Genomic DNA, 60,948 nt, shown 5'->3' on the forward strand with positions numbered 1-60,948 from the left:
TAATTCAATACTTTGCTCACTATTGCTTTAAGAATGTTTGTTTATCCTTCACCTTTCATTGTTAGCCAATACCCTAGCCCCGTTACTACCCTTTGACTTCTATATTGAGTGTTATGTATTTCAATTGTGGAGTTTGAACTTGGTATGAGCTTATGGTGTCACTGGTTCTCGCGTCTAAGTAGTAGCATTCCATTCATGAGATCATATCTAAACATGCTTATTAACTCCAGAAAATGCTTTCCTTATTATAACATATGTGAGTGTTCGTCTACATGTTTACATCAATCTTCTCACATATACCTAGTGTAGGGTGTGTAGTCAGAAAATCTGTGTGAAAAACGAGAGTACATCTAGTAAGAAATTGAGGGAATTCTCTAAAGGCATGTTACTACATTTGAAATGTGTTTTAATTGCTTAATTGTGAACTAGTATGTGGTGACTATGATTAAGAATGTACTTAAGTGTAAAGATGGCTCAAATCTGTGAGAATAATGATTTTTAACTTGTCATGTGCATTGGAAGTCCCTGATACGATTGTTGGAAGGTGTAGGTTGTGTTTTGTTCTTTTTGTTTTGTTTTTCTGTTTTGCTCGAGGACTAGCAAAAGCTAAGTGTGGGGGTATTTGATAGGAGCATATTTATGCGACTTAAATGGCTTGTTCTCGTACATTTACGTTATGTTTCTTTAGTTATTTTAGTACTTTAAGCTATTTTCGTGTGTTTGTAGGTCCAAAGGGCTAAAGGAGCAAAAAGATGCATTTTGGAGACTTTTGGAGCACTTTTGGGCTAAGGACGGATAGCTTATGCTTGAAGCCAAAGTGTTGGACGAAATTGAAGACCTAATTGGAGCCAAAGTGTTGGAACCTTGTTCTCTTTAGTTTTAGGACATTTAAACCTTTCCTAATCCCAATCATGCCATGCATAACACACATCCATTCTAACACATTGTCATTGCACATGCATTTCCTTCATTAGTTAACCCACATGCACTTATCACTTATCATCACCACATATCATATCACTTAATCACTTATCACTTATCATCACCACTTAACCACTTATCATATCATAACCACATATCATATCACTTATCACTTATCACTTAACATATCATCCACCTACTTCACCTACAACATCCACCTACTTCACCTACAACATCCACTTCACCTACAACATCCACCTACTTCACCTACAACATCCACCTACTTCACCTACAAATGACATAGCCATATGTTCCCTCCACTACTCCTATAAATACCCTTGCATTCATTCATTCATGGACATCTCATTTTCATACACAACACACCACAAACACTTCCATCTTCTCCCTAGCCGTGAGTCTCTCCATTTTCTGCACCATTCCCTTCCCTTTCTCCTCCATTTCTTCCATTTCCATAATCCCCCAATCCATTCAACACACCAACAACATCCCTTAGTCCTTGTGCTACAACGAAGACGAAGAGAAGAGGGCCTAAACGTTCATACAATTCAAGTTTGAGTTGTTGGAATGTTTACGCGTTTCTTTGATTTCAATGTTTAAATTCAATTCTCTTTGTTTTGTAATATGAGGAATGGAAGAGAAGAGTGCCTAAACGTTCATACAATTCAAGTTTGAGTTGTTGGAATGTTTAGGTGTTTCTTTGATTTCAAAGTTATGAGGAACTAAACCCTTTTTGGCTAGGGGTGATTTCAATACCATGATTATTTATGTGATATGAATTGATGAATTCCGGTTATGAACTCTTGATTCGTGAATGCAATTGGCTTAACTATTTGATGATTAACTTATTTGTGTTTGTTGATTGAGGGTCGACACTTAATTAGCATGCATGAATATGTGGCTAAAGTTTAAGAAGGTTTCACATAATCGTTACTAACTTATACTTGAAAGTAGTGAAGGTCGCTTGTCACGATCGCGTTAAGTTTAATTCTTAGCATGAGTAACATGATGTCATAGTTGCAAATGCTTTGTCAATGCTTATGGTTTTCATTATTCTTAATGATCTTCGATTGTATCTCTATTATGATGACATGTAGGGAACTTTTGAGAATGTTTTGGGTTGTCGAATGATGCCATCCAATCCAATAATATAAGGAAAATCTGAGGGTTAACTAGTGATGTCACGGTTAATTTGGGGCATTGTCGTTCATAATTCAATGAAGGAATAACTGGAAATTGATTCATATGCATAAATATCATGTGTAGAGAAAGAACCCTTAGCTAGCTTCCCATCCATTCATTTCCGTCAAATCCATATTTACAATTTGTTTTGTTTCCAAGTATTCATTTTAGTTTAAATTCGTCCAAATCCAATTCCCCCCTATTTCGTTGAAGTCTTAGTCTTAATCTTTCTTATTTTTAGTTTTGCTTTCTTCGAGCATTAAATAGTGTTTTATATTGTGTTTTTATGTTTTTAAGTCAATTTAGAAGGTTTTAGCAAGCCCTCCTAATCCCCGGTCTAGAACGATCCCTCACTTATCCATTCTACTACAATTGTCAAACGAGGGTTTAATTTGAGTGTCAAGTAATTCTCACATCACATGATGGTTAAAGAAAGTTACAAACATGGATGGACGTTTGATATACTCTTTGGTTTATGCTTGTTTGTAGTTATAGTTTACGAATTCACATGTAATCACAAAGAAAAAAAAAATTAGTTTTTGTAACATGCTTGAAGGAAGGAACTTAAACAAATGCTACATCCCGGTGAGACTTGAGCCTAAACGTTTATTTGGAGAGTAATAATCTATGCATCATTGTTTTCTAAAGTCGTTGCATGATCTCATTATTCATTGCTTGGTTACTACTTAGAAGGCGTTTCATCACTCAGTTCCAAATACTAGAACTCATGCCCATTTCATTCAAAGCATGTTATTGATTTGCATAACACATATTCAAGATGAAGTTGTGTAGTGACCACCATCAAAGCCAAACAACCATGTGCCTTCATTCATTTTGTGTTTAAGTTTAACCCCATTGAGCCGTGTTAGCCATGTTCTTTGTTAACCCATATCATCCTCACCTAGCCTAGATTAGGATCATCCGTACCCTTGTTCTTGAAGCATAGTAAGCATGAATGAATTCCTTTTGATTAATGTGTTGCAGAAAATAAGTGTGGGGGAAGGATTATTGATGTGAGTTATGTGCCATAGGCACGGCAAGAAAAAAGAAAAAAAAAGAAAAAAAAGAAAAAAAAGAAAGAAAAGAGGTGAAAAAGAGTTCCAAAGTATGGTTTGTTGAAGTAAGGGCCCAAAACAATGAATTAGGCCCTAAGAGTTGTTTGAATCTTCCCTATTTGTCTAAAAGTTGATTTCTACGTTCTAAGGGAATTCTAGGTCTTAATTTCATTACTTTGCTTGCTATTGCTTAAAGAACTTTTGTTTATCCCTACCTTTCCTTGTGAGCCAATACCCCAAGCCTCGTTACAACCCTTGACTTCTATCTTGAGTGTTGTGCATTTCATTTGTGGAGTTTGAATTTGGTATGAGCATATGGTGTCACTGGTTCTCGCATCTAAGTAGTAGCATTCCATTCATGAGATCATATCTAAACACGTTCAATTACTCCAGAAATTGCGTTCTTTGTTATAACATATGTGAGTACTAGTCTTTCATGTTTACATCAATCTTCTCACATATAACTAGTGTAGGGAGTGTAGTCAGAAAATCTGAGTGAAAATTGAGTGCATAACTAGTGAGGAATTGAGGGAATTAACTAGTGAGGAATTGAGGGAATTCTCTAAGGCATGTTACTACATTCAAAATGTGTTTTAATTGATTAAATGCGAATTAGTTAATGGTGACTATGATTAAGTATGTGCTTGAGGGAAAGGAAGACTAAAAACTATGTGAGTAATGATCTTTGACATGTCATGTTTCATTGGAAATCCCTGAGGCAAACGTTGGAAGGTTTAGGTTATGTTTTGTTTTGTTTTGTTTCGTTTTGTTTAGTTTAGTTGTTTTGTTTTGCTCGAGGACTAGCAAAAGTTAAGTGTGGGGGAATTTGATAGGAGCATATTCATGCGACTTAATTAGCTTGTTCTCGTGCATTTATGTTGTGTTTATTTAGCTATTTTAGTGTTTAAGGCTACTTTTGTGTATTTTCAGATTATAAGGCCAAAGTGTGCAAGAAGATGCAAATTGGAGTCTTTTGGAGCGAAAGAGGAATGAATGAGTTGAAGATTTGAAGAAACGACGAATTCCTACTCCAACGATGAATTCTTACCAAAACGAGGAATTCTAATCAAACAAGGTTTCCTACTTGAAGTAGGAAAGTTAACCCTAGGTTTCCCGTTTTGGTAACCTTTCCTAAACTTAAACGTCCGTATTTTCTAGCCACTTTGAAGGCCTTGTAGGCACTTTAGGACACAAAACAAAGGCCCTAGGTCATTTTAAACCATTGCCGTGCCCTTGTATCTTCCCCCCTTCCCTTGCCGTGCAAGGGAGGGCAATTTTGTCCCCTTTTATGCACAAAACCCTAACCTTAAACTCTAAGCCGCACCTAATTTTTCACCCTAGATAAAATTCAGCCATTCACTCCCAAAAACAAATCTTGCCGCAGCAACATCTCCCATTATTTTTCTAAGCCGTGGCCCCCCATTTATTTTTTACCCTAATAAACCAAAAAGAAACCCTAGAGCCTTATTAAATCAGCCACCATAAGACATTATTCACTCCATAAGCCGTGTCTCCCATTCATCAAATATTTAATTCCTAAGCCGCAACTCCACTCACTAATCATTGATATCATTCAGCCACAAAAACATATTCTCTCCCACTTAAGCCGTAGCCATTCACCCTAATTCCATCCCATTTATTCCCTTTCTAGCCGTGGCCCCCATTTTATCAAAGAACCTAATTCATGCAACCACGATAACCCTAATTTTTCCTCAATAAGCCGTAGCCTCCATCACCTTCTCCCACCATCAGCCGCACCATTCTCCCACCATCAGCCGCACCATTCCACCACCACTGCAGCCAATTCCACACCTCCATACACCTCCCTAACACCTTGCCGCACCATCACACTTCCCTAAACCCATTCCCAAACCAGAAAATCATCCAAAAAACCACCCATACCATCTCTGTCGCAGCAAGGAGAAGAAGAAAGAGGAGCTTGGACGCGCAGAAATTCAAGTGGATTCGTTGTGCATCTTAGGTGTGTAATCAATCTTTTCTTCGTTATGTTTAAATTCAATTTTATTTCTCTTTCTGTGAACATGAGAGGCTAAACCCCCTAGTTAGCTAGGGGGTGATTCGAAACCATGATTATATATGTGAAATAAGTTGATTACTTCCAATTATCGTTGCATAAGTTTTGAATACAATTTGCTTAACCGTTTGATTTAGAACTTATTCTTGTATGTTGATTGAGAGTGCACGCTTAATTTGCATGCTTGAATTTGATGCTAGGATATAAGTTTGTTTCACCTAATCGTTATGAATTTATATTCACAAGTAGTGAAGGTTGCTAGTCACGATCATGTTAAGTAGATTCCTGGCAAGCGTATCATGCTTTTCATAGTTACAAATGCCTTGTCGATGCTTATGATTTCCAAAGAACGTAATGATTCTAACTTATATCTTTATCATGCTGTTCATATAGAGAATTTGTTAGGAATAATTTGCTTGCGATGCATATTCATCCAATTCAATGATTCTAGGGAAATCTGAAGGTTAATTTAAGCGGACCTAATTAACTTGGAGTGTCGAGGTTCACAACTTATTGGATTGATAATTGGAAATTGATTTATGTTGCATATATTTCATGTGTGGAGAAGAACCCCTTAGCTATCCCATCATCCATTGATTCATCAAAATTTTGTCTTAAAATCTATTTTCTTTACAATCTGCCCATTTAGTTTAAATTCATCCAACCACAATCCCCCCCATATTTTGTTGAGTCGTAGTCATTCGTATTTGTTTTATTTTGTGTTCTTTTAAGCATTTGGAGTCATAAACACTTCCAAATTCGTCCAAATTAAGTTCTAGTTTCTGTTTGAATCATTTCAAATTAGATTAGCACCCCTAGTTAATCCCTGGTTAGAACGATCCCTACTTACTTCATTACTACAATTGTCACAAATAGGCGACTTACTTAGCTTGTTTTCGTGCATCTATGTTGTTAATTCATAGTTGTTTTAGTAGTTTAAGCCATTTTCGTGTGTTTTTAGGTTCATATGGCTAAGGAAGCAAAAAGATGCATTTTGGAGCAAAATTGGGCTTGGAATGGATAGCATATGCTTGGAGCCAAAGTGTTGGACGAATTTGAAAGCCTTGTATGCACTTTGGACATAAAACAAAGGGCCTAGCCCAATCAAACAATCCTTTGAGCCATGCAAAACCTCTAGCCCAATCAACAACCCTTAGCCACATGCATTTCCACCTTCCTACTTCATCATTTCATCATTGCACCACCATTCACACACACATGCACTTACTCTTTCATCATTGCACCACCATTCACACACACATGCACTTACTCTTTCATCATTGCACCACCAATTCAACACATGCATTTCCACCTTCCTACTTCATCATTTCATCATTGCACCACCATTCACACACACATGCACTTACTCTTTCATCATTGCACCACCATTCACACACACATGCACTTACTCTTTCATCATTGCATCACAAATTCAACACATGCATTCACACACCAACAACCTAGCTCTTTTTCCATCATTATTTCATCCACATGCACTCTCAATCATAACAACCACATTCACTCTTAAACAATCACCCACATATTCTCCCATTCCCCCTATAAAAACCCATGCATTCATACACAAAAATCACATCTCATTTTCATACACAAGACACCACAAACACATCCAATCTTCCCCTTTGCCGCAAGCTCCCATTCCATTTCTACACAATCTCTTCTCGGCTTCATTCCATTCCATACACTCTCCCATTTGCAGAAACCATTCAACCTTAGCCGCTCCACCTTCATTTACAACACACTTGGAGCACCAACACCGAAGGCAACTCTTAAGGTATTTCAACATCAGTTTTGCTTCAAGGGTTCTTTCTTCTTAATCCTATGTTCACTCATGTTATATATTTTTATGTCAAACCTTTTGTAAACATGAAGTGTAACTAATCTATCTCTAGGGATTCGATGTAGCCTTGCAAGATTGCCATGTAGTTAATTCAGAATTCTCATTTAATTTATCTATTTCTTGTTTCATTCTCCAATTTAATTGTGACTTAGTGTGTTGATTTTAATGCTTGATCATCATTTGAATTAACCACAGGTTGTTTAGCCAAGATTAAAGCACACATCATGCATAATCTTGGTGGATATGTGAATGAATGAAGGGAATGTTTTGCAAACATCCTGCTGAGTGTTCCCTTTGGTTTTGTGAAAGTTTCTTGTGCACTACATATTCTTGATTAGGAACCAAAGTTGCACATCACAATTAGGCTCATGATTAGAGACATTTGATCAAATCCACACATCATATGGTTGATCATATCTAAGTGAAACAAACTCAAGAAATAGGTAGATGACTGAGTATAAACTGATTTAACAAACATGGCCTTGGGTTAGCAATGGTAAAATCGAATCCCTAACTTCATCTCCATTGGTACTATCTCATTTTATTAGTTGTTGATTCATTTATTTGTGTTTACTTCATTTCCTTATGCTTTCAAGTTACAACAACAAATCTGCCTACATTGATTAGTTTTATTTCTCTAGTAAAAAGTTCTTGCAAAACAAGTGATTATATAGGTCCAATTAGTCCCTGTGGATTCGACACCCTTACTTGTGCCATTATACTAAACATATTCTAGCACGAAGAAGGAAAACCTCAATTAACCACCATAACTCAAAGATGGGGGGCAAGCCACGGTTAATGACTTCAAGGAACTCAATTTAGGCACAAACAAGGAACCAAAGCCTATCTTCGTAAGTGCATTATTAAGTAAGAGCGAGATAGATGAGTATTACCAGCTGCTATTAGAGTACAAAGACGTCTTTGCTTAGACCTACAAAGAAATGTCTGGCCTGGACCCTATCATCGTTGTGCATCATCTTGTAGTCAAGCCTGGAACGCGACCGATAAGCAAACTCAAAGACACTATCGATTCGAGCTCATCCTACAAATCGAGGTCGAGATCAACAAGCTAATCGAAGTAGGCTTTATTTAAGAAGTACAATACGCCAACTGGATCTCCAACATCGTCATTGTCTTTAAGAAATCAAGACAAATATGTGTATGTGTAGACTTCCGGGACCTCAACGATGCTTGCCCGAAGGACGACTTCCCCTTGCCAATCATTGAAATCATGGTGGACATAACCACTGACCATGAGACATTGTCATTCATGGATGGCTCTTCTGGGTACAATCAAATTCGCATGGTCCTCGAAGATGAGGAACTAACAACCTTTCGCACTTCAAAAGGTATCTACTGCTACACGGTGATGCCATTTGGTCTAAAGAACGCTGGAGCTACGTATCAACGCGCAATGCAGAAAATCTTCAATGACATGCTGTACAAAAACGTAGAATGTTACGTAGATGATGTGGTGGTCAAGACAAAAAAAAAGATTAGATCACTTGAAGGATTTACAAATAGTGTTCGAAAGGCTGCGAAAATACAACCTCAAGATGAACCCGTTAAAGTGTACGTTTGGCGTCACCTCCGGAAAATTCCTCGGCTTCATCGTCAAGCACTGTAATATTGAGGTGGACTAATCAAAGATCAAGGCCATTCAAAGCATGCCCGAGCCAAGAAACTTGCACGAGCTGAAAAGTTTACAAGGATGGTTAACCTTCATCAGACGTTTCATCTCCAACCTTGCAGGGCGCTGTCAACCGTTTAGTCGCCTTATGAAAAAAGATGTTCCATTCGTATAGGACAAAGCATGCCATAATGCTTTTGAAAGCATAAAGAAATATTTGTCAAGTCCACCTGTCCTGGGGGCACCTGTGCCCGGGAAACCGCTCATATTATATATTGCTACTCAGGAAAGTTTAGTTGGAGCACTCTTGGCACAAGAGAATGAATCCCAGAAAGAATGAGCATTGTACTACCTCAGTCGAACTCTCACCGACGCTGAGTTGAACTACTCCCCAATAGAAAAGATGTGCCTCACTTTGGTGTTCGCCATTCAGAAGCTCAGACATTACATGCATGCTTACACCATTCACCTAGTTGCTAAAACTGACCCTGTCAAATACGTCATGTCCAAGCCAGTCTTGACAGGGTGATTCGCTAAATGGGCTTTGTTTCTTAATCAATACGAGATCATCTACGTCCCAGCTAAAGCCGTCAGAAGGACAAACGCTAGCAGACTTCTTTGCCGATCACCCAATCTCAGCTGATTGGAAACTCTCAGACGACTTGCCTGACAAGGAGGTGTTCTACATCGACATTTTCCCGACATGGACGATGTTCTTCGACGAATCTACACGAGTAGACGAAGCGGGGACAAGAGTAGTATTCATGTCGCCACAAAGGCAAATATTACCTTACTCTTTCCAATTGAGTGAGCTAGGCTTCAACAATGTCGCTGAGTACCAAGCTCTGATCATCGGGCTCCAAATGGCGATCAACATGGAAATCACAGCTCTTGAGGTATATGGCGACTCCAAGCTCATAATCAATCAACTCTTAACTAAATATGAAGTGAGGAAAGATGATCTCGTTCCATACCTCCAATTGGCAACTCAACTGCTACAAAAGTTCGAGGCAGTAACACTAGAACATGTGCCAAGAAAGGAAAATCAAATGGCAGACGCTCTCGCCAATCTAGCCTCAAGTATGACATTAAGAAAAAATGAAGCTGCAGACGTGCCAGTTTGCCAAAAATGGGTGATCCCGCTCGTTAATAAAATGTTACTGGGTGATACAAATGTCATCTCAGTACTTCCAGTCGATGCTGAAGAGTGGAAACAGCCGCTGATCGACTACTTAAAGCACGGAAAGCTTCCAGATGATCTTAGACACCGTTCCTAAATACATCGTCGAGCACCCAGTTTCCTTTACTACAAAGGAACACTTTACCGATGCTCTTTTGAAGGAGTGCTCCTGAGATGCCTAGGTGAGGAAGAAGCTAATCAAGCCATGGAAGAAGCACATTCAGGTGTGTGTGGGGCGCATCAGTCTGGACCAAAGCTACATTTCCAGCACAAAAGAATGGGTTACTACTAGCCGAGCATGGTGAAGGACTGCCTGGAACACGCCAAAAGGTGCCAATCCTGCCAATTCCACGCCAATTTCATACATCAACCGCCTGAACCATTACACCCTACGGTTGCTTCATGGTCGTTCGACGCATAAGGATTGAACGTCGTAGGACCAATTACGCCAAAGTCAAATGCAGGAGAAGCTTACATCCTAGCTGCAACAGATTACTTCTCCAAGTGAGATGAAGCCATACCCTTAAGAGAAGTCAAAAAGGAAATTGTCTTTCGTTTCATCAAGGAGTATATTATCCACCGATATGGTGTGCCTCGCTACATTATCACTAACAACGGAAAACAGTTCTCCAACTGACTCGTGGACGAGCTCTGTAACAAATACAAGTTCAAGCAGCACAAGTCTTCCATGTATCATACTCCAACCAACAGCCTCGCGGAAGCATTCAACAAGACGCTGTGCAACCTCCTGAAAAAGGTAATCGGCTGAACAAAGAGAGACTGGCATCAAAGAATAAGTGAAGCACTTTGGGCATATAGGACTACACATAGGACTCCCACCCAAGCTACGCCTTATTCTCTCGTATATGGCGTGGAAGCTGTTCTATCACTCGAAAGTCAAATCCCCTCACTAAGGATGGCTATACAAAAAGGCTTGACTGATGAAGAAAATGCAAAGTTGCGCCTTCAAGAGTTGGAAGCGCTGGATGAAAGAAGGCTCGAAGCTCAACAACACTTGGAATGCTACCAAGCACGGCTATCCAAGGCATTCAACAAGAAAGTCTGCCCAAGGTCCTTCCAAGCCAGAGATTTCGTATTGGCATTTCGTAGGCCTATCATCACAACTCACAAGACAAAAAGCAAGTTCACATCAAAGTGGGATGGACCATACGTAATACAAGAGATCTACACCAACGGCGCCTACTTAATCATGGCAGAAGACGGCTTGAAGATCAGCCCCATCAACAACAGATTTTTGAAACGCTACTACCCCTAAAGCAAACGCACCACGCTCCTGTCCCACAAGAGCATAAACTGTGTACAGCAAAATCATCATCAAAATCACCATTAAAATCATCAAAAAAAAAAAAAAACCTCAGCACTCATTTGAACTACATCATGACTTGATCCTTCCTCAACCAAGGGTACGTAGGCAACTTGAAACTTCAAAACTTCAAGTACAGTCACATCATCAACAAAAACACAAACACTTTGAAGAATAAAGAGAAAATTCAAGAATGCAAACACTTTATTTCTTTTAAGGAAAAAGTCTGATTACAAAAAAAACAAGGCAGAAGACACTACTCAAAAACTATGTCCCTAAAACTACGGAGGCGATCTTCAAGCAAGCCTTCCAAAGTCTTCAAAGTCTCTACCTTGCTGAGAGACAAGATGGGCAATTCCATAGCCATGCCTTTCTCTTGTTCTAGGCGTGAAATCTCCTCTTGGCATTGAGAAAGTGTAGCTCCCTGCTCCCCGAGAACACTTTCAAGTCGTGATGCTTCGATGCCCAGCTGTTTTTGCTCTCGTATCAACGTATCTAAACGTACCTGGATGGAAGCTAAAGAAGTCTCTGTGGCTTGATAATCTCCCAAAGCAGCTTGCTGAGAATACTGAACTTGGGTTAGTGACAAGTCTATTGTTGCAAGCTAGTGAGCTCTAACATCTGGACTCAACTTCTTCGAGGAAATAGCATGCAAGGAAGAATACTCAGTTGAGGCGGCCATAAGTGTAGCAATCTTGATCTTCAAGGATGAAGAATCAACGTTAAGATTGTCAATTGCAGAAACAAGCTTCGACAAATCCTCCTTAAGCAACGCAAGGTCCTCCAACGGGCATTTTGAAATCCTCCCCTCAATATGGCTCTTGATATCCATTGACGCATAAAGATTGATGCGATGAATAAGCTGCTCATTACCACTCAGGTTTGGCCCTCTTAGAGAGATCTCAGAGCTAGCTGGCAAAGGCATTGAACGCATGACGGGCACTTGCATACCTCCACCTACACAGGCAAACTTAGGAAACTTGGCAGATTTGGAACAAGCTCTGTACCAGGTGGATCCCCAATCTCCCCGCCTGTAGGTAGGTCACCTCCAAATAGCATCTCTGTATAGGAATAAATGCCTATGGTTGCCAAGTCAAAAGAACAAGAAGGCCCAACCTAAAGAAAACAAAGAAAGTTGTTAGAAACAAAAGCTAAAACAATGAAAGCAGAATAAGTCATAAGAGAGAAGAAAATGCATACATCTTTCTCAAATGACACACTGCCATCGAGTTGAGGGGGCCTAAACACTTCTTTCTTCTTATGACAAAAATTGGCATCATTGTCGACCTGAGTGCCTTTAAGTCGTCGCTTGTTTAAAACTTGTTGACGCTGTCGAAAAAACAAGTCCATCTTCGCGCGAATCAACTTCATCACCGGCCTCTTTAGATACATCCAGATGTTGAGAAGACAAGCGTGGGCATTGAGGGACTAAAACCACTAGTTTATCTTGCAAAGTAATAGCACTCGCGCAATCAAAAGGCATCAGTTGCGTAGGAACCACAAAACAACCCCCCATCGATACATCAAGGCATGAATGAGAAAAATTAGTACCACTTGCCATCCCCAAGTTCTCATAACGTACCTTTGACCACTAACTTATGTAAACACGGGTCACTGGATTACTCTTGAACTCGTCTTTGGCCGGCAGGGTGATAGAAGCATTTGCACATGCACAGGTACAAGACTCCCAATGCATATACACGGCTTGCAAAGATTCTATTTGGTTTTTTTCCTTCAGCTTGCCTGGCACATTTTGGACAAAACCAAATTGCCAGCTGAAACGGTGGGGACTATACGGCTGAACGATGTATCGGTCTTATTGCCGCAAAGAAACATACCCCGAGCGAACACTGATAAGGTAAGACAAGTCCGAAAAGTGAAGATGCGAATCATCCATAATTCCTCGCCGCACCTAGCCAACTCTCGCCAGATGGTCCATCCTCAAGCCTTCACAACTTCTAAACAGCGCTTGCGCCTGGGAATCATCGAGGCTCTTCGAAGAAAGCACGCCAAAATACTTCGTCATCAAAGGCCCGACTTGTCTAAAGTTGAAGAAGAAAAATGAGTGCCGAAGTACTCACCCAACCAACCATACACATAGTGGTAGGGAAGAACTGCAACACGATCTTCAGTGCTTGCCGAATTCGAAACAACACTCAAGCCGTTATAAATGTTGGCCAAGACCGGGATAACAAGACTAAAAGATTCACCTGCAGCCATCTTACTAGCAACTTTGAAAACCCCAGGACAAACAAAGTTGACGTCACCCGTTGGAAAAACAAACTTACAAAGCCAACAAGCTAAGAAAGCAGCTAGGTAAGATTCTTCCACATGCTCTGATGTTATGCCAAGGTCCTCAAATGCTCTCAACTCGGCAGGGGAGCGGTGCCTATAGCACCAGACGGATATGGGTCTCCCTTTGGCCTAATGGTTTTGTTGCAACCTCTTTTCTTCAAGGACTTCTTGTACCTTGTGTCCTCCCAATACCAAAATCGGATCCATGAAGAAATCTTCACGCCTGATTTACCTCGAGCATCCTGGGAAAGCTTGTGATACGCTGAAAACAAACAGCGACAACTCGCAGGCAATCATCGGCTATTGTAAAAAGAAAGTTCCTCCGCACTAAGAACGACCTCGTCATAAAACTTACCTTGGATTGGCAAGCCCCCTATCCTGTGAAGATCCCAAAGTGAAATTGACATCTCTCCTTAAGCTGTATGAAGCGTGTTAGTCACTGAACACCAATGCTCGAATAACGCATGAAGGACGGAAAGATGGAGTTCATAACTGAACAAAGATGCGTACACGGCATAGTAAAGGCCCACGCTAGTAAGCACATGTTTAGATCGGCCCAAGACATCTTCAAGCCACTCCCAATAAGACTCAGCAAAAACAGCTTCTCCGATAGTCGACAAGGTATCATTCCAAGCCATAGCTCCACTGCGGATGTGATCACCAAGAAGCTTAAACAAAGCTGGATGATTGTCACGAGCACGATGTGAAGGGTTCAAGATAAGAATCCTCAATGTGCACGCTTCTTCTCCGTATTTGATCGAACAAAGTCTGCCACCTCCCAAGATACTTCAGAAGACCACGACTTAATATGCATGGAGTTGTCTTTTGCAGGAAAAGCAAGCGCCTTAGGACTAGTCAGTGGTGCGTAAAGCTTCAACGTTGTTCCCCTATCTTGTAAATCACTTTCCTTCACGAGAATGGTGATGGTGTTGCTCTTAAAACACTTGAAAAATACCATGACCGCAACAAAGAAAAATCAGTCACAAAGCTTAAGCAACATAGCAAAGAGGGCAGCCACAAAACGGTCTTTCAAGACATGCTACAGTGGCAAAGAAAACCAAAATGCCACACAATCGCACTACGTAACCCTACAGCGATTACACAAGCAGTTTCTTGCACCGCACGACAGCGCACCACCGAGGGAATTAAGGAAAATTTATGTCCTAGCTAAGAACATGTAAAGAACATTTGAATACATAGGCAAACTATTAACAAATTAAAGTAGGCATGCATCCAAAAACAATTCATAAAACCCATGACTTTCAAAGCCTAGTATATGGTGAACCATAAGACTCTTTAACAATATTAAAGAGAATAAGAATTTAGAGATTCTTTACCCTTGAAGCTCATCCTTGATTGCACAAGGGATTCACCCAAGTGGAGGGCCTTCAAGTCACCTCCTTGCTCCTTGGATCTTCCTTGTGATTTCCTCCCTTTTAGTGCTCCTTTTCTTCTTTGAGGATTTGAGGATTTGTTCTCCAAAACACCAAAGGTTTGGTGTCTCTAAGTCTCCACACCAAAGATGTAGTGTGAAGATGAAATGGATGACTTAGGGAAGAATAGATTGCTAGATGTTCCTCCCCTAAGTGGCCGGCCTCTATGTAGAAAATGAGAGAATATGTTTCACCCAAATTCAATTAGAAAACCCTTTTGTGAAACAAAGCTATAATGTTGATTTTATACTTCATTTCATGTGAGTGGCAAACTTGTAATTAATACAAGTTTGCTACCCCTCACCCTTATAGCCGGCCATATGTTGTTATTGGGCTTAATTGCCCATTTTGTTTTAGTTGTCTTACAACTTAAACATAATGGGCCTTGTGGACCAAAACGTTTTTGTGCCCCGAAGCCCAAAACTAACTTAAACGCCCAATACGAACGTTTCGTATAATTAATTAACTATTTAATTAATCTTGACCATTCTTCAATTAAACCATTTAATTGCTTATCCATTTCATATAATTTCTTCACTTATATCCTTACTCGGTGTACGATCCATTAGGTTCCAATTAGCGAGGTAGTGGGCGATGTTACTCTTAACGATCGATTGTGAATTGAAACCACATTTCAATTCTCCCTTAAAATTAGTGTTTGCTAATCTTTAGGGCTTTCCACAAACCATGGGTGACGCCTAGCAGCAAGTCATGGTTACCCAAGCTAAGTAGAAGTGGTTGGAGAACCTATCCAGTTACAACTACAATGCAATACGATCCTTCTCTAATACAATACTCTTAATCACATTGTTTAAGTGATAGTTTGTTTCATGTCTACTATCCAATGTGATACTTCTCTATATGATTCAATTGAATAAGATTTGGAACAAGCTTCCTTAGTCATATTCATATGCTTTGGCCAAAGACTCTCGAATCATATCTTAGAGTATTCTCCTTCCACCATGGAAGGTTAGAGATCCCTTGTTGTGCATTCATATGCCTACATGACTAGATAGCTTGACCCTAACAATGCCGTGGACACTCTAATGGAATGCCGTTGACATAATCAAAGATCAAGGACCTAACCATTAGACATCAATGATGCCTCAGGTCAAAGGACTACTTTGCATATTGCAACTATCGAGTTCTCACATGACATGTATGTTCGAACTCTCGTTTGATCGTTGTTCAGTGTACTCGATTACTCTTTCGAGCACCTATGTGTTTGCCTTAGTGTCCAACACCAAATGACTTGAGACTAGTTCATACTCACGCTTGAGTCGACATAACACATACTAACCTTAGCGGATTGTCAATGCCCAATTGGCAATCCTATGGCTAGGAACGTTTTAGGAATGAACATAAGAGAAAGGTCTCGTTAATTTAACTAACTTAAATCACTTGTCTCTTAGATCAAATACATTCCTTGGATTCCCTTATTGCTTAAACACAAGATACTATAAATAGTGATTAACAATAAGCTTTGCCCTCTATTAAACATATAAAAGTTTAACACAATAAGTATTCCAAAAAGCTATTACATCAAATGAGTGGCTTTGTGGGCATACTTCCAACAGGGAAAACTGTGATCAAAAGGCACTACACAGCAGAACCCCGTTGCAGTCTCTTGCACAAACACTAGGCAGTAGAAAGCACATGTACATCTGCAATCCTGCCCACTCTGCCACCAGTTACTACACCTTTGGAAGCTTCATGAGGGTCCTAGCATCATGCTCTACCTTCCCAAAAAAAAAAAAAATCGTAGCATCACAACAAAGAAATCCATCAGTGGGGTACACACATTACATATTTTATATGCACAATGTTGAGACAATCAACATATATATATATATATATATATATATATATATATGCGCACAAACATGGAGTGACGGGACAAGCTATGAGACAATCACCTTATATATATATATATATATATATATATATATATATATAAGGCAGGCACACACACATGGTGATGGGACATTCAACGTCCATACATATATATATATATATAAGTGCATGTCAAAATCAATATATGTATATATATATATATATATATGTACATATCAAAATCGTCCTCAGCTTAAAAGGAATAGACCTTACATAGTAAAGCCTGTGCGAAGAAACTTGCTAGGTGACTGCTTCCTCTTCTTCCCATCCACCACAACTGAACTCCCACAAATAACACAGAGAACTGCAGAGGTTGAAGAAGTGGAAAGCAACTCGCCCCGGCAGTTCAAACCTACGCTCACAACTACCCTTTTGGTCCAGCACCCAGTTCAACAGGCAGCAGACATAGAGAACGCAGTGTAGGGAGGAAGCAGTGCATGCAGTTACCAGCAGCGCAGGATTGCAGGACAGGGTAGTCGAGATGCAAGACAGCAAGCAATGCAGTGGCTATGCAATGGTTGCGCAGTGACAGTTCGATCCCATATAAATACATATATATATATATATATATGTGTGTGTGTACATGAACCCAGAGAAGCGAATGAAGTGCAGCGATTGTGCAAATAATGTTGCAGTGACTGTGCAAATAGCAATCCGCATGTAGTGAAGAATGTAATGAGATGACTGTGCAAACAGAAATCTGCATGCAGTGAAGAATGTAATAAGATCACTGTGCAAATAAATAAACAAAAATAAAATAAAATATATATATATATATATGTATGTATATATGCGTGTGTGTGTGTGTATTAATTATAAAGGCTTCGGTCACCATGTGAAGGTAAATAAAAAATAATAATAAAAAAAAAAAAGAAAGGGAGGCAGCAATGATGATGTTGGGAAGCACTGTCAAAGGCAGCACCATCTGCCAATTGTTTAAATTAGCAGATTGGAGGGCATTTGGCTCTCACAATGCCAAAAGCTAAAACCACTCACAATTGCAAGCTACTGTTAGCAAGTCAAGAAGGAAAAGGAAAAGAAGTGCTGGCGACAAAATTATTGCAAAGAAGAAAATAGGAAGGATGGTGCACGGCACCACCTTGGAAAAGTATGATATATATATATATATATATATATATAATTAAAAATTAAAAAAAATAAAAAGGAAAGTAACACATCCACATCTTGGTGACATATATGTTTTTTTATCTGTATTTAGCACAATACGCTGAATGAAATAAAGCATGTCTATTGATATCTTCGAGAAATTACAAATGCGTACAAAAAAAAAAAAAAAAAAAGAAAGAAAGAAAGAAAGAAAGACAAAAGAGGGAGCCTTCACAAAGGTTACTCACGTGAAGCCCCACTACTTGGCTAAACCCTAGGAGCGGGAGGCATTGAAGATAGATTATTCGAAGCCTCAATACTTGATTGAACGCTAGATGACGAAGGCAAAAGGTGCCTTTGGAAGAAAGCCACAAACCTCTGATGGTCACTTTGAATCCGACCTTCAAATTCTTGCAGCTGGTCAAACTTCCTCTTCATGCTCGTCGAATAATTATTTGCAAGCATGTGCAAATCTCTATTCTCACTCTTAAGTTGCCTGATCTCTTGTCTAAGATTTTCCACGTCAGCCGTCAATGATTCAACTTGACGGGTTCGAGCAAGGAGGCGTTGGCCCATGTTGGACATAGAGTCTGCACACTGAACACTGAGAGCTAGGGACTCTTGAACGGCCAAGTCATCGGACCGTCTTGAAAGCAGCCTATTATCTCTAGGAGTAAGGAGGTTCCTAGCTACTATCGTAGCCGTTGTTTCATCCCTCATCACGGAGTCTTCAACTATAAGTGGGCCATTAGAAGATAAGAAAGATGGGCACCATATATTACCCTGACGCGGCGCACCTGTATCATCGATGAGACTCAAATCTAAGCAAATGCTAGATGGGTTAGCCATTTTCAAAGATGTTAAAAGAAAAGGGTGGGATGAAGTAAAATCTAAAAAAAAAAATACACCGGAGACAATTTTCACAAGCAGGCAATCTTCAAAGTGTGCATGTTGGATGTGATCGATACCTCTATAAAAGGAGAGGTAACACAACCACCAATTTAAAAAAAATAATCGAAGTGACACCACTCTTTAAATCTTAAAAGTTGGATTTTCCTGCATAAAGTTCGTCAACGCTTTTCAGACGCAATCTCAGCTTTTCAGGTAACGCGTGCAGCTTTGTCAAAGATCTCTGACAAAGTTGAAAATGCGTGGAGTTCACTATCCCAACTACCACACTTTTGCCGACAAGCGTGGGTGACAAAGCCACACCCACACCACTACCTGCTATTAAAATCCCTATATAAGTCAACATTCATGGCAAGGCATACATCCAAAACGCATGACTCTTCTTCGTTGCCAAGAATGCAACTGCAACCAAACCTCTCAATATGCTCAGTTTTCTTCTTCCCTGAAAACACCGATTCAACGAAGTCTTCAAGAGCAAACGTATCTCATATCATTAGGGTCGAAAGCAAGAGTATCTCATAGCATGCCTTTTCCATGTCCTTTCCTTTGTTCTTGTTCTTCTCTGCAAGACAAAGAGAAAGAGAGCGATCAGTCGGCACTTGGAATCAAGCTTCCCGTCTGGAACCGACTGCCTGGAACCCCTTCCCTGATTGCTTACCCAACACTGCTCTCAAGTACTCATCTTCAACTATTGATGTACCCCCAAAGAATATACCAGATGCCTGGAGAACGGATGAGGCAAGAAGAAACGATAGATCGAAGCATGTGGAGACAAGCGCAACAAATATATGTGCTGATTCATCTGCTACTTCTTCGAAAGAAAAAGTATCTCATATCATCAGGGGCGAAAGCAAAGGTATCTCATATCATGTTTTTTCCTTGACTTTTCTTTTGCCCTTACTCTTCCCTGCAAGACAATGAGAAAGAAAGCAATCAGTTGGAACCTGAAATCAAACTTCCGATCTGGAACTGATTGCCCAGAGCCTTTGCCTGATTGCTTACCTAGCGTTGCTCTCGAGTGCTTGTCTTCGACTGCTAATGAGTCTCGAATTCCCTCAGCGAATACTTCAAGACAGTTAACACGATGTCGGCTCTTTACACTGAAGCTACCAAGCATGGAAGAATCGCTGAGACGTGATGCTCTAAAAGACCATTTAAAGGCAAAGGGTTGTGCACCACCTCGGCTATGCAAAAAGAAACAAGCATAGAATAATGCAATACAAGGAGCTGGAACAAATCACTGTAGCATGACGCCCTCCCCTGCAGAACTGTATAATCCAGACAAAGGAGTTTAAGTCAAATCCAAGCTCGACATAGTTGTTATAATCAAAGAGCTCGAGAAGCCTCAACAACCTTCTGCTGGCACCGTCGCCAAAAAGCAAAGCCTCGCCGCGCGACGCCATCAAATCGCCAGTACTTCTTCAAAAGAAAAAGTATCTCATATCATCAAGGTCGAAATCAAGAGTATCTCATATCATGCTTTCTCCATGTCCTTTCCTTTGTCCTTGTTTTTACCTGCAGGGCAAGGAGAAAGAGAGCAATCAGCCGGCACTTGGAATCAGCCTTCTGATTTGGAACCGACTGCCTAGAACCTATTCCTGATTGCTTACCTAGTGTTGCTCTTGAGTAGTCATCTTCGACGGTTGATACACTTCTAGAGAAGATACCACGTCTGCCTGGAAAACAGCTAAGACAAATGACAATGAAACATCAATCTTGTGGATCGTCAGCAAACACAACAACTGCACGTGCTAATCATCCCCTAACCCTCTTCAATATGAATTGGAAAGATTGAACAAAGAAACAGGTCATCACCTTCGGACCTTCGGAGGAGACCAAAAAACCCTCCAGCCCAGTTCAAGATTAAGCCTGTGGAAAATCCACGATTGAAGGAAACCAGAAAATCTTCCAGTGGAATTCAAGATCAAGCCCCGATGGCCCTTGAAGAAATTTCCAGCCTAATTCAAGATCAAGCCTCGATCGCCTTTAGATCGACATCTACACTAAGGGACTTCAAAACGCATCTTCTACACGTGACAAGCATATGTATACGACGCGCCTTGAAGTGCGGGCATTTGTAGACATTGAAATTCCAGTGAAATAAATGTTGACCAATGTATTAAAATTACAACCTTTATTCATTTCACCTACCTCACACACTTATTTCACCAACCTCACACATTTACTTCACCTACCAACTCCATTTATTTCACCTACAACATCCACCCACTTCACCAAAAAATGGATGATGGTGATTCACTCTCTTGGCCTATAAATAGCCTTCTCCATCAAAAGGAAAGGGGGAGGAATTTACATCACACCAAAGCCTTGAAACTTAAACTCTAAAGCTCTCAAGAAAATCCCGAATGATCAGTAAAACCCTATTCGTTCTTCATCAAATCCTCCTGCAAGATCAAGCCCCAATGGCCCTTGAAGAAATTTCCCTCAACCTTCGAGATCAAGCCCTGACGGCCCTTGAAAAAAGTGTTCATCGTTCATCATCTGTTCATCCTAAGATCAAGCCCCAACGGCCCTTTAGATTAACAAAAATCAACAAACCCATACACCCATTCTTCAAGATCAAGCCCAACGGCCCTTGAAGATCCATTCATTAACAGTTCATCCCTAGATCAAGCCCCGACGGCCCTTTGGATCAACAGCTCATCCACAAACCTACACCTTACGAAGATAGAATCAGAGGATCAAATTACAAAGAGATTGTAACCCCAAAATCATAAATACAAAAATATATTTTGTACACGTATTCTTGTTTCAGGAAAATTCGTGTTCACACTTTGAATGTGATTAACAAAACCAAAGTTTGTCAACTCACACCTACTTGCCTCCTTGCTCCGTGCCTAGCCTCCCACTACTCTAAGCTCCTCTGCATTTCTCCCTGCACCATGTGGGGGATATATAGAAAGAAAGGTGTTGGTCAACCCAACAAAAAAAAAAAATGCATGCTACTATTAGCAAGTCAAGAAGGAAAAAAGAAAATGGGTGGTGGCGACAGAATAATTGCAAAGTAGGAAAGTAGGGGGAGGATGGTGCATCAGGCATCGTCTAAAAATAATTATGAAAAAAAAAAAAAAAAGGAGAAAGATGATGGGATGGTGCACAGCACCATTTTAAAAAATATATGACAAAAAAAAAAAAGGGAAGTAACACATCTTAGTAAGATATATGCTCTATGGTATTTGGATACACTAAATGAAATAAAGTCTGTCTATTGATATCTCTGAAAAACTACAAATACGTGCAACCAAAAAAAAAAACAAAAAGGGAGCGTTCACAAAGGTTGCTCACGTAAAGCCTCAGCATCCGGCAGAACCCCAGAAGAAGGAGACACTAGAGATTGATCATGTGGCGCCTCGATCTGGGAGTAAGGAGGTTCCTAGCTACTATTGTAGCTGTTATTTCATCCCTTATCATATAGTCTCCAACTGTAAGAAGGCCATTAGAAGATAAGAAGGACAGACGCCATATATTATCCTGACGTGGCTCGTCTGTATCACTCCTGAGACTCAAATCTAAGAAAATGTTAGATGGGTAAGCCATTTTCAGAAATGAAAGAAAAGGTTTGGATAGAGTAAAATCTCATAAATACAGCAGGGACAATTTTCACAAGCGGGAAATCTTCAAAGTGTGCACTGCATAAAGTCCATCAACACTTTTCAGACGCAATCGTCGCTTTTTGGATATCACGTGCAACTTTGTCAAATATCTTTGACAAAGTTGAAAACGCGTGAATTTTACTATTCCAACTACAATGCTGTCACCGACAAGCGTGGGTAACAAGGCCACGTTCGCACCACTACCTGCTATTGAGAAATCCCTATATATGTTGACCTTCATCCTCTATGGCAAGACACACATCCAAAACACCTAACTCTTCTTCCTTGCCAAGAATACATCTGCAACCAAACCTCTTAACATACTCAGTTTTCTTCCTCCCTAAAAATACCTCTTCAACCAAGTCACACCACAGCAAAAGTATCTCATATCATCAGGGTCAAAAGCAAGAGTATCTCATAGCTTGCTCTCTCTGTGTCCTTTTCTTTGTTCTTGTTCTTCCCTGCAGGACAAGAAGAAAGAGAGCAATCAGCCGGCACTTGGAATCAACCTTTCGATTTAGAACTGACTACCTGGAACCTCCTTCCCTGATTGCTTACCTAGCATTGCTCTCAAGTACTTATCTTCAACTGTTAATGTACTTCCAAAGAAGATATCACATCTACCTGGAGAACAGATAAGGCAAGTGAAAATAATACATCAAAGCATGTGGAGACAAGTGTAACAACTGCATATGCTGATTCATCCGCTACTTCTTCAAAAGCAAATGTGTCTCATATCATCAGGGTTGAAAGCAAAAGTATCTCATATCATATTTTTTTTCCCTTACTCTTACCTGCAAGACAAAGAGAAAGAATCGAAACTTGAAATCAAACTTCCGATCTAGAATTGATTGCCTAGAACCTTTGCCTGGTTACGTACCTAGCATTACTCTCGAGCGCTCGTCTTCAACTGTCGATAGGTCTCGAATTTCCCTAGTGAATACTTCAGGACAGTTGATATGATGTTTGCTCTTTACACTGAAGCTGCCAAACATGGATGAGTCACTGAAAAGTGATGTTCGGAATGACCATTCAAATGCAAAGTTTGCGCACCACCTCTGCTATGCAAGAGATTAAAGCAGAATGATCAATGATGAGCCAAAATATGTCACTATAGCACAACGCCCTTCCCTACATAACCGCATAATCCAAACAGATGAGTCTAAGTCAAATCCAAGCTTGACATCGTTGCTCTAATCGAAGAGCTTGAGAAGCTTCAACAGCTTTTCGCTGGCACTATCGCTGAAGATTAGAGCCTCACCGTGCAACGCCGTCAAATCACTACTACTTATTCAAAAGAAAAAGTATCTCATATCATCTGGGTATAAGGCGAACGTATCTCATATCATGCTTGCTCTCTATCGTTTTCTTTGTCTTTGTTCTTACCTGCAGGATAATGAGAATGAGAGCAATCAGTCAACACTTGGAATCAAGCTTCCAGTCAGAAACCGACTGCCTGGAACCCCTTCCTTGATTGCTTACCTAGTATCACTCTCAAGTAATCATCTTCAACTGCTGATGTACTTCCAGAGAAGATACCACATCTGCCTAGAAAACAGATAAGACGAGTGGCAATTAAACATCAAGCTTGTGGATAATCAACAAACGCAACAACTGCACGTGCCAATTCATCCCCAACGAAGTCGAATCTCACTTGCTAGGTGAAACTGCTTGTGGTCTTGTTTAAATTCAAGATCAAGCCTCGATGGTCTTTGAAGAAATCATAAGTCCGATTCAAGATCAAGTGTCCACCACCCTTGAATCAAATTTAACTTCGTATCAAAGGAGTAAGTTCAGACCTTTGGAGAAAACCTGAAAACCTTCCACCCTTGAATCAAATTCAACTCCAAATAAAAGAAGTAAGTTCAAACCTTTGGAGAAAACCAGGAAACTAGAAAATCTTCCAACCGAATTCAAGATCAAGCCCTGAAGGCCCTTGAAGAAATTTCCAGTCCAATTTAAGATCAAGCCTCGACGGCTCTTAGATCGACATCTACATTAACGGACTTCGAAACACATCTTCTACACGTGACAAGCACATGTATACGACGCGCCTTGAAGTGGGGGCATTTGTAGACATCGAAATTTCGGTGAAATAAATGTTAACTAATGCATTAAAATTTCAACGTTCACGTGTCACATAAATTTTACAAGTAATGTGTGACTCAACGAAAAATAAAAAAAAAAATCAGAAAAGTCATCAAATAGGACACATGTCAACACCTGGCAGAAATGATTTATTTCATTTAAATATTATATTCAAATTTAGGCCTTGAAAATTTCTATAAATACAAGGCCATTTCATTCATTTCAGGGGACCAATTCACATATACATTTCTCTACTCCCAAATTGGAAGAGAATTCCCTAAATCCTTGAAGCTATGAAACTCTAAAGCTTTCAAGCATCCAACCTCCCAAATTCCCAAAAATCCCGAAGGATCAAGAAAGCTTTCTTTGTTCTTCATCAAATCCTTGAAGAAATCTACACAATTGTTCATCAAGATCAAGCCCCAAAGGCCCTTGAAGATCCGTTCATCCTCATTCATCAAGATCAAGCCCAACGACCCTTGAAGAAATCCGCACAACTGTTCATCAAGATCAAGCCCCAAAGGCCCTTGAAGATCCATTCATCTTCATTCATCAAGATCAAGCCTAACGGCCCTTGAAGTAATCCACACAACTATTCATCAAGATCAAACTTCGAAGGCCCTTGAAGATCCGTTCATCCTCGTTCATCAAGATCAAGCCCCAAAGGCCCTTGAAGATCCATTCATCCTCGTTCATCCTAAGATCAAGCCCCGACAACTTTTTGCATCAACAAATCTGCACCATTGTTCATCCCTAGATCAAGCCTCGACAACCCTTTCGATCAACAGCTCATCCACAAATCTACACCTTACGAAGATAGAATCAGAGGATCAAATTGTAAAAGCCCATAATTAATACAAAATATTATTTTGTACACGTGTTCTTGTTTCATTCATCGTAGGAAAATTCGTGTTTACAATGTTTTTAAAGGAAAACTTCAAGTTTCCAAACAAGGCATGTTTATAAGGAACTTTAGTTTCAAATAATTATGAACTTCAAGTTCATATATTCCTGCAGGCAAACACAAATATATACACATAAATATGCAACAAAAATTTGCAAAATAGAACTTTAGTTCTATAATTATAATTGAATTAATTATTTGGACTTCGGGCCAAATTTAAAGTGTGGGTGAAAAAAATATAAAACCCATTGGGCCTAAAATAATTAGGTGAATAAAACTCGGGGCCCAAAAGAAAATAATAAGCCCACGAGTGGGTTAAAAAAAATTTGGTCCATAAGACCTAAGTCGAGAAAATTGGGTTGTGGGTCTCGGGTGGGACTGCAAGTCCATGGGGAGGATTGGGCAGGGGAATGGGCTGCTACAAGCAAACCCAAAAGGCTTAAAAAAAATTTCACTTAAGCCACTTCAGGCGAGCCCCAAAAATACAATTTTTTTTTTCACACACGAGCGGGAGAAACGGTTTGGGCTGGGGAAGCTCCAAAGCCCAACGAGCTGGAATAAGATGTCAATAGAGGGTCAAGCCCAGTGGCTTGGGGTCAGGCTAGGAGCCCAAAAGAAAAATGAAACAAGTCGAGTAACAAAGCCCAATAGGGCTCAGGTTTTGGAACCAAACACCCCAGTGTGTGCTGGGTGCATTTTGCCGGAGAAAAACGCCGGACCTACGCTCCTGGTGGCAGTCCGGGGTTGGTTAGGACTCGGGTTGAGTCATGGTGGTTGTTGATGACCATGGTGGTGAACGGAGATGATGTAATATCGATGTTAACCAAACCCTAGAAAATTTGAATCAGATTCGACAAAATTCCAACGAGATTCAAGTGAATCTCGGTCCAATTTCTGACGTGGGACGACTTCTGGTCGTCTATGACATGAACCAAAGGTTCAGGGTAGTGGCTGCAGGCCATGCTGTGGTCAAAGTGGATTGGGACACCATGAAATGTGTCGGGTTTTCTGGGTTTGAAAAGCTCGGAGCTTCTGGCTCCGTGGGTCTCAGCTTGGCGTGGGGAGCCCATCTTCATGATGGTGGTCGCGGGTTTAAAAGAACCCTAGGTTTCCCTTTCTTCAATTTTTTTTTTTCAATTCAATTCAATTATATGCATAGTCAAAACAATAATATGTTAATTTAATTCAATGTGATGAATATACAAATATATTTGATTCAATTCATAGCAAATATCAAATTCACATAATTTAATAATTATGAATATAATGTATACACAATTTATGTAGAATCTAAAATTAGAAAAACGTAAAGTTGGGTCATGCATTATGGTGAATGTTCATGCTATCAGGGCTGCAAAAATATCAAGATAAAAACCGTTGTTTTGAAAGAACTTGATTGCGTGATGATATGGATGAACTGGTTTGATGTAGAAAAATTGTTCAACGTCAGATTCCTAAGTGCAACGGTAGAAGCGTGTTGTGGTCTATTTTATCTGACAAGGTTAAAGGTAGCTGGCGGTAGAGGGAGAGAGATTGAGAGAGATGTGTTTTGTAGAATTGTAGGAGAATGTGTGTTGTTATCCCTCCTACATTGTGCCTTTATTTATAGTAGTAAAAGGAGAGAAGATATTCCTTCTTCCCCAAGTAATGCAAGTTGTAATAGGAAAGGATAACTAGAATCAAATCTAATCTAGGATTTATACAATCACACTTAAACTAGTAATGTTTACAACATTAATCGATTTATCTAACTATATACTCCCCTCATCGCTTAGTTGAGTATGATAAGGCTGTTCTATTTCTATGTCAAAAGTAACTAAGCGAGCATGCCGATTTCCCTTCATCGGCATCTCTTTAGGGGTATTTGTCGATTTCTCTCTTGAACTTGTAAGGAGTTGCCGATTTCTCCTCGAACTTTAATTTTAGTCGATTACCCATCTAAACTTGTAAAATTAGCCAATTTACCCCCTGGAGTAAGATTTGCCAATTCTCCATCCAATTTTCTGTTCAACTCGGACACATGCACAACACATGCAACTTGTTTGAGGGCAAAAAATGTAATTTTATCCCTTCCTTTTCTACCCGCTAGTTCATTTTGTACACTTTTTGAGCTAATTCACTCCGTACACTTTTTGTTTGAATTAGCCATAAAAGTCTAATTAGCAACTGCAAAATATTGGCTTTGTATCCAATTTACCAAACCGAAATCAATGCTTTTTACAAGAATTAGGTTTGCGTTTCGAGTGCTTTAATAAAGTTGGATGGAAAATTGGCAAATCTAACTTCAGGGGTAAATGAGGCAACACAAATTTCAGGGGTTGCTTATGAATTAGTTTTGCACTTTTTGGAATTGACTACCTGAGGCAACTCCAATTTCAGGGAAGCAAAAAATAAAATAGTTAATGCTGGTAATTTGATTGCTTACCTCCCTTTAAGAAGAAAGGGTTGCTTATGAAGTTTCAGTGTTGGAACTCGATTTCCTGCATAACTGATCCAATATTTTGCATTGATATTTTGTTGGTGCCAAAAAGACTCTACATTTCTGCACAATCATGGATGAATACTATTCCCCGTGTTTCTGCTTTCATAAAACCGAGTAAATCGTGCTACTAATCTCCGTTTTGATCTACTTTTCCAGATTGCGGACGTATGGTCTTGTGGGGTGACCTTATACGTCATGTTGGTGGGTGCGTACCCGTTTGAAGATCCCGGGGAGCCTAAAACTTCCGCAAGACAATACATGTAACTTTTCGAAACTTATTTCCCACCGAAACTTGGTTGTTGCGATACTTAACTGAAGTAGAAGGTTTTTCCTCTTTTGCAGCGGATAACGAATGTCCAGCACTCAATTCCTGACTATGTTCATATATCTCCAGAGTGCTGCCATCTAATATCAAGGATTTTCGTAGCTGAGCCCGAGAAGGTGTGTTATATCCTTTGCATTATACTTTAATCGTAAATACATTGCCGAATAGGCGGCTTTTGTGCATAAAACTATATTTCAAGCTCTACTGGTTCGATTTTCATTAAATATCTTCGTGTGCAACAGAGGACTAATGGTTCTCATTGGTAAATCAGAAGCGGAAAGACATTGGCTTGATGGGTTTTAACAATGCGTGCATTCTTTTGTAAACCACTCGATTAACCATTTTATTTTATCTTCGTATCAGTGGTGTGAATGAAGCTTGAATTTGAATTTATACACAGTGATGTAGGCAGGACATGTTTCCTGATTGATCGGTTTTTATCCATGCAACATAAGATTTTAATTTCGTGCCAGTGTTGTGCTTGGTGATTCCACTTCTAATATTCTCCTTTTATTGTTGATTTACTCTACTTCTGTATTTTTTTCTTTTCTTCTAACAGATAGATGAAAATGTACATTGAGACATCCGAACAATGTCCGATTCAAAGAGGTCTGTTAAATATTAACATCTAAACACAAACTAAATTCACTGCGGAACTCAGTTTCGTACTATGCTAACACCCACTCACCTGGCTACTGTTATGGAATATGCATCTGGAGGAGAGGTATTTGAGCGGATATGCAACGCTGGGCGTTTCAGTGAGGATGAGATTCTTATCCACCAAATTGATTTTGTTTCTGATAATGAGTCCTACCTATTTCTAAGGTACTTGCTTTGCAGTCCCGCTTCTTCTTCCAACCACTTACATCAGGAGTCAGTTACTGTCACGCAATGGTATGAATACATTGTCTATCTTTGCTTCTTTTTCTTTTCCTGATACCTAATACTAGATTTCTGAGTGGATACATTGTTTTGTATTTATATCTGAAGCAAGTGTGCTCTCTCTCTCTCTCTCTCTCCCTCTCTCTCGGCATGCACGACGGGCTTCATTTTGCTGGAGTCCGGTGCTAAATTATGAAAGATCTCTGGTGATTAAACTCAAACATAAATGTGTTTGAAATTAATTTAATAAGATGGTACTTACTAACAAGGTAGTAATATAGATAAGTGTTAGCTATTCTTTCATTGCTTATCTGTAGTACTACCTTGTTATTTCGTACTTTCTATATTTATCCGGCAATTGGAAAAACTAATCAAAATTTAGATCATAAATATAATTTTAACCAATCATTATAATTGGCATAATTCTAACCAAAAACTTGACATGAAAATACTAAACTACCCTTTCCTAACTAAAATAATTACAAACTATATCTTCTCTATTCTAAACTCATTCCCCTGAAAAATACCTTCACGCCTAAATTTAAATTAACGACTACCTGTCTACACAGCACAAATTCAAGGAAAGGCCAAGTGGCCTCATTCGGTTTCGATGCAAAGCTATGAATTTCTTCCTTCTTCTTCTTAACGATGAGCACCCATTTGAGAATTTCAAGCTCCAATTTTGATTTCTAGAGGACCCATTTGTGCCGACCGATTTTAGAGCAGTTGGAGTGAGAAAAGTTGCACATGAGTGTATGAGTGCCCCTATTCAAGCAGTTTTGGAGCTTCTAATGTCAAAAATCTACGAGTCAAGGTATTTTTTTTTAAGGGAAAGATTGCATAGTTTTGTAATTATCTTAGTTAAAAAGGGTATTGCAGTATTTTTATCTCAAGTCTTGGTTAAAATTATGAAAAGATATAATGGTTGGTTAAAATTCTACTCAAGGTCCAAATTTTGGCTAGTTTTCCAAATTAGGCTTGGTCTCTTCTCTCAATCCTCGGTGCTGCATGGGAAATTTGGAAAAATGACTAAAATTTGAACTCCATATAGAACTATAGCCAATCTTTAAAATTTATGACAATTATAATCAAAAGTTGATATGAAAAGTACTAATATTCTCTTCATGACTATTACTTTTTACAAAACAAATCCAAAGACTCTCAAAACCCAAACGATTTTGCTGCTCTACGCTTCCCCATCTTCAATGTTTTCCTTCACACCTGATTGTTCCTTGTTTTCAGCACAAAATTTAGTCCAAAAAAATTGAGGGAAAGAGTTGGAGTTTTGTAAATGTGGGTTCTTGGGTGAAGCAAATGTGGTTCAATTGACTGAAGGTTTCCTCATTTGGTGGGTGCGTACCCGTTTGAAGACCCTGGGGAGCCTAAAAACTTCCCCAAGACAATACATGTAACTTTTCGAAACTTGATTTCTACCGAAACTTGGTTGCTGTGATACTTTAACTGAAGTCGAAGGTTTTTCCTCTTTTGCAGCGGATAACGAACGTCCAGTACTCGATTCCTGACGGAGTGCTGCCATCTAATATCAAGGATTTTCGTAGCTGAGCCCGAGAAGGTGTGATATCCTTTGCATTATACGTTAATCCGTAAATACATTGCCGAATAGGCGGCTTTTGTGCATAGAACTATATTTCAAGCTCTACTGGTTCGATTTTCATTAAATATCTTCATGTGCAACGGAGGATAACCATCCCTGAGATTAGGAACCACGAATGGTTTCTTAAAAACCTTCCGGCAGATCTCAGAGTTGAAAACACCATGAACAACCAGTTTGAAGAGCCTGGTCAACCCGTGCAAGGCCTTGATGTGATTATGCGGATGACTGCCGTGGCTACAATACCCGCAATCGGGACCAACAGTCTCAACCGGTATCTTCTTCACAGCCTGGACGTAGATAACAAGGAGGAGGATCTAGAGTCTGATCCCGACATTGACATCGACAGCAACAGAGAGAGTTTATGCAATTTAGTTGGTACAATGCTTTGTTTCGGTGGGGGTTCCCGTGCAAGCGGGAGTTCAGAACACCACCGATGAAATTCGACATTATCTTCAGTCACAAATGTACGGATGTGAAACTGGAGCAACGGCGCATTGGAGGGTTCCCCCTCCGCCTGCGTTTCTGTTTCTCCTTTTATAGTGGCATGCTTCTGTTCATCTGTATTGTTCTTCCAAAGCAACACTCATATTTCAGAAGAAATCCAGGCATTTCGTAGCTTAACACTCTAGTGCTTAACAGTAACCAATATATCAAACGCAGGCAAACTGTCTTATGCGTTCACCAAACAACAAAAATTACCTTCGTGCTCATATGGCGCCATTCGATTACAAATATTTCATGGACCTCGGGACTGAAAGTATTACGGAATTAAATTAACATAGATCTAGAGATCCGCAAAACAACGACTCACAGACAGCCGGTTGACGGCTAATCATCACATATGAACACAATAAACGGCTGTCTAGCAAGATATTCCTACATGTTAAGACTAGAAATATAATGTCCTGCAGCCACACAGATGGTATGTGAGAGCAATATCAAAAATCATTTCAAGAAAGAAAAGAGAAAGAACAGATGGAAATATGTAAGAGATGACATCCTTAACCAGCTATATACTCCCCTCATCGCTTAGTTGAGTATGATAAGGCTATTCTATTTCTATGTCAATAGTAACTAAGTGAGCATGCCGATTTCCCTTCATCGGCAACTCCTTAGGGGTATTTGTCGATTTCTCCCTTGAACTTGTAAGGAGCTGCCGATTTCTCCTCGAACTTTAATTTTAGTCGATTACCCATCTAAACTTGTAAAATTAGCCAATTTACCCCCTGGAGTAAGATTTGCCAATTCTCCATCCAATTTTCTGTTCAACTCGGACACATGCACAACACATGCACAACACATGCAAATTGTTTGAGGGCTAAAAAGTAATTTTATCCCTTCCTTTTCTCTCCGCTAGTTCATTTTGTACACTTTTTGAGCTAATTCACTCCGTACACTTTTTGTTTGAATTAGCCATAAAAGTCTAATTAGCAACTGCAAAATATTGGCTTTGTATCCAATTTACCAAACCGAAATCAATGCTTTTTACGAGAATTAGGTTTGCATTTCGAGTGCTTTAATAAAGTTGGATGGAACACAAATTTCAGGGGTTGCTTATGAATTAGTTTTGCACTTTTTGGAATTGACTACCTGAGGCAACTCCAATTTCGGGGAAGCAAAAAATAAAATAGTTAATGCTGGCAATTTGATTGCTTACCTCCCTTTAAGAAGAAAGGGTTGCTTATGAAGTTTCAGTGTTGGAACTCGATTTCCTGCATAACTGATCCAATATTTTGCACTGATATTTTGTTGGTGCCAAAAAGACTCTACATTTCTGCACAATCATGGATGAAGGATACTATTCCCCGTGTTTCTGCTTTCATAAAACCGAGTAAATCGTGCTACTAATCTCCGTTTTGATCTACTTTTCCAGATTGCGGACGTATGGTCTTGTGGGGTGACCTTATACGTCATGTTGGTGGGTGCGTACCCGTTTGAAGATCCCGGGGAGCCTAAAACTTCCGCAAGACAATACATGTAACTTTTCGAAACTTATTTCCCACCGAAACTTGGTTGCTGCGATACTTAACTGAAGTAGAAGGTTTTTCCTCTTTTGCAGCGGATAACGAATGTCCAGCACTCAATTCCTGACTATGTTCATATATCTCCAGAGTACTGCCATCTAATATCAAGGATTTTCGTAGCTGAGCCCGAGAAAGTGTGTGATATCCTTTGCATTATACTTTAATCCGTAAATACATTGCCGAATAGGCAGCTTTTGTGCATAAAACTACATTTCAAGCTCTACTGGTTCGATTTTCATTAAATATCTTCGTGTGCAACGGAGGACTAATGGTTCTCATTGGTAAATCAGAAGCGGAAAGACATTGGCTTGATGGGTTTTAACAATGCGTGCATTCTTTTGTAAACCACTCGATTAACCATTTTATTTTATCTTCGTATCAGTGGTGTGAATGAAGCTTGAATTTGAATTTATACATAGTGATGTAGGCAGGACATGTTTCCTGATTGATCGGTTTTTATCCATGCAACATAAGATTTTAATTTCGTGCCAGTGTTGTGCTTGGTGATTCCACTTCTAATATTCTCCTTTTATTGTTGATTTACTCTACTTCTGTATTTTTTTTTTCTTCTAACAGATAGATGAAAATGTACAAAGAGAAAGTATAAACCACAGGTCATTGAGACATCCGAACATTGTCCGATTCAAAGAGGTCTGTTAAATATTAACATCTAAACACAAACTAAATTCACTGCGGAACTCAGTTTCTTACTATGCTAACACCCACTCACCTGGCTATTGTTATGGAATATGCATCTGGAGGAGAGGTATTTGAGCGGATATGCAACGCTGGGCGTTTCAGTGCGGATGAGATTCTTATCCACCAAATTGATTTTGTTTTTGATAATGAGTCCTACCTATTTCTAAGGTACTTGTTTTGCAGTCCCGCTTCTTCTTCCAACCACTTACATCAGGAGTCAGTTACTGTCACGCAATGGTATGAATACATTCTCTATCTTTGCTTCTTTTTCTTTTCCTGATACCTAATACTAGATTTCTGAGTGGATACATTGTTTTGTATTTATATCTGAAGCAAGTGTGCTCTCTCTCTCTCTCTCTCTCTCTCTCTCTCTTTCTCTCTCTCTCTCTCGGCATGCACGACGGGCTTCATTTTGCTGGAGTCCGGCGCTAAATTATGAAAGATCTCTGGTGATTAAACTCAAACATAAATGTGTTTGAAATTAATTTATTAAGATGGTACTTACTAACAAGGTAGTAATATAGATAAGTGTTAGCTATTCTTTCATTGCTTATCTGTAGTACTACCTTGTTGTTTCGTACTTTCTATATTTATCCGGCAATTGGAAAAACTAATCAAAATTTAGATCATAAATATAATTTTAACCAATCATTATAATTGGCATAATTCTAACCAAAAACTTGACATGAAAATACTAAACTACCCTTTCCTAACTAAAATAATTACAAACTATATCTTCTCTATTCTAAACTCATTCCCTTGAAAAATACCTTCACGCGCTAAATTTAAATTAATGACAACCTGTCTACACAGCACAAATTCAAGGAAAGGCCAAGTTGCCTCATTCGGTTTCGATGCAAAGCTATGAATTTCTTCCTTTTCTTCTTAACGATGAGTACCCATTTGAGAATTTCAAGCTCCAATTTCGATTTCTAGAGGACCCATTTGTGCCGACCGATTTTAGAACTGTTGGAGTGAGAAAAGTTGCACATGAGTGTATGAGTGCCCCTATTCAAGCAGTTTTGGAGCTTCTAATGTCAAAAATCTACAAGTCAAGGTAATTTTTTTAAGGGAAAGATTGCATAGTTTTGTAATTATCTTAGTTAAAAAGGGTATTGCAGTATTTTTATCTCAAGTCTTGGTTAAAATTATGAAAAGATATAATGGTTGGTTAAAATTCTACTCAAGGTCCAAATTTTGGCTAGTTTTCCAAATTAGGCTTGGTCTCTTCTCTCAATCCTCGGTGCTGCATGGAAAATTTGGAAAAGTGACTAAAATTTGAACTTCATATAGAACTATAGCCAATCTTTAAAATTTATGACAATTATAATCAAAAGTTGATATGAAAGGTACTAATATTCTCTTCATGACTATTACTTTTTTCAAAACAAATCCAAAGACTCTCAAAACCCAAACGATTTTGCTGCTCTACGCTTCCCGATCTTCAATGTTTTCCTTCACACCTGATTGTTCCTTGTTTTCAGCACAAAATTTAGTCCAAAAAAATTGAGGGAAAGAGTTGGAGTTTTGTAAATGTGGGTTCTTGGGTGAAGCAAATGTGGTTCAATTGACTGAAGGTTTCCTCATTTGGTGGGTGCGTACCCGTTTGAAGACCCTGGGGAGCCTAAAAACTTCCGCAAGACAATACATGTAACTTTTCGAAACTTGATTTCTACCGAAACTTGGTTGCTGTGATACTTTAACTGAAGTCGAAGGTTTTTCCTCTTTTGCAGCGGATAACGAACGTCCAGTACTCGATTCCTGACGGAGTGCTGCCATCTAATATCAAGGATTTTCGTAGCTGAGCCCGAGAAGGTGTGTGATATCCTTTGCATTATACGTTAATCCGTAAATATATTGCCGAATAGGCGGCTTTTGTGCATAGAACTATATTTCAAGCTCTACTGGTTCGATTTTCATTAAATATCTTCGTGTGCAACAGAGGATAACCATCCCTGAGATTAGGAACCACGAATGGTTTCTTAAAAACCTTCCGGCAGATCTCACAGTTAAAAACACCATGAACAACCAGTCTGAAGAGCCTGGTCAACCCGTGCAAGGCCTTGATGTGATTATGCAGATGACTGCCGTGGCTACAATACCCGCAGCCGGGACCAACAGTCTCAACCGGTACCTTCTTCACAGCCTGGACGTAGATAACAAGGAGGAGGATCTAGAGTCTGATCCCGACATTGACATCGACAGCAACGGAGAGATAGTCTATGCAATTTAGTTGGTACAATGCTTTGTTTCGGTGGGGGTTCCCGTGCAAGCGGGAGTTCAGAACATAACCGATGAAATTCTACATTATCTTCAGTCACAAATGTACGGATGTGAAATTGGAGCAACGGCGCATTGGAGGGTTCCCCCTCCGCCTGCGTTTCTGTTTCTCCTTTTATAGTGGCATGCTTCTGTTCATCTGTATTGTTCTTCCAAAGCAACACACTCATATTTCAGAAGAAATCCGGGCATTTCGTAGCTTAACACTCTAGTGCTTAACAGTAACCAATATATCAAACGCAGGCAAACTGTCTTATGCGTTCACCAAACAACAAAAATTACCTTCGTGCTCATATGGCGCCATTCGATTACAAATATTTCATGGACCTCGGGACTGAAAGTAATACGGAATTAAATTAACATAGAACTAGAGATGCGCAAAACAGCGACTCACAGACAGCCGGTTGACGGCTAATCATCACATATGAACACAATAAACGGCTGTCTAGCAAGATATTCCTACATGTTAAGACTAGAAATATAATGTCCTGCAGCCACACAGATGGTATGTGAGAGCAATATCAAAAATCATTTCAAGAAAGAAAAGAGAAAGAACGGAAGGAAATATGTAAGAGATGACATCCTTAACCAGCTACGATATCAGCTTTCAGAACCAACAGTCTCTGTTGCAGGGGCCGACACATCTCCATCTGAATTCTTGTCGCCGGTTCTTTCCCCACCATAACCTGATGGCTCTTCATATCCATTGCTTGGAAGCTGTGAGTGGTCTTGCTGCTGATGCTGTGACTCGCTGTTTGTAGGCGGATTCACTGCTGGGGCGTAATGTGAAGGCTCTGGCTGATGGTACTCACCGTGTCCATATGCTGCGGGCTGAGATGCTGCAGAAGGGTCTTCAACCCCCTGCTGCCCTCCATAACCTGTTTGGTAATAACCAGGATGTGCTTGGCCTGTGCTGCTTGGATGAGTCCAATACCCAGCCTGAGGGTTGGCTGTTGGCTGGCTGTATGGAACTGGATAAGCAGCTGAAGGCTGGGTACTTTGAGAAGCAGTTGCATCCGCACTGGATGGCACCGCAGGTGGTCCATATCCTGTAGTTGCATATTGTTGCTGGTAATCAGATACTGGAGCTTGGCCTCCATAACTTGGTGGCTGCTGAGCATATCCCTGATCATAACCATGGATGGCGACAGGAGGTGTCTGATTGTAGTCGTAGCTAGGATTTTGGGGAGCTGACCCCAGCTGAGGTGGTTGTCCATAGTAATTGTATCCACTACTGTCTTGAGGCGGCTGGGACGTGGCTACTTGGTTTGATTGATCCCAACCTGCTACCTGCGTAGGATAGTTGCCATAGTATGAGGCAGGAGGGGCATAACTTCCTGGTTGTGCATACCCATAATGGGGCTGCTGTTGCTGAATTGGAGCTTGTCCTGGTGGGGCCCAACTACCAGGAGGGGGGTAAGACTGCTGCATATAGCTATTGGTTCCAGAGGGATTTACTATACGCTTCTGCAGAAGTGAAGCCAAGGTGTTGAAATAAACATATTACTTTGATATAGTTTTGAAATAAAATATACATAAGATGAGCAGAAGCAAGAATCCAGTAATTTAGAGTAAGGACATCATGAGAAAGGAAATGGGAACTGAATGTTTCAGAGTACTAGACAAGCATGAGCAGAATTTGACCAGAAACCCAAGTTCGAATTTAGGCCATGATACCTGACATTATTATATGTTCACGTATATAAAAGAAAATTTAGTGAAAAGATAGAGAATTGTTATTAGCACTCCAAAATTCTCATTTAGCACTCCAAACATAGAATCCTAGAATGCCATTGCGCTTGATTTTGCGCCAAGTCTTCCGTTAGCTCCAAGTACTCCATATCTTTTCTTATAGTCTCGTTCAACGTCTTCCTAGGTCTTTCTCTACCCCTTTTATCTTGAGCCTCCATGTCATAGTCACATCTTCTTAACGGAACATTTGTCAGTCTTGGTTCACGTGTCTAAACCACCTTAACCGATTTTCTCTCATCTTATATTCAATTGTAGCCACTCCTATTTTACCTCGATATCCTCGTTCTTAATCCTATCCTTTATCGTGTGCCATACATCCAACGAAACATTCTCATCTCCGCTACGCTCATTTTTTGCTCATGTTGCTTTTTGACCGCCCAACATTTCATGCCATAAAGCATCATTGGCCTTATCGGCTCCTACATATTTATCCCTTGAGCTTTAGTGGCAAACGACAAACGCACAACACACCCAATGCACTCTTCGACTTCATCCATCCAGCTTGTATTCTATGGTTGAGATCTCCATCCAATTCTATGTTATTTTGCAAGATAAATCCTAGATAATGAAAACATTCCCTCTTACTTCTTAATCTCCAATCCTCACCCTTATCTCATTCAGGCCCCCATGCCTACTGAACTTGCACTCCACATACTCGATATTTCACCTACCTAGGCTTCCAACACTTCCCGTTAAAGGTTAAGCTTTGCTTCTATCAGCACTATATCACCTGCTAAAAGCATACACTAACAGTTCGCAAAAAATAAAAGAAAGTACAAAGCGAGGAAAGATGACGAGTAGCCCAACCAAAGATAATCCCAGTATGGCCTGAAAAACAATCATCGAATTATCAAGTGTCCCTTTTGAATTCCCCATTCCTTCCCAAAGGATATTTCTTGCGGTTATTTCAATTCTATCCACCACTTTCTTTGGTATTTGAAACAAAGACGGACAATACGTAGGAATGCTTTCAACAAAATTTATCAGCTCTCAATCACTCAAACATCAAACCATATCAGTTCTAGGGTTCACCCACAATAATAACCACAAATAATTTAGTCAGCAATCTTTCGCCACACCTAAACCTATTTGACAAGAATCCATCTCTTATGAAACCCTATTTTTCTTCTTTCCCACAACATTGGCAAAAGTTGCTAGATTAAGTACAGAGATTCAAATCTCATTTCAAACATGACACGAATGCATAAAACCAAGATTAATGAAGACCATACGACTCCTGGAAATCCGACCATGCTAACCCAAACAAGACTTTGTTCATCAGACTAAAAGGTTTGGAAAAGAAAGAAAAGCCAATTCTTTATAGAATTTGCACATTTTCATTTTCACTTAACTTAGGAAAGGAAAAGGTCGAATAATGAAAGAGGTACCAACAAGTACTGATGACTCACCCCGCTGATTACTTCATTGACCAATTCTTTGGCTGCCTCAATTTGCTCTGTCGTTCCATTTATATGTACTGATCTCTCAGTTGACATATCACCAGGAGGAGGGTGCAATGGTACCACCTGTACCAAAATTATGTCTTAAATATAATGGAGATAAGATATAAGAACGCAAGAGAGAAATAGCATGCTAGACTTGTTCCATGTAATGAGATGATTGTCATCCTACAAAAATGCCTAAGCTATTTTTATTCAGAGCCATAATCTCAAATATGATGCAGAAAGGTTCAAGTCATTTGACAACTTTAGGAATAAAAATAGCAGATAAGCATTTAATCTAGATGAAAAACCACAACTAAAAGAAGCAATGCTCAAAAAGCTAGACCAATCATTGAACAAAGATAGAAAGAGGGTCAAGGTTAAAGGTTCAACCATGGTCATACAGTGGCTATAATAACATAACAATTATATTTTTTTTATTTAATTCTCATCAATATTAAAGATAAAATTTATGAAATTAGGTATTCTGTAATTCTAAAAAATTAAGATTTTGAAAAGAATATGTTATTTGGGGTAAATTAACTCAACTAGTTTGTATTTCTTTTCGAGTATAAAATATCACTATGTAAACATCCAATCCACAATTTTGTATTGCATATTTCTTGTTCATTAGGTTTAGCTGTTTCTGTGTAGAGGTTATATGTGTGCGCGCACGGATAAAGAACATACATTTCTTATTATGGTTTTCATGCTTTTCTTTAATGGACCTTGTCCCTAAATAGTTGGAGGTTCATTCTAAAAACAACATACGACCTTTTCCAGGATTGGTTCAAATAGAGAAATTATAAGAAAAGAAATGAGTGCTGAAATCTAATCTATCACACCCAGAAAAACAGCAATTTTGGGCCCTGTGTCAAATTTATAGAATTGGGGCCAAAAAGCCTCAATTTTCCGAAACAATCAAACCAATCGAATTGGCCTTAACACAGTAAAGAATGCAAATATGAAAAAAAGTTTCATAATTGCATTTTCTATTTCAAGAATGCTGATGTAGTTTCAATTTGAAAATATAATGTGACCAATATAAGCCAAAGCCAATGGATTTCTGAGATAGTATAAGTTGGAAGTTCATATTAATATCACATTCAATGACTTCTTCCCCCTCTCCTCCTTTAAAGTGAAAGTGCACACCTGAATACGAGCTCCTGACTTGCTTTGCATGGTCCTGATCGTCTCACCTCCCTTGCCAATGATCAAGGCAACCTACAACAATCATGAATGCAAATATGAACATTATACATTACTACATTACCATGTGCTTCAAATATAAAAAAAATAACCACTATATTATCTAACCTTATTAGTGGGTACTTTCATGATAAACTGTTCTGATCCAGGTTGCATTGAGTTGAATCCCTGATTTGTAGACGGAGCAGAGACCCCTGCATCTGCCTGTACAACAAAAATATCAGAACGTCTTTTTAGAGACTGATACCTTTCGGATTCATGAAACAGCAAGAACATCAATGCAAAACCAATATAAACATAGGCTTTACCTCTGCTAGGACATCACTGATAAGTTGTTCTGCCCTACTGATCTGCTCAGGTGTACCGGTCAAGTCCACATCCCTCGTAAGAGAAGTAGGATCAGCTTCTGAATCCCGGGTTATCTGAATTTTGGCTCCTGACTGAAGTTGTAGACTTTTTATCGTTTCTCCTTGTTTTCCAATAATTACCCCAACCTAAAGGCAGAATTACCAAAACAAATGACAAATCATCAGTGTTAGGCCATGAAATAATTCCGAGCAGCAAGAAATCAACAAAGTACCTTCCCATTTGGTATAGTTATTTTCTTGCTTGTGCTTGGAGAACCATAAGACTGTCCTGATTGCGGAGTAAAAACTGAACCAACCTTTTAGTTAGAAAACCAAAGACCAAAAAGGTCTCATGCAGTGCTTTAAAAGGGATAATTGTATAAAAATATAACACCACAAATTCCAAATCCAACAGGAAAGGATCCTGGATTAAAACGTGCATTTGAATTACAAGAAATACAGCCAGACACCTTATTCTTAACTACTGTATGATACAAATATAAAAATAAAACCTCGAAGCATTTCCTTACACAGAATAATACAACAATTCAGATTCACGCACAACGGTCCCTTTTTTATCCTAGAAGTAAACAAGTGGACATTGAGCACTTGTGGAAACCAAGGCGAATTATTGAGAAGCAAGCAATACTCCTCAAAATCTCAAGCAGTCAAGGAGTTAACTACTTAAGCTTTCGGTTCATAACAGGGGAGACAGAGAGCAGCCCGAAAACCGAACCCAAAGTGCCAACTATTACTGGAATTCCCCAAACCTAAAGTTTCAACGTCCCTGCCACTTAGTACTACATTCTAGTGGTAATCCTTTTCACTTGTAAGTGAGAGTACTTAATGTTCAAATCCCATGAATGACGAATTCTATACCAAATATTTCCCCACCTCGCACCCTTAGGGAAATATATGGTTGTATCAAAATAAGTTTTAATGAGCCTATAACTAGATTCAAAACAATACTAATTCACATTCACGCTTAATCCGATCCTAAAATCCCCAAAAATCTTAAGCTAGGGATTACAATTATCTTCCTTCCAATTTTTTGTAATTTTCAATTAACAAAGGAAGCATACAAATACTAGATTAATTAAAAAATAGAATAATTAATAAAAATAGAATTCTAAAACCCTAGAAAGTAGAAAGCAAAGGGAAAAAGCAGCAATACCAGGGTAAGGAGGAGGGTTGTAGACGGGGCTGGGTTGGCGGTAGGGCTGCTCCTCCTCGAGTCGAGGACGCTTTGACTCGGCGTCGCTTACGAGTCGGGCTGCGATTTCCTGAGCTTTCTGCTTGGCCAGTAGGATGCTGATGCTGCTGTCTTCCAGCTTCCGCTTCTCGCCGGTGGCAGCTTCTTGGTATTGGTCTTGGTCTTGGTCTTCTTTCATGGCGGAATCGCTCGGTGACTCAGTGAGTGACTCGTCGACCAATTAGAGAGAGGGGGCAGCGACGAAAGGAGGCAAGGAATTGGGAGAACAGATTACACAGGGCTCTGGTTGATTGTAATGAAATCAATCTGCACGATGTCGTTTGGTTCACGGTTCACCTCGCGATTACCACTGTTGCCTCTCCCAGTAAAACGCACCGCTTCACAGGTTTTCAAATTCAATCATACGAAACGATAATGATAATGCTATGGAGATTAAAATTTTAAACCAAATAATGTGTCCTCAATAAAAAATAGGGAACTTTCATGAGAATGGTTTCGGCTAAGTTTTTTTTTTTTTAATTTTTTTTTAAAAAGGGGAACAACTAGTGGCAAGTCACAGTTATTCACCCCTTTTAGGGGATGGAAGACTCACATAGGCATTTTTGCCTCTCCTGACCATAAGTCTGAGAAGGGAAAGATTTTTTTTTCCGACGGGCTTTCTCTTGTAAAGCCAAAGTTATATAATGAAAAAGACTTAAATTTTAATGAAAAACTCTTAAATTTTAATAAAAATGACAAAAGAACTTAAATTTTAATAAAAAAAATACATAATTTTAATATTAAAATAATTTAAAACAAAATTGGCGTGCGCACGCGTCCTCGCATATACTGCTTATGAAACTTATTACATTGTTTATGAAATTTGACGGTACTACACAGTTTATGAAACTTACTACATTGTTTATAAAACTTAACGATACTACACTGTGTATATACATGTATTATTTCCTTTGCATTAAGTAGTTACGAGTGGAATCTACATATATTACTTATATATATATATATATAGAGAGAGAGTATTTATTATACACATGAAAATACACCTTAAGAGATTGTAGTACTAGATGTGTGTTTGTGTTATCTTGCTTTGTCAAATGCCTAAAAACGGGTGTCATCATTGTTACAGTTAGCTAATTCTTACATAATTTAATATGTATGTGTATTTTCGTGTACTTTTTCTTATTTAGTACACGCGCTGGGCGTACATGTTTATATTTTATGTTTTTTTGTCATTATTATTAAATAAAGTTAATAGATAATTTTTTGGTTAAAATGCAAAGCTTTGAAACTCTTTTCATTGATTTTCCTTTTTATCAAAGAAATTCACAATTCTAAGGTAATGGGAGGACATCCCCTTCTCAAGCTCAAGTTGTAGATCGGCTCAAAGCTGATAAAATCATAAATAGGTTCCCACTGCATCCCAGGTGCCTTGTCCAGTCGAAACCGGAAAGAAGCTTCCATTTTTAAGTTGTACTAGTCTTCAATCTCCAGATTCGATCTAAACCATAGTTTGGTACTTTACTATGCCGTTGATAGACCTCCAAATTCTTTGTTTGCTAAGTTTGTGAATGGAAGTGACATGTTTTACAATGCAAGATTAAAGTTAATTCTAAGTATTGTTGAAGGATATTGGATGGTCAAGCATGCGTGATGTTGGAACAAAAGCTTGCCTACCGAGGAAGGTTGTATCCTGTAATATCTAAGGCGCTGAGCCAATTTCTCTTATTTTTTTTTATTTTTATTTTCTAGTTCTTATCGTTAAATAAAGTTATTAGGTGGTTTTTGGTTAAGAAGCAAAGTTTTGAAGCCTTTTTTTATTAATTTTCCTTAAAAAATAAGCATTTAATCAACACTTAACTAATAATCCAATCATTAACAACCACATCATTTGGTTTGCAAAATTTAAAAATTTGGTCTCTCTAGCATTACTCTATACTAAAAAAATAATGTTCATAAGCATTGTGCTTCCTATTTTGTCCCCGCTTAATTCGTATTATTTCAAGTACGCCAATTTGAGAAAATGAGGTTTTAGGCTATGTCATCCCATCACACCTTAATTTTTTGTTTTAGAATCTTGTGATCATAATCTTTTTGTTTTCTGTCATTGAATTTGAACCAACGAACGATCTCATTGGATCCGAACAAACGATCGAGTCAATCCTATTGAAGTTGCGAGTCGAATGAGAGGTGTGGTTTCACCGTCAGCTTCCTCTTCACCGTGACCATTACTTCAATCCGACCATGTGCCCTTCCCTTCCACTTCCACCACAACATCTAAGGTAAGCTCTGAAACCTTTGTAGATGACTGCATGTTGTTTTTATGAGTGTTGATTTTCAATTTGAGCTATGTAGATGACTTCATGTTGTGTTGATTTCAGATTTAGGCTATGCAATCTTTCCCAATGAAGTTCAAGTCATCACAGGCAAGTCTTTAAATCTGTGCTATATGAAAAAAATGAGTTAATGCAATTTCCTAGCATGTATGAAAAATTAGTCCTTTGTTTGAAATTTGAATTGAGGTTACCATTCCTAATGAAAGCTGTCACATAGCACGATACACCACGAACATTCTCTTTTAAAAAAAAAAATCAATTTGTATTCAGGTAACCATGTTTGATTGTATGGAGCATTATTAGACATTTCCTTCAACTATACTAGAAGGTCAAACATCAGCTTCGACAAACTATTTGGACTCCTGGTTGAATGAAGCTAATTTTGGATTATTCAAAAGCCTAGGTATTTTACTTCAACATTTACAAGAACTTTGAAGTCACAAGCTTTGATAGCCTATGAAGCTACACTTGACAACATGCAAGTATTACATCTTTGCTTCACTTACCAACGATAATAAATTGGAAGCTTTGGTGGGTGGTGATACACATTAGTATCTAAGAGTGTGGAAGTAAAATCTATTTATGTGGTCTCTCCCACATTTTTGTTACTAGTTAAAATAAAGAACAGAAAAAACAAATTTAATTTAATTAATTGCTAATTATTAATTAATCAAGTATTAATTTTGGCATGTGGAAGAAGCCAATAAGACCTTTGATATGTCACATACAACTATAACATGTACATTGTCTTCCACACTTTTCCTTAAGAGTGTGGAAGCAAAATCATATTATGGTTTTACGAACGTTTAACAACTACAACACGTAAATTGCTTCCCACATTCATGCTCAAGAGTGTAGAAGCAAAATCAATTTATGAGGTCCTATGGTTAGCTTCAACTACCTTTGTGTAATATCAAACTATGGAGGTAAAGCTTCACACACCCTTGAAAGCGGAAAGCCTCACACACCCTTGAAAGGGGGAAGCCTCATACACCTTTGAAGGGAGGAAGCTTCACATGCTTATGAAGGGTTAAAGCATCACACACCCTTGAAGGCGGGAAGCTTCACATGTAAGAAGGTGAAAGCTTCACATACCTTGTAAGTGTGAAGCTTCACACACCTTTGTCTACTACTGAACTCAACAAAAGCCTTTCACACTCTTACTCAAAAGTGTGGAAACAAAACCTATTTATATAGTTTCTTCTACACTTTGTATCACTCAAGCTATATGTGTCAAAGATAAAGTTTCAACCACAAACTTGAAGCCTCAACAACCAATTAAAGAGTTTCGATCACAAAGCTTCAACTACAATCCTCATCATTATTATTTTTAGGAGAAATTAGGTTTTCATCCCTCTTGTTGCTATTCTACTGATTAAAACCTTATTCCTTTTCAATTTTTGATCGATGTCCTTATTTATATAGGGAAACTTTGGATGCGGTCCCTAGCTATGAATATTCTTTTACTGAAACCTTGTTAGTTGATAGGAGCATATTCATGCGACTTAAATGGCTTGTTCTCGTGCATTTACGTTATGTTTCTTTAGTTATTTTAGTCCTTTATGCTTCTTTTGTGTGTTTTCAGGTTCTAAGGGCAAAGTATGCAAAAGGATGCCTTTTGGAGCCTTTTGGAGCAAATTAGAGATTGGAATGGATATCATATGCTTGGAGCCAAGAGGATGGACGAAATTGAAGGATTCCTCCTCCATTGCAGCCACATGCACATTCAATCATTCACACCAAAACCTTGCACATGCTTTCCCATTTCATTATTCATTCACCTTGCAGCCACTCCACATGCATTTCTAGCTTTTCCTTTGCATTCCCCCTTTAATCAACACATGCATCCACTCACCAAGAAATCATTCATTCCACATGCACCCAAAACACCACCAGAAATCATCATTGCCGTGGGTACCTATCCCATTTCAGATTGTCATTCCACTTCATTGCACATGCATCTTCATAATTCAACACATGCATTCATTATTTATTTACTTTGCATCCTTTAATTTAATCACATGCACATTCAAACAAACACAATCATTCCAGCCATACCTTGCATTTTCAGATTGTTCCTCCATCATTGCACCACAATGCAGCCACATGCACTTGTTCCTCTAACATTTCAGCCACTTGCACTCCCATTCTCTCCCAAAACCGTGCACATGCCTTCTCCTTGCATTTCCAGCCATTCCACATGCTATTTCAGCCACATGCACTCATAATCATTCAACCAACATGTGCACATGCAACCTAGCTGTCATGTTCCCCCCATTTCACCTATAAATACTCATTCATTCACACTCATTCATACACAATTCATTTCACAACAGAAATTGGTCCCTTGGGGTCGTGCCCTTCACAAGTCCATCCATTCCATTCATAAACACTCATCCATTGCAGAAATGTAGACCATAAAACTCCCTTGTGCCGTGCTCTCCCTTACAATCCAAACACCATCCTTCCATATTCCACCACTCCTCTTCCATTCCTCCACCACTCCCCAAACCATTCACACCATCAAACTATCCCTAGACCTTGTGCTACAACGAAGAGGAAGAGAAGAGTGCCTAAACGTTCATACAATTCAAGTTTGAGTTGTTGGAATGTTTAGGTGTTTCTTTGATTTCAATGTTTAATTTCAATGCTCTTTGTTTTGTACGAATGAGGAATGGAAGATAAGAGGGCCTAAACGTTCATACAATTCAAGTTTGAGTTGTTGGAATGTTTAGGTGTTTCTTTGATTCTCTTTGTTTTGTACCATGAGGAACTAAACCCCCCTTGGTTAGGGGGTGATTCGAATATATGTTTATGCTTGCATTTTGATTTGAATACTTCTAATTGCGTTTCATAAGTTGTGGATTCAATTTGTTTAACCGTTTGATTGATAACTTATTTATGTATGTTTATTGAGAATGCGCGCTTAATTTTCATGCATGAATATGACGCTAGAATATAAGTAAGTTTCACCTAATCGTTATGAACTTATATTCACAAGTAGTGGAGGTTGCTTATAAACAATCGCGTTAAACAAATTCTTGGCATAAGTTTCATGCAATCCATAGTAACGAATGCCTCGTCAACACTTATAATTTTCATAGAGCGTAATGATTCTTGCTTGTATCTCTTCTATGCATTCATGTTGAGGACTTGTGGGGAATGTTTTGACTTGTTGTATGCGCTAACCCATCCAATTCAATAACGTTAGGAAGATTTGAAGGTTAATTAGTGCATCACGGTTAACCCGGGGTGTTGAGTTTCATGGTTTATTGAAATGCAATTGGAAATCATTTTATTATGCAAGTATAACATGTATGGAGATGAACCCCTTAGCCATTCTATCATCCATTCATTCCATTCCATCAAATTCGTTTTACAATCTGTTTAGTTTATTAACTTGTTTTGTTATTTCAATTCTCGTCAATTTAAAACCCCCCTTTACTTTCTTGTTCTTTAGTGTTTAGAATTTGTTTAGTTTATGTTTTAAAGTGTTTTGATTCAATTTTACTTCCCAATTTCGTCCAAATTCACCAAAGTGCTCAAAACTGCCCAGAAAGTGATTTTAAGGCAGTTTTGAGTGTTTTGGGTGATGTTTGAGTCTTTTGGTTTGTTTTAATGTTTTAAGTGTTTAGTTTTACATTCTTTGAGTTAGTTTAGTGTTTTATATTGTGTTTTTACGTTCTTGAGTCAAGTTATTACTTAATTTCGTCCAAATTTGTGTTTGTGCTCAAATCTGCCCAGAAAGTGGTTTTTAGGCAGATTTGAGTGTGTTTGTGTTGTTTTGAGTCTTTTGGTTTGTCTTAGTGTTTTAAAGTTTAGTTTTGCATTCTTTGAGTCTAGTATAGTGTTTCATATTGTTATTTTACGTTTTTGAGTCAAATCCAAGTGGTTAACAATCCCTCCTAATCCCCGGTCTAGAACGATCCCTACTTGCATCCTTACTACAATTTGACAACAAGAGGGTTAATTTGTGTGCGTATAAATCTCGCATCATTAGTTTTCAAATTTTTATCGAAGTTCCTGAAATTAATGTGATTATGTTACTATATTTTTTAAATTAAAAATTGAAATTTACGGTTGTTTATATTAATGAAATTTTAAATTAAAAAAATCATAATTTGTGGGATTAAAATATTAAAATATAAATATACTATTGTGTGTGTGTGTGTGTGTGTGTGTGTGTAAGCATGGGTACATTTGACACACCCCGTCCCGAAGGAGGGCATGCTGGCCGTCACGTGAGAGTGACGTAACCATTTGCACAGTTCGGAAGCTTTAAAATATACTACTTCTAAAATGAAACACCCGAAGGTGAGTCCTTATTTGGTCCATTCTGTCAGAACTCCGTTGAATTTCCTCGTAGTCACCACACCTTTGCAATTCTTGAACCTGGAGGGGCGCAAAACAAAATTGAGTGGGTCAGCAAAACAAACTTATTCAGAACTTTCTTTTCTCTTTAAATATACTAACCCCTCGCCGTAAAACAAGTATACTTTCCAGAAAATAAACATATATACGTATGTATAGATATGCCAATCATGCTCCAAAATATGCCATTCATGCTTGAGAATATGCCACATTAGAATCTCATAATAAATGTAAATGCTCAAGCATAATTCACATCAATAACATATAATCTGGTAGCCGGGAGTCACCTAACGTGACCTGTACGGCTGCAGATAGAGCTCCAATCTCAACTCAATATCTGAATCTGCACACGAGTCGGAACCACCTAACGTGGTCTGTACGACAGGACTGGGTGTAATATATACGCTCTAGTGCTACGATCACGTGAAGACTGTGCGAATAATCGCGGGTCACCTACGAGTCGGAACCACCTAATGTGGTCTGCACGACAAGGCTTGCACCTAACTTGGATCCAAGGCGAGCGTGTGGTGCGGGTGAACATCACGTGAAGGACTATGCCCTGGCCCTGGGCGGGAGCACTAACACCGGGGGTGCAGATTATGAGCTCTCTAAGCATCTCAAACTACTACTGAAATACAAACATGAATACCACTTACCTGGCACTTACCTGTGCGTCCACAGCACCCAATACACATATATAAATGTATGCCACTACCAATGCATGTGATGATAGTATTTCAATCGTATCCCAAACGTATTTCATACGTATATCAAATGTATTTGAAATGTAGCTTACCTGGGCCTCCTCAGCACCATGCAACAGTATGCATAATTATGGTAATGCACATATTAAAATATGATGCATATATGACAGGATATTTAATTCGTATTTCTTTTAAAATACGTCAAGCATACGTATATATATATACTGAAAAATAACTGCTCACTCACTGATCACATCGACGTCTCATAGGTCCCTGAACCTCCCCTAGCTTGGTTACATTCTTCCTCTGTATAATTTTCACCTATACAAAAAGTAACCAAATTGACGTTATTTAACGCACATACACCAAACATTCGTCCATAACTTTCTCATACGTTGCTCAATTTAGGTGTATGAATATACCACGGTGATCTACACGACGTTACGAACGCGTGACAATTTTCAGAACTCAATTTGGAGCTCTCACGCGCCCCCACGCGCCCTGTTCACGCGCTGCCCACGCGCGCGTCTTCTTCCTCGCGTCGCCGGACTGGTTTCGCCGGCGGTGGGTGTTTTGCCGGAATTTCTGGGTAAACTTCAAAGTGTCATAACTTCTTCATTTCTTAACCATTTTCGATGTACTATATATCAAAATGAAGGTATTGACGAGACGAACAGATCCATACCTGCCTTGACCCCTAACTCGCCGTGGATTCGCCGGAAAAAAGCCCCGAAAGCTCCGGCCAAACTTTGAACTCGTCATTCTCCTTGTTCTTACGTCCATTTTTCACGTAATCTATACCAAAATGAAGCCCTAATCATAATCTACCACATTGGACTAGTTTTATGGCCTAAAAACAACGGAATCAAACTTTTCCAAAAATACGAAAATTCGGCCGAACTTACAGTTCGTGATCCCGACGTCCAAATCCTTCAAACGAAGCACTCCGAGCTTCCTTAGGACCTCACCAAGCTTCCTACAAGCTTCAAAATCCCAGAACAACATCAAGTTTTACGTGTGCATGAACAGTGCACACGCACAGTGAAATTGAAATCCATGTTTTCCGAAGTGAAACTCACCTGAAATTGGTACCATCGTGTTCGTGTGGTCTTCAGGAGTACGATGGTGGTCTTAGATCCTTCGTTGGTATAGTTTTGGGGTGGTTTGTGGGTGGTCCGTGTGAGTTCGAAGGAGAGAGAGAGAACTTACAGAGAGAATGAGAGGTTTGTGAGGGAGGAGAGAGAGAGACAAGGTACGGGAATGAGGGAGAGATTTGAGGGAGGTGGGATCCTACCCAATCCCCAAATCATCAAGTTACAACATATTTTACGCCCCTTAGTCCCGTTTAAGGGCATTTTCATAACTTCACGTCCTCGGAATTAAAATCCCGGGACGGGTTGTGACAACATTCATCAAAACTAAAACAAAAAATTATTGTACCAAAACATGGGTACCTTCTTTAAAATCACAAAAAAAAAAAAAAAAAAAAAAAAAAGATATTAGGCTTAATAACATTAGTAAATTTCTTCGATTAAACTTGACATGGATACATTCTCAAATCAAAGAAAAAAGAATGTATCCATATAAGTTTTAAAATGGATTAGAAAAAAAATTGAATTGTGTTGTAGGCCTATTTAACCGAGCTATTCTAAGGGATAGATAGAGGGAGGCTGGCGGTAGTGAGAGAGAGAAGAGAGAGATTTAATGTGAAGTGTGTGTTGTATCACTCCCATTGTATTTATAGTAGTAGGATGGGTAAAATCCTTACCCTTTTAGGATTACAACTCTAATAGGAATTAGACTACTAAAAGGAATATAAAAGATATTCCTAGATACACAAGGATTTACACAATCATATTCTTATTCCAAATATGACTGCAACACTCCCCTGTAAATACTCAAACAAACATCCTATCAGATCTTCAGCAGATAAGGTAGAACAGTTGATGAAGTTGGGGGGATAACGGGCGAATGTGAGTCTCAAATTTAAGAAAGTACGCATTGGTAGTAAAATTCACAAAACCTTGCTATGGTACAACCCAAGGTGGGAGAAAAACCCATAGGCTAAGGAGAAAAGTGAGAAGTATGCATAATGTCTAAAGGAAACATCAAACGGGATGAAAGTAGTGAACTCAAAGGAGTATGATCAACCCAAGATGAGTGTCTCATCAAAACCTCGTTAGGTAGCAAAAACCCAGTGAAAAAAATGCTCCTAATCATAGGGAAAAGAGTACATTAAGATCAAGTGAGTATGTTTCTGGATACTCCTCTTAAGTTAGACATAACTTGTAAATAAGAGAACTACAAACGATTCAACTCAAATAACTTACGCATACCGATTCTTTGAATGAGCTTCTGAAAAGTAGACTTGGGCAATGACTTGGTGAAGAGATCAGCTAGGTTGTCCTAGGAACAGATTTGCTTGACTTCAATGTTTTGATATTGTTGTTACTGATGAGAATAAAAGAACTTCGGCGCTATGTTCTTGGTGTTGCCTCCTTTGATGTATCTCATCTTTAACTACTCGATACATGCTGCATTGTCTTCAAAGATCGTCGTAGGAAGGTCAATGATGGAAATAAGACCACTAGTGCTTTGAATATGTTCCATGACTGCTCTCAACCAAAAGCACTCATATGATGCTTCATGCAGGGCGAGAATCTTAGCATGGTTCGAAGAAGTCGCAACTAGTATTTGCTTGGTAGACCTCTAAGATATAGCGGTGTCTCTAACAGTAAAGACATAACCCGTTTGAGAACGTGTCCTATTTGGGTCAGAAAAATATCCAATATCTGTGTAACCAACAAGGCGAGAACCAAGGAGGGCGGAAAAACTTCAAGATTCGAGGGTATAGAGCAAGCCTAAATCCGTTGTACCCTTGAGGTAGCAGAAAATGTCTTTAACACCATTCTAGTGTCTGCGTGTGGGTGATGTGAAAATTAACTTGACACACAAATTAAACCCTATTGTTGACAATTGTAGTATATATACAAGTAGGGATCGTTCTAGACCGGGGATTAACTAGGGATGCTAATCTACTCAAAACTGACTCAAAAACATAAAACTAGGCTTAAAAACCGAAAACTAGAATCTAATGACTCAAAACAAGCTAAATAAACTCAAAACACACAAACTAAGTTAAATTGACTCAAAACAGGTCCTAGAAAGTGATTTGGATGAAAATTGAACTAAAAAGACTCAAAAGACTCAATATGGACAGATTCTAACGAATTGAAACAAAACTGACACAAATAAGAACTAATGGGTTATTTGGACGAATTTTGACCTTTACTTGACTCAAAATACTAATATAACTAAACTCAAACATATTCTAACTAAGTTAAGACACAAAATATTAAAGGGGATTTATTTTGACGAAATTAATTAAACTAGGCAGATTGCAAAACTAAACAGAGTAGACACTAAATTGGTTGAATTGAATGGGTAAAGGCTAGTTAGAGGGTCCTTCTCCACACATACACATATGCAACGCAAATTGATTTCCAATTATTATCCCTTTAAACCATGAATGACAATGCCCCAAATTAATCGTGAGAAGCACAAATTAACTTTCAGATTTTCCTAGTTTCATTGAATTGGATGGAATACGCATCACAACCAAATTATCTCTCTCAAGTTCTCTATATGAAACGCATGATAGAGATACATATCAAAAGTCATTAAGTTTTATGAAAATCATAAGCAAAAGACTCTAAACAACTTGGACGAAATTGGGTGAAATATGGGTGAATGGCTAGCTAGAGGGTTCATCTCCACACATGACACATATGCATATAAATCGATTTCCAGTTATTATTCCTTTAAACCATGAATGACAATGCCCCAAGTTAATTGCATCGCACAACCAACCATCAGATTTTCCTTATTTCATTGAATTGAATGAATACGCATTACAACCAAATTATCTTTCTCAAGTTCCCTATATGAAACGCATGATAGAGATACATATCAAAAGTCATTAAGTTCTATGAAAATCGTAAGTATTGACAAGGCATTCATCACTATAAAACGCATGAGACTCCTGCCAAGGATTCACTTAACACAATCATGACTAGTGACTACCACTACTTGTGAAAATAAGTGAATAACTATTACATGAAACTCTCTTATATTCTAGCATCAAATTCATGCATGCAAACTAAGTAGGCATCCTTAATCAATATACAAGAATAAGTTATCAATCAAACAGTTAAGCAAATTGCATTCACGATTTATGAAACAATAATTGGATGAAATCAATTCATATCACATATATGTTCGTGGCTTTGAATTCACCTCTAACTAAAACGAATTTAGTTCCTCATGTTCGCAAAACAAAGATAATTAAATTTAAACATTGAAAACAAATAATAGAATACACCTAGAAACACTCCAACAATCCAACGTTTTGAATGGCAAGCACGGCTCCAGGTGTGGTGGATGGTGTGGTGTGAAATTGTGGTAGAGGGTGGTGGTTTATGAGTGTTGCGGCATCATGTATTTATAGGGTGAAGGGAAGGCACAAAATTGGGCTAAAAAGGAAAGGAATTAGGACTCCAAATCACCAAAGAACAATATCACATTCAATCAGATTCCAGGGAGGACAAGGAATGGTCCTTGTGGCAGATTCTCGAACTTCTAGAAGGGTTATATGTGGCATAAACTTAGGGCACGAAAATAGGGTTTCTAGAACCTGATATTTAGGTGTTTTAATGTGAAAAGGAGTCCTCTTTGCAGCTAGAATTAAGGTAGGAAAAGATTAGGATAGGATAAGATAAGATAAGATAAGGTTGGATAAGGTTTGGATAAGATAAGGTAATTTGGATAATGTTCCTTCTTTGTAGTTGATTCCTTATCTTCCAAGTCTTCAATTTAATTCTTCCAGATGTTAATAACATTCCTAGCCTCTCTTGATCTTCAAATTCATCCATCCACCTTGCTCCATATGCAAGTTATCCATTCCATGCCCAAAACTGCTCCACATAGCTCCAAAATGCATTTTCTTGCCAACTTTGTCATTTAAACCTACAAACACAGAAAAATAGCTTAAATCACTATAATAAATAGAAACGAACTATGTAAATGCAAGAAAACAAGCTAACTAAGTCGCATAAATATGCTCCTATCACAATGTCGATGGGAAAATTTTGAAGATGAAAGCCTTTCCATTCTCTCTTTTGGAAAAGGCTAAAGATTGGCTATATGAATTGGCACCTGGAACCGTCACTTCTTGGGAAAGCATGAAGCGAGCATTCTTAGAGAAGTTTTTCCCAACTTCAAGAGTCATTCTCTTGAGGAAGAGAATTAGTGGCATTCAACAAAGCCAAGGAGAATCTTTTCCAGCGTATTATGAGCGTTTCAAGACTCTAGTTGCATCATGCCCTCAACAACAAATGAAGGAAGAGCTTTTAGTTCAATATTTCTACGAGGGATTCCTTCCAATTGAAAGACAATGCTAGATGCATTGGCAGGGAGTGCTTTGGTTGACAAAACACTGGTTGCTGCCAAGATCTTAATTGCAAATCGAGCCTTGAATGCACAACAATACGAGGGAGTTGGACAAAGAGACCCCCCACGACAACAAGTGAATAAGGTAAGTGTAATTTCTGAAATTCAATCTCAATTAGCTAATCTCACTGTTCTTGTGTCATAGGTTGTTGATCGATCCAAAGTGTAAAAAACTAGTGTATGTGGCGTGTGCACCATGCAAGGACACCCCTCTGAGCAATGCCCTCAATTAATTGAGAATGGAGGATGGGAATCTGCCAATGTTGTGGGTTATCAAGGCCAAAATCAACCTAGGCATGATCCATACGCCAACACTTACAATCCTAGGTAGAGAGATCATCCAAATATGAAGTGAAGTGATGTGAAAATTAACTTGACACACAAATTAAACCCTATTGATGACAATTGTAGTATATGAGCAAATAGGGATCGTTCTAGACCGGAGATTAACTAGGGATGCTAATCAATGTGAAATTGACTCAAAAACGTAAAAACAAAACTTAGAACACTAAACTAGACTTAATGAATGCAAACCTAAAATTTAAAACACTCAAACAAACTAAAAGACTCAAAACAGCACAAACACACTCAAATCTGCCTAAAAACCACTTTCTGGGCAGTTTTGAGCACAAACACAAATTTGGACGAAATTAAGTTGTAACTTGACTCAAGACTCTTAAAAACACAAACTAAATGTATTTCTAACTAATCTAACACTTTAAAATAAATGGGGGATTGGTTTTGACGAATTTAAAATTAAAACAGAAACTTGGAAACAAAACAGATTCTAAAACCGATTTTGATGAAATAGAAGGATGAGAAACTAGTTAGAGGGTTCCTTATTCACACATGAACATATGCATATAATTTGATTCCCAGTTATGACTTCAACAAACGATGAATGACAATGCTCCAAGTTAATTAGGTCCGCTTAAATTAACTTTCAGATTTCCCTAGATTCATTGGATTGAATGGGATACGCATTACAACCAAATTATTCCTAATCAAAGTCCCTAACTATGGAATACGCATGATAGAGACATTCAACTAAGATCATTAAGTTCAACGGAAATCATAAACATCGACTAGGCATTCAAAACTATGGAATACGCATGTTAATCCAGCCTAGGGTTTACTAAACACAATCGTGACTAGCCATTTTTACTACTCATGAATATAAGTTCATAACGATTAGGTGAAATTCCCTTATATCCTAGCATCAAGTTTAGGCATGCAAATTAATTGTCGACCCTCAACCCACATACATAAACAAGTTCTTAATCAAAACAGAAAAGTAAACCACATCTAAAGTTCATGAATTCATAACTGGAGTAAATCAAATCATAACCAACATATGTCCATGGCTTCAAATTCGCCTCTAACTAAAATGAAATTAGTTCCACATGTTTAACATAATTGAACAACAAGTTAAATTAAACATGAAAACAGAAACAAGAGAAGAAAGAACTCCAAACACTCCAATAGTTGCATATTGCATGTGCAAGGTTTCTTCCTTCCTTTGGACTGCACGGCACTACTCCTCCTCTCCTTCAATGGTGGCGGCACAAGGTGGTTATGGTGGTGGGAAGGTGCGGCTATGGTGGATGAATGGTTGCTTGGATGGAAGGTTGCGGCAAAGGTGGTAAAAGTGGCTGGAATTGTGTTTCTGGGATTTTAGGATGTGTAGAATGGTGTGGCTTGATGAATGGACGAAAATTGGGTGAATGAGTGATCCCCCCTAGTGCCTTGCTGCAAAGCCTTATTTATAGGGCTAGGAAAGGTAGGAGACAAGGTAGGACGGCTAGGACAAGGTAGGACGGCTAGGAGACAAGGTAGGACGGCTAGGAGACAAGGTAGGAATTAGGCACCATGTGTGAATAGATAAAGCCTTCTAGAAATAAGGTTTTTAGGCCCCCTTGCAGCTCCCTAACTGAATTCAAGCCTTCAAATTCGTCCATCCTCATGCCTCCATGCTTGCACTATCCAATCTTGGCCCAAAAATGCTCTAGAATGCTCCAAATTGCTTCTTTTTGCATACTTTGACACTAAAACCTGAAATTGCACGAAAATAACTTTAAACACTATAATTAACTTAGTTTAGCTAATTAAATGCAAGAAAACAAGCTAACTAAGTCGTATAAATATGCTCCTATCATGAAGGGAGCCTCAACGAACTCAACAACAAGGAGGATTTCGTTCACCACCCTTTGGGATGTTTCCAAGGCTATACACACCAATTCAAAACCAACCACAATCTGCCCAACCAAAAACAGGTTCGTCCATAGATAATTGATAGGAGCATATTTAGGCGACTTACTTAGCTTGTTTTCGTGCATTTATATTGTTAATTCATAGTTGTTTTAGTAGTTTAAGCCATTTTCGTGTGTTTTTAGGTTCATATGGCTAAGGAAGCAAAAAGATGCATTTTGGAGCATTTTGGAGCAAAATTGGACTTGGAATGGATAGCTTATGTTTGGAGCAAAAGGAATGGACGAAATTGAAGGATTCCTAATCCATTGCAGCCACATTCACATTCAATCATTCACACCAAAACCTTGCACATGCTTTCCCATTTCATTATTCATTCACTTTGCAGCCACCATTCACTCTTTAATCCACATGCATTCATCATCATCATTCACCACACCTTGCAGCTACATGCATTCCCCTTTTATATTTCCAACCCACATGCACTTCCCCCTTTATCATTTCAGCACATGCACTTCCCACTTCATCATTTCAGCCACCAAACATCCACATGCATTCATCCTAGCTGTTTTGCACATGCATTCACTTAACCTAGCTGTCATGTTCCCTCTCCCATCCAAACCTAGCTGTCATGTTCCCTCTCCCATCCATTCATCTCCCTATAAAAACCATACACACTTCACACAACATGGATTCACTCTTCCATATTCCAGAAATTCGTCAAAACCTCTCCACACCCTTGCAGCAGCCACCAAAACACTTTTCTCCTCCATTGCAGCCACTCCAACCACTCCCCAAACCATTCACACCATCAAACTATCCTTAGACCTTGTGCTACAACGAAGAGGAAGATAAGAGGGCCTAAACGTTCATACAATTCAAGTTTGAGTTGTTGGAATGTTTAGGTGTTTCTTTGATTTCAATGTTTAATTTCAATACTCTTTGTTTTGTACGAATGAGGAATGGAAGAGAAGAGGGCCTAAACGTTCATACAATTCAAGTTTGAGTTGTTGGAATGTTTAGGTGTTTCTTTGATTCCAATGTTTAAATTCAACTAAACCCCCCTTGGCTAGGGGGGAATTCGAAATATATGTTTATGCTTGCATTTTGATTTGATTACTTCTAATTGCGTTTCATAAGTTGTGGATTCAATTGGTTTAACTGTTTGATTGATAACTTATTTATGTATGTTTATTGAGAGTGCACACTTAATTTTCATGCATGAATTTGACGCTAGAATATAAGTGAGTTTCACCTAATAGTTACGAACTTATATTCACAAGTAGTGGAGGTTGCTTATAAACAATCGCGTTAAACGAATTCTTGGCATAAGTTTCATGCAATCATAGTAACGAATGCCCCGTCAACACTTATAATTTTCATAGAGCGTAATGATTCTTGCTTGTATCTCTATTATGCAATCATGTAGGGGACTTGTGGGGAATGTTTTGGGTTGTCGTATGCAATCATCCAATTCAATAACGTTAGGAAGATTTGAAGGTTAATTAGTGCATCACGGTTAACTTGGAGTGTTGAGAATTAATGATTTATTGAAATGCAATTGGAAATCGTTTTATTATGCAAGTATAACATGTATGGAGATGAACCCCTTAGCTAGCCTTCATTCCATTCAATTCCATCACACATTCACATTTACATTTTGCTTTTACTTACAATCTGTTCTTTTAGTTTAAATTCGTCAAAACCTAAATCCCCCTTTACTTTCTTGTCAAATTAGTTAGAAATCAATTTAGTTTGTGTTTATAAGTGTTGTGATTCAATTTGTTACATAAATTCGTCCAAAGTACTCAAAGTGCTCAAAACTGCCCAGAAAGTGATTTTAAGGCAGTTTTGAGTGTTTTGGGTAATGTTTGAGTCTTTTGGTTTGTTTTAGTGTTTTAAAGTTTAGTTTTGCATTCCTTGAGTCTAGTATAGTGTTTCATATTGTTATTTTACGTTTTTGAGTCAAATCCAAGTGGTTAACAATCCCTCCTAATCCCCGGTCCAGAACGACCCTACTTACATACTTACTACAATTGATAAAAAGAGGGTTTAATTTGTGCGCGTATAAATCTCGCATCAATAATGATCAAATTGTTCAATTATTAACCACTTTGGCACAGGGAGTCCAAAATCAAACCCAAGCAATGCAAAATCAAGCCAAAAAGGTGGATCAATTGGAGAAGTAAATGGGGCAGATTTCAGAATTCCTTGGGCAGTTTCGAGAACAAGGCAAACTTCATAGTTTAACCATTGTGAATCCAAGAGGAGACTTTGAAACCGCCAATGCCATTACATTGAGAAGTGGCAAGGAGCTTGGAAATCACCCAAAACCATCCAAACAAGGCTTTATCGAGGAGGAAAAGCTGCTGCAAGAAGAAGAATAGGAAGCAAGGGCCACGGCAAGGGAAGACCAATCCTTGCCGCAGCCCCCTAAGGCCTCAAAGCCGTCCCAAACCACCAAGGTAAGTCCAAATTCAAATTTTTCTTGTTCTATTCCACTAAATGTGCCTTTTCCTAGCAGGTTTATGCAATCTAAGAAAGAGGAGAATGAAAAAGACATTCTGGAGACATTTAGGAAGGTGCACGTCAATATCTCGCTCCTTGATGCTATAAAGTAAATCTCGAAGTATGCTAAGTTTTTTAAGAAACTTTATACAACAAGGAAATGGATTCGGGAGAAATAGGTGGTACATGTAAGTGAGAATGTCTCTGCAATGTTGTAAAGAAAGTTGCCACCTAAATGCAAAGATCCAGGTAGTTTCGATATCCCTTGTGTAATTGGTAATACAAGGTTTGAACATGCTATGCTAGATTTCGGTGCATCAATTAATGTCATGCCATATTCTATTTATGCATCTATGAATCCAGGAGAGCTTAAAAATGATGGTGTTATTATTCAATTAGCCGATCGATCTAATGCATACCTGAGAGGAGTTTTGGAAGATGTTTTGGTGTAGGTAGACCACTTAATTTTTCCTGCAGATTTCTATGTGCTTGACATGGAGGATTCAGCCCACTCTCCACCATAACCAATCTTACTTGGACGACCTTTCATGAAAACAACCCACACTAAGATTGACGTGGACAAGGGAGCCTTAACTATGGAGTTTGGTGGCGATATGATTAACTTTAAGGTTTCTGAATCTATTGAGAATCCTAATGATGTTCGTTCTTGTTTTGCCATTGGTGTAATTAAAATTTTAGGGCAGGAACGTTCAACACCAATCCAGAAGGATGCATCTAGAATCACCATCGAAGAAGGAATTGGAGTGGCTGCCCTAAACACACCCAATCTGGCCGAAAGCAGCCATAGTAAAATTGTTGACAATGCTGCCACTTTTGAGCCTCCATCACAATATGTTTGTAAGTCTCCAATCCCAATTCCAATTCCCATTTCAACTAATAGGTTGTTACCTTCTTTGGTGCAGGTACCCAATCGATTTCAAGGTGGTGGGAGCATTTACATGGACTTTAGGAACCAAAACACCACAATTAGGGAGGATCACTATCCTCTCCCATTCATTAAGCGATACTATGAGCACTTTGAGAAGCATGTCGTGGAGGATATACCCCTTTAGGCCTTGGGCTCCAACGAAGCTTAAAAAGAGGTATCGTCCGACTAGAAGACATTAAAGCAAGCGCTTCTTGGGAGGCAACCCACGCCAATAAAAAAAGACCTAGGAATCTCCAACACTCCACAACTAGATTTGTGTTCCTAAACCCTACTCTTTATTGCTTTTACTTTGCCATGATTGTCATGTTTGTTAGTTGTGTTACTAGTTTGTCTGTTTGTGAGTCTATACTTAAAACATTGAGGACAATGTTTGGTTTAAGTGTTGGGGGGGGGGGGGGTAAACAAATGTTTTTGCATGATTTTCATGGGATTTTATCACCTATCACTTCTAATGTTGTTACTCACTGTTTTTAAGTGTTTTTAGTGTGTTTTGAGGTGTTTTTACGTGTCTTAAACAGAAAATCCGAAAATTGAAAAAAATCGAAAAAAAGTGTTTGAAAAACCCAAAAAGAGTTGTTTTAGAGTCGTTTTTGTTTTTGTGTTTATTTTTTAATTGCATGACTCTTAAAGAAAGTTACAAACATGGGTGGA

General features: G+C 38.8%; 1 protein-coding gene and 2 pseudogenes across 1 annotated transcript; 2 read left to right on the forward strand and 1 right to left on the reverse strand.

Annotated features, from left to right (window-relative positions):
* Positions 1 to 26,008: 26,008 nt before the first annotated feature.
* LOC137724962 (serine/threonine-protein kinase SRK2A-like) lies at positions 26,009 to 31,754 on the forward strand (annotated as a pseudogene).
* A 2,573-nt stretch (positions 31,755 to 34,327) lies between these two features.
* Positions 34,328 to 35,869, forward strand: LOC137724963 (serine/threonine-protein kinase SRK2E-like; annotated as a pseudogene).
* Positions 35,870 to 36,088: 219 nt separating this feature from the next.
* Positions 36,089 to 42,002, reverse strand: LOC137725235 (uncharacterized). The gene is made up of 7 exons (XM_068463861.1): positions 41,678 to 42,002; positions 40,737 to 40,810; positions 40,465 to 40,650; positions 40,265 to 40,360; positions 40,100 to 40,171; positions 38,915 to 39,031; positions 36,089 to 37,220 (listed from the first exon to the last, which is right to left on the reverse strand). Exons 1-7 carry the CDS (start codon positions 41,892 to 41,894, stop codon positions 36,354 to 36,356), a joined length of 1,629 nt encoding a protein of 542 aa, XP_068319962.1. The 5' UTR covers positions 41,895 to 42,002; the 3' UTR covers positions 36,089 to 36,353.
* Between the last annotated feature and the right edge of the window lie 18,946 nt (positions 42,003 to 60,948).

This window comes from Pyrus communis, chromosome 2 (assembly GCF_963583255.1).
Source record: "Pyrus communis chromosome 2, drPyrComm1.1, whole genome shotgun sequence".
Classification (NCBI taxonomy): domain Eukaryota; kingdom Viridiplantae; phylum Streptophyta; class Magnoliopsida; order Rosales; family Rosaceae; genus Pyrus; species Pyrus communis.

Coding starts and splice junctions, on each gene's coding strand:
- LOC137725235 (XM_068463861.1), bottom strand. CDS start 41,894: ATGAAAGAAGACCAAGACCAAGACCAATACCAAGAAGCTGCCACCGGC. Junction 40,811..41,677: donor CAACCCTCCTCCTTACCCTG/GTATTGCTGCTT, acceptor AGGTTGGTTCAG/TTTTTACTCCGCAATCAGGA. Junction 40,361..40,464: donor TCAGTGATGTCCTAGCAGAG/GTAAAGCCTATG, acceptor TTTGTTGTACAG/GCAGATGCAGGGGTCTCTGC.